This window comes from Natator depressus, chromosome 8 (genome assembly GCF_965152275.1).
Source record: "Natator depressus isolate rNatDep1 chromosome 8, rNatDep2.hap1, whole genome shotgun sequence".
Taxonomy (NCBI): Eukaryota; Metazoa; Chordata; order Testudines; family Cheloniidae; genus Natator; species Natator depressus.
Genome location: NC_134241.1, coordinates 77,018,482 through 77,090,570, shown reverse-complemented (window position 1 = coordinate 77,090,570; position 72,089 = coordinate 77,018,482). Strand labels below are relative to the sequence as shown.

Below are 72,089 nucleotides of genomic sequence, written 5' to 3'. Positions count from 1 at the left end.
CGACTCTACCATGGCTGCCCTTCTACTAAGTGAATAAGAAACCTGCTAAGGCAATATCTAATCTAACTCCCTTTTCTTCACTGAACATGACAGCAGGCAGCTGGGACCATCTGTAAATACCTAGGACTGTTCCAGCCAAACCAGGGCTGTTACAGCTCTGTGATTTCCATTGACTCCGTTAACGTAAGCGGAACAGGGATTGCCTGTGTAGCTGATCCTGTACCAGACTTCGTACTGCAGGGCTCATTTGTTTCATCCCGCCTTTGGGGTATAGGCTGACATAGGGGGTTTTAGCATTTGACTATCCTGCTGCTAGGTAAAGCTGATTGATCTGCAAATTTTGGTTTTGTAATTTTAAATAATTGGTATGGCATGCAGAGCCTGTCCCTGTGCACCTTTTATTCTAAATTGAAACTAGTTTTTGAATATGCAGTATTTTATGCTGTTTTTCTCTAAGATGCTGTCCTTTTCAGCAGATAATTTAGAGGTGCCTGGTTTCATTATTGTGAATTATTAATAGCACTGTTTGCTTTGAACGTTTTATATATAGGATGATCGGATCAATCGACTGCGTCAGGCAGCAGAATTGTATCTACTGCAAGTTGTTGAAGACAATTCCTATGTTGGTATTGTCACCTTCAATAACGAAGGAGAAATCAGAAGTCAGTTGCTTCAAATAGTCAACAAGGACATACGGAAAGAGCTTGCTTCTTACCTACCTACTGCTGCACCTAGTGGAGGAACAAACATTTGTGTGGGTCTGCAGCTGGGATTTGAGGTGAAGTAGTACAAGCACTGTTTCTGTTTGCATCACTTGTGAAGTCACTAATTATGAACATTTCTGGGTTTTTGTTGCTATATCAAATGGAGTCTGTTGATTTATAATGTTTTTAAATAACTTTTATTGGTTTTCCACTATACATACCATACATTTACAGCCTACTATCATAATTAATAAAAATTGGATATTTCAAGTCAGGGTATTAGGTTTTTTTAAAAATAACTTTTTCCTTTAATTAGTTTACATTGCACAGTCATTCATAGGCTTAATGATCTGTATTTTAACATGCAATTTTAGAACTAGAAATCACCCAAATGAAAAGTTTCTGAACTTTCCAAAACTCTTTCATCTACTGTTGAAAGTGCAGTTCTGCTTTGATAAGTGATTAAACAGCAATGGTACTACTTGCTCAGCAGACCTGCTCCCTGTATGTACTCAGAGTCATATCTGCCAACACTAATGACTAAAATACATTTAATTCCATTATTTCTTGTGCATCAACAGCTCCAATCAGTTGCACCTATACAAACACACGGAAGGTTACATGGGTTTAGCCAAGAACATAATTTGGCCAGCAAAATCTTTATTACTGGTGGAGGTGAATTAAAAGGAAAGAATTCAGCTTGACATTCAGAGTCAGCAGTGTTGATGGATAAAAATAAATACAATAAAAAACAGCTGAGCACATTTGATATGGAAATCCTTTGAAAGAAAACAAGCCTAGAACCCCTGGATGCTATTTAATGGTATTTGTGTCCTGCACAAGTACACTGGGAAGGGGGTAAAGTTGAAGGGGTTCCCTGTGCTCATTCCTTCTGAAGTTTACCTATACAGGACATTCTTAATTTAGGCCATATTATTTCTTTGCTTCATAACATAATGGATACCAAATGCAGATAAATTGATGAATATAAGGGCAGTTGCATTATGTTTGCTTTGATATACTTTCTCTTACAATCCCATTTTCCTGTACCTGAATGTGCAGAGCATATAATGTACATTTTTTCATATTAATACTTAGTGCTCTATTATCAGGTGATTAAAAACCAAGAAGGAAATATATATGGTTCTGAAATTATATTACTGACAGCTGGAGAAGACAGTGGGATAATTGAATGCTTTTCTAACGTAATTAACAGTGGATCGATCATTCACACCGTTGCTCTTGGCCCATCTGCTGCTAAAGAAGTTGAACAATTAGCCCATGAGACAGGTAAAAAAAAATTTTTTTTTAAACAAACTATGTCCCCAGTCCCGTAAACACTTTGCTCAAGTAGTAAAGTAAACAGAGTAAAGTTAAGTAAATATGTAGATGTTTGCTTGCCTGTGGTGCTGTCCCTCTTGTGTTTGTTTAAAGCAATCTATGGTGGTCTGCAGTGTTGTTGTAGCTGTCTCTCTTAAACAATCTGGGCAACTATGTAGGTAGTCTCACCATACTCCGAAGGGACTACCACTAAAAAATACTGCTTTTGCAGAGCTGAGCTGATAATTCATAATGAGTAGTTTATGTCAATTTTTCCCTTTTTTTTTTCTGTTTGAAACGTCCATGAGCAGACTTCAAGACTCTCACATTTAAACATTATTCAAAATTATTTGCAATTTTCTTATTCCTATACAATTGCTCACTAACAGTTCGTTCCAAATATTTAACATACTGATTTTTGTGTTGCATTGGTAAGATAGATAAGTCATGTGGTAATGTTTCTTTTCCTTGATTGGATGGCTTATTTAACTAACTCACATGGCTAGACTCTGAGTATTTTAACAGAATATAAAAATGAAAATTGGATTTCAGTGAATAAAGAAGCCTCAAGCTTAAAATTCCATTTTCCATCTCAACCACTTAGATGCCTGAGATCACTGGGACAAACTGTATGAGTAAGGTCCATTTGTCATAGGTGAAATTAACCCTTGTGTGGAGGGCCAACCCAAGGATTGAAGTGGGACTTAATGTAGACCTTGTGTTGGGCCTCTTTACAAAGGTGAATTTTATTCCATGTGAATGTATGTTACAGGGTCAGATCCAGGGCCTAAGTTCTAAGTTTCCAAAAGTGAACATTAATTTTTGGTGCCTCAGTTTTTGCGTAGCCATTATTACATGGTTAGGGTTGCATAGTCTAATCCCTACTCACACAAATAGCCTTATTAAAGCCAAAGGGTCTAATTATGTAAGAACTCACCAGCATGAGTGAGGGCACCAGCATCTGGCCCTTTGTTTTAAACTGGGCACTCACAAATGGAGGCATGCAAAATCATTAGTCACTTTTGAAAGTGCTGATCACCCATACCTCTGTTTTAAATCGGTAGGACCGTTGGGGGCTGAACACCTTTGACAATTAGGCCAAATATGTCTAAAGCTACTGGGCACTAAAAAAATTGTGACGTCCATAAAAATGAGGCCACTTTTGGAAACCTGGCCCTAAATGTCTAAGCAGGGTCCAATCCTGTAATCCTTATTCATGCAAAAAGCCTTCGTCACAAGTTGTCTCATTTAGTAAGGCTAAGAGGATTGGGTCTGTAATGCAGTTGGAATGCATCCTGTAAATAATGTAAAATGACTACTATGATTTTTAAAATAAACAGAGTCATTAAGAGATGATACGTTCAGATTGTCACTCTGATGAGATCTATTTTGAAAGCCATGGGAGAGCTTTTAGTCACAAGGCTGTTAAAGTCCCTTTTTATGTTGTGTAGCAATTCTCATGTTTCTTTGAAAATGTTGGGCTAAGATTCTTGTGGTGAGTTCATTGTATATCAGTTAAATCTGGGATCGTATATCAAGTATGTCAAAAGACTCTACAATAGCTAAAATTGAGTTTCTGTTACAAAATAAAAACCATACTCTATTTCAGGGGGCTTAACGTTTTTTGCCTCAGATAGACTGGACTCCAATGACCTAATTGATGGTTTCAGCGCAATTTCATCAGGGAGTGGAGATACTTTCAGTCATTCCATTCAGGTCTGTCTTGTAACCAGTTTTAATGCTTTGGTTTCCCAGTTTATTGACTAGCACTGCAGCATTAGTAAAACTTTTGTATGATACTGTATACATTTATTTTGAAAGAGGCACAGATGTAGTAATTAAGGCAAACCAGTTCAGGCTAAATAAGAATTGAACCTCCTGTAAGGTTTTGATCAATTCACAAACCCTTCTTTTTCCCCTTTGCATCTTTCCTACCTGTCAGCCCACAGCAAACTTCTCTAACCCTCCCTTTGCTGTGACCACCACTCTCACCTTTACAGGACAGCAGATGGGCCTAGCTGGGTTTGTGCTAGGCACCGGTCTGTCCACTTTGAGTTCTTGTACAATGTGCTGTGCTTTAGCATTTTACCACAAGCTCTGCACCATGCTAGAGCACATGCACTTCTTCATATGGAGGTGTGCAACGGTTTGCAGCAGGTTCAGCTAGGCACCATGCATCACCTAGTGGTACAAACAGAGGCTCAAGAGGAGAGAGAAGTGTCTCCACCATGAGCTTCTTTTGTCGGTGTGCAGAGAAGGGTATGGAAATAGATTACCAAGAGTTCCATCTGAATCAAACTTTTTAATCATATCCAGTGTCATCCTTACTACTAACAACATTGCTGTAGAACAACGTGACTATGCCCGCATCTGGAATATTGAATACAACTTTGGTACTCTGCAGTATAAAGTAGATATTGTAGAGAAGAGTCAACAAAGTGTAACTAGAAAGCTCTGAACACTGAAGGATTTGTCATACAAATAGATATGAAGGAATCTGAACTTGTAATACAGAAAAACAAAGAAGCTTTTTTAAAGGTAATGTGCTAATGATTTAAAGGAGGAAATATGCAGATACTGTCAGAAGAGTGGGATGTACTAGAACATTGACTCTCAATAAGAAAAGGAGGATATTCTGAACACACAATTATGCCCAATCCTCAGCCGGTGTAAATAAGTTTAGCTTCATTGAATATGGGCATCTGTACAGATAAAACATGTGCTGCTCTAACTACCCTCCCAGTGTGGATGAAGATACACCAGTATAAAAGTGTTTACACTGATACAGCTATTCCCACACTGGAAAAGGAATAAGCTATCCCAGTATAAGACACCTTTATACCAGCTTAACTGAGTCCACACTACAATTGTACTGGTATAACTATTTTGGTAAAATATCCCATCCCCTGACTTTCAAGTGTAGACCAGGCCTTAAATGGAGCGATAGTGATTTACACCAACCGAGGATCAGTTCCATAGTAATTTATAATTAATAAGGCTAATAAACAGCTACAGCAGCAGAGACAAAATGGAAAAAAATGCCCCGTTCCTTGATCACTTTCCAGTTATCACAAGATTAGGCTAATGAGAACTAAACAATGACGTCACAGTAAACAGAAAGGAAAAAGACCATCCAGGAACCATGGCACACCCAAAGAATGGGCACCTATCTCCTCCCAGCTGTCTTTATTTTTATGCCTTACTCCACACTGAGCTCTCTGTCAGCACTCAACAAATAATTAATAACACAAGAGGCCTTTTCCAGCCCTAGTACTTGCCTTATGTGAAAGATCACACGAGTACACCAACTCCTCCATATTTAGACAGCCAAAGAAAGTTTTTTTGCAATTGACTGAGCAACAGTATTCTTAAGTCCTATTACAAATAACACTGCACAAAGGAGTGCTACATTCTAGGAGCTCTGTATTTTAAGAGCATAAGAACGGCCCTGCTGGGTCAAACCCATGGTCCATCTACCCCAGTATCCTGTCTTCTGACAATGGCCAGTGCCAGATGCTTCAGAAAGAATGAACAGAACAGGGCTATGTATTGAGTGATCCATCCCCTGTCATCCAATCCCAGCTTCTGACAGTCAGAGGCTTAGGGATTGCATGCGTGACCACCTTGGTTAATAGCCATTGATGAACCTATCCTCTATGAATTTATTGAATTCTTTTTTGAACACAGTTCTGCTTTTGGCCTTCACAACATCACCTGGCAACAAGTTCCACAGGTTGACTCTGTGTTGTGCAAAGAAGAAGTACTTCCTTATGTTTGTTTTAAACCCACTGATTATTAATTTAACTGGGTGACCCCTCTTCTTGTGTTATGTGAAGGAGTAAATAACACTTCCTTATTCGCTTTCTCCACACCATTCAGGATTTTATAAACCTCTCTCATATCCTCACTTTTCTAAGCTGAACACTCCCGGTCCTTTTAATCTCTCCTCATATGGAAGCTGTTCTGTACCTGTAACCATTTGTGTTGCCCTTCTCCGTACTTTTTCCAATTTTAATATATCTTTTTTGAGATGGGGCAACCAGAACTGCATGAAGTGTTCACAGTGTGGGCATAGCATGGATTTATGTAGCGGCATTGTGATGTTTTCTGTCTTCTTATCAATCCCTTTCCTAAAAGTACCTAACATTCTCGTAGCTTTTTTGACTGCTGCTGCAAATTGAGCAGATGGTTCTTGGAGAGCTAAACAGTGGCGCCAAGATCTTTCTTGAGGGTAACAGCTAATTTAGACCCCATCCTTTAATATGTTTTGTTGGGATTGTTTTCCAATATGCATTAATTTGCATTTATCAACACTTAATTTCATCTGTCATTTTGTTGCCTAGTCACCCAGTTTTGTGAGATCCTTTTGTAATTTTTTGCAGTCAGCTTTGTAACTTTTGCATTCCCCTATCTTGAGTAATTTTGTATCATCTGCAAACTTTGCCACCTCACTGTTTTACTAATTTTTCTAGATCATTTATGAATATGTTGAGGAGCACGGTCCAGTACAGATCCATAGGGGACCTCGCTATTTACCTCACTTCACTTTAAAAACTGACCATTATTTCCTATCCGTTGGTTCCTATCCTTTAACCAGTTACTAATCCATGAGAGGACCTTCCCTCTTATCCCATGGTTACCTACTTTGCTTAAGAGCCTTTAGTGAGGGACCTTTTCCAAAGGCTTTCTGAAAGTCTAAGTACACTATGTCCACTGGATCATCCCAACATATATTTGAGCTTGTCAGAAATTCCATCTAGTAGAGGGAATTGTGTGCACCATTTTGGAAAGAAAGCCATTGGGCCTGAATATCCTTTCATTTATACCAGTGTAACTTCTCAGATTTCAGTGGAATTACTGCTAAAATATGCTCAGAGCAAGAGGGAAAATTATGAAGACAAATGTCTTACGAAGTATTTTGTCCTATTTAAGCATCAGATTTTATTTTTAAGGGTAAAATGGAAGGTTTTTTTTTAATCTAGTAATTCTGGTTTTATTTTTTTTCTCTGGTAGATTGAAAGTGCTGGTGAAAGGACTGAGAGCTGTAAGCTGTTTAGTAGGACAGTGATGATTGATAGCACAATAGGAAAGGATACCTTCTTTGCAGTAACGTGGCAGACCGCTGAACCACCAAAGATCACTCTCCTTGATCCCAATGGAAAAAACTACACCAATAAGGACTTTGAGGTTAATACAGTGTTGCAGGTAGCTCGTCTCCAGATTCCAGGAATTGCAGAGGTAGAAATTAACTTCTCTCTTTTGTCATTTGATCAAAACCAAATAATTCGTGTGAAACATGAATTATTTAAATTGCATTCGCATATGGAATAATTGAACAGAATGCGATATGATGACTCTGCCACATTGCAATTTCATGACCTTTTGTTTTACCCACTGAGCTGAAAAATAGGTCTCTTTAGATTTAAAAGAGACTTTAAAGCTTATACTCATTTTATTTTCACTTCCTTTACAGTAGAATTCACCTCCACATCCCCAGCTCCTCACTGCTATGCAGGGGGTCCATTTTCTTCCTTTTTATTTCTCTGTCTGATATGTAGCACCAAAAGGATTGAAATGATTTGTTAAAATTTACAAAGCCATAATTGAAAAGAACCTGTACTTTAAAAACATCAAGTTAAAAGGCTCAAGAACAAAGGAGAAGGAGAGAGACATCTCTAGAGTTGAAAAGGAGCATGTGAAGACTGAACTAATCCAGCATGTGTAATTCCTTTTGAAACACTCACAAAATTAGTGCATGTTAAAGTTGCTAACAAGATTTGTTAAAACAATGACATCCAGTGCATCAGATTTTTGTTAAAATTTTATATATTTCCTAATTATTCTTCTGAGCACTCAGACTCCATGAGACGAGAGGTGCTGAATTTTATAACAATGAAGGGCATGAATCTGTAAACCCTTCTTCACAGGAGTAGCCCTTACTCATGTGAGTAATCCATTGAGGTCAAAGGAGACTACTTCAATGAGTAAAAACTACTCATGTGAAAGGCTTTTTAAAATCACACTCTGTAACAAATTCTGTCACTCTTAGTCATGTAGAGTAATATTTACTCAATTATTTAAACAAGGCAATTGGAAGGGTAAGGTACTCAGCACGAGTAAGGATGTCAGAATCAGGCCCAAAATTAAAATCTTTGATCACTGGGGGGTGTTGGATCATATTAAAGAAGTTCTGTATTAAAATCACAAATGAGTTTGATTCCCCATAGTTTAAATTCCAGGGTATTACTAATTAAGAGGTCTCTTGGTTTTTTGTTTTGTTTTTTGTTTCTCTCCCTCTATGTGTGAAACCTGCAAGCTGCTAATTGCGTTAGTACATTCTAAGACAGAGTCTGTTCTCAAAGCAATTCACACAGAGAGAGACTCAAAGCAATACTCTGTAACAACAGAAACAGCACCAGAGACTCCCTGCCCTTTTGTTGTATTAACAATTGTGATTAAAATAGAGATAGAGGATGTATGTGGATGGATGCTTGGTGTGGATAATAACTGAATGATCAGGGAGGTGCCAGCCTAAGAATCCAGTGTCCATCGGCTGAAGAAGGCGTCAAGTGGAAATAACCAGAGGACCCCCGGAGGGCAGACTGGAATCCATCCAACAGCCTCAAGAATGGGAGAACCGAAGAACAAGATAACATCTAGCAGCACGGAGCCGTCAGGAATGTGCCATCTGCTGATTGATTCAGCAACAGCATGATGAAGCAATTCCCATAGACTGGCATGGTAAGAAATTCCTATAAAAATGGACTCTAGAAAGTGAGAACTTTGGGGTCTGATTCTGCAAACCATCTTCCAGGAGCATCAGATGAGCATCTGAAAAGGCCCTGCTCCCTCCTCATGTCCGGGCCACCTGGCCAGTGGCTTGGCATGAGCAACTCTAAGGCTGGTAACTATATGATAACAACTTTGCAGAACCTGTGTGTGTGTGTTTGTATGAATGAATGTGTGAATAAATATGAGATTGAATGGAATGTTATAGCTATAACTAACTGCTTACTATGATTCTTTCTGTATCCACAATAAATGTGGTATTTTGCCTTTTCCCCTTTAATAAGATCCTGCTGGTTTTTATTTTATTGGTATAACAGGGGGTTCTTTAATTTTAAAATATTGTTTTTCAGGTTGGGGAGTGGACCTACGCTCTCATGAATACTCACCCGTCCCCTCAAGCTCTAACTATGACAGTGACTTCCCGAGCAGCAAACTCTACTATACCTGCAATAACTGTGAAAGCCCACATGAGTAGTGATAGAAACGAATACCCTAGATCGATGGTTGTTTATGCACGAGTCAGTCAAGGACTTTCACCTATTCTTGGAGCAAATGTAACTGCCATTATCAAACCAGGGACTGGAGATCCAATTATCTTGGAACTTTTAGACAATGGTGCAGGTAACGAGGCTGTTGTGACACATGTTGCAATTTTACAAAATAAAATCAAAGGGCTATCATAATTGCTAATTTATTGTATGATTTTTAAACAATGTGCTGAGAGATATTGGCCCTGATTTCAATCTCACTTACATGAATGCAACTGACATTAGTGGAATTACTCCTAGTTTAGGTTCCTATTCTGCAAAGCACTTCAGCATGCACTTAATTAAAATCATGTGAATAGTCCCACTGAAGTCTTAAGAGAGTTCTGGTGTATATTGTATTTGACTGAGGGCCCAGTCCTCTACTCCCCTTCAAATGTAGGGACATGGATAGTGGTCTGCGCTTGTAGTATCAAGCCTTTAAGAGCCAATAACGCCAAACACACATTACTTCTCAGTAATAAGTATTTGCAGGATCAGGCCCTTAAACTGTTAGCTCCTCAGGGCAAGAAACTTGAGCCTGATTCTCCAGTGCCTTGCACCTGGTGCAATCGTTTGCGTCCATGTGAAGTGGATGTAAAACATCACCATTCTGATTTAGTAGCATTCACACCCATTATACATTTGCTTTGCACCACTTTAAATGACTATGTGAGGTGCAAGGCACTGATAAATCAGTCTTTGTCTATGTATTTTGTGAAGTGATGATATGTATCTTTGTGCTGCACCATACTTATTATAAAGGCTTTCTATAGACAGTTGGTAATTATCACTTCATAATTTTATTGACTGACATTTCTATACATTGGAAGGTGATTTATACATTGTTTTCTTTTGTGTAATTATCTAGCATTTACTGCTGTGATGAATCTAATCCCAGTTACATCACCACTTATTTAATTTACTCATTGCTGTCATCCTTCAAGCTAAGGCCCCAGTCAAAATCCAGTTGATGTCACTGGGACTCTATGTGGAAATAAGAGCCCATGCCTGAAAATCCCTTTGTAGGACTGAGACCTAAGTGTTTGTTTGCAGCTTCTCCTCTGGACCTTTATTTATTTTATTTATTTATTTATTTATTTATTTCCCTGCCCCCAACCTCCTCAAATGTCCCTCAGAGCGGCTAGCTGTTGCTTCTGAAATGACACTTAGCTTCTTGCTTCTGCAGTGTGTGGCAACTGAATCTGCTGTAACAATTTCTGAAAGCACCGATTATATGTGAGAGGCACCCAGGAAAAGTAAAGATTTTAATGTGAATGGTGCTCTTGACTTGTCCTCTGTTATATGCAATTTGTGTGACTACACTTGCTACTGAATCGTACACACATTTGGCTTTTTGGCATCTTCAGCAATTTTAATGTTGTATAGCCAGGGGAACAAATGTGCTCTGGGCTGTCTTTTGCTGGTATAGAAGGCCTTCCAGAACAGGCTGTAACTAGGGTTTTATTTATTTATCAAGTCATCACCTGCCAACGGTGATGTGCTACCAACAATTAACAAGGGTTCCCATAAAAATTTTACACTGCGAGCAATGTGCTTACAGGAAGGAAGTGTGAGGGAATTAGGAACCAATTCTTTCTCATAACCAGTGAGAAAGAAGGCACTACCAATTGGCTCACAAACTTTAGTTACCTGTGCTTTAATGGAAATGGGTATACTTACTTAATGAAAAATGTGTTACGTATAACTGATAGTGTAGCACAGGAGTTTTTTGAAGTGTTGGTTGTGGATGAAGATTTAAATGGGGATAATCTGGGAAATTTCTTGAAAATATCTATTGTGTGGTGCATTCCAAGGCAAAATGTATGTTCTTTGTGCAGCCCAGGGATCTGTTCTCTCCGAAAGCGATAGGTTAGCCATATACAAAAAGGGAATAAACTCCATCATAAACAGAAAAATCATCCCAACCTCCCTTCAGTCTTTGGCAGAATTTTAATAAAGACCTCCCTGGAGCTCCCTCCAGTTGCATAACCGTGCCTGTTGAAAGCACAATACCTGCATTGTTGTCTTTTAACTGAGCAGTGTGGTTTGATCGTGTGGCCTTTTTCTGACAGTGGTCTGACTTTGGCTCACTTAGCTTTAATGATATAGTTGTATGATCATCCATGCTGGGAAGCAATAGGCCCAGGAGATGAAAATCCCTTAACTCTTCCATACTGAGAAATCAGCTGTTCCCTCAGTCAGCATCCCTCAGGGTGATAAGCAAGCATTCTAGCTTCCGACTGCATTCTTTTGGTCACTTTATAAACAGCCTGTGCAAAATTATTCTCTGATTTTGTACAGCACCAAAGTCAATGGAGTTGCATGGGCTATAAGTCAGAACAGAATTTCCCTCCATCCCTGCCTTTTAGTTTCCTTCTAACAATGAAGAACGAACTAATGCAGTAATTTCTTTGTGCTAATTCTGTTTTTTCTGTCTAGGGTCAGACATTGTCAAGAATGATGGTGTCTATTCCAGGTACATCTATTCTTTTTCTGAAAATGGCAGATACAACTTGAAAGTATGTGTTCAACGAGCTAGCAAGACTGTCAGACCATACCCCATAGTGCCATGGAGTCATTCTATGTATATACCCGGTTACATAGAAAATGGTAAGATGGAGTAATGCGGTGTGAGGCATGTAAAACAAACTTCATTGTGGATACACTGGAATAAATAACTGCATCACATTCTCTCAAACACTGTTAAAGGGCATTAGAGCATTGGCATCCTTGGTAAGAGATCTTCATAAGTATAAGGATCTGCCCAGCTGGATGATATTAGTTTTGGATGCTTTTCAGAAATTGTTTTAACTAAATTCTGCCTTTTCTACACAGGAACAAAAAAGGGGTAGCTAAAACCAGTTTAAAGTAAGTTTAAAACCATTATTTCTAGAACACTACTTTCGTAATGTAGATGGCACCCTAGAAGGAATAAATCCACACGGATTTATGTTTTTGCCTATGAAAAGAGCAGATGTTGGAAGTTCTCCTGCCTCTACATCTGTAAAGTGCCATGTACCCCAATGGCACTGGAAAATCATAATCAATCATCTTACATTCAGAATTGTTATAAAGGTTTAGCAAATGTCAAACACTTAGCATTTTATGCTGAGTCCCAACAACTTCACTTAGGTATTATTTTCATTCTCATTAATTCAGTATTCTTGAAGATACAGAGCACATACTATGGAGTGATTCTGGTCTCTCAGCTCCACTGAGTTCAATGGAAACAACAAGGAGTCCGGTGGCACCTTAAAGACTAGATTGGGGAGGGGGGTTACCCACGAAAGCTTATGCCCAAATAAATCTATTAGTCTTGAAGGTGCCACCGGACTCCTCGTTGTTTTTGTGGACACAGACTAACACGGCTACCCCTCTGATACTTGAGTTCAATGGAGTTACTCCTGATTTACAGCAGGATAAGTGAGATCAGAATGGGGTCATTATATCTTCAGACCTCAATAATGTGAAAATATTGAGACAAGTTCAGTTGTGGGTGAGGTTTTATGTTAGTGTTTTTTTGTGTATGTGGCTGTAGGTAAGATCCAGATGAACCCACCAAGACCCTCCGTTATCAGTAATGAAGATATTCAAACCACAGCTGGTGGCTTCAGCAGAACAGTCTCAGGAGGCTCCTTCATAATGTCTGCAGTTCCTACTAGACCCCATAATGATGTGTTTCCACCATGTAAAATTATTGATCTTCATGCCAGAACAGCCAACGATATGATTATTTTATCATGGACAGCATCAGGGGATGATCTTGACCAGGGGCAAGGTATGTTCGATGGTTTGTCGCTTGTCATCTGATTGCAATGAAATTGCAGTGATGGAAACAAATTTTCGCTGGTTCTGCTTAACTCTGCTCACAAAAACTTGCAAGCACAACCAGAGAAAACACACCTTTTTTTCAAGTGTCTGTACAGGTTTTGCCTGTGCAAACCAATATGCTTCTGAAGCATGAGAGCAAGTGAAGAAACTTTCTGAAATTTTTACCCAATATTTCTACGGTGTTGATATGCAAAAAAAAAATAAAAAGGTCATTATGAACCAGTATGCTATCTATAAATGACCTATATGTGCCATTCCTGTCACTCAGCATGAAACACAGCACACAAAAGATTTTTGGGAATTTGATTCTATTGAAGTCAATAGGAGTTTTGCCATTAACTTCAATGGGGCCAGGATTTCACTCCAGGTTTTGGGGTGATTTTGGACTAATTAGGCCAGTGCATTTTAAAAGAATTGCAGAAGTGGTGGCTTTACCTTCACAATATTGTGCAAACCAACACGCTTCTGAAGTATGAGAGCAAGTGAAGAAACTCCAAGAATTTGACCCAATATTTCTGTTGCTTTAGTATGAATAAAATGTGATTACGAACCAGAGTTCACCCATAAATAACCTATATGAGTCATTCCTGACACTCAGCCTGAAACATAGTACACCACACAAGTCCCTGGGGAAATCTGATTCTATTGACATCAGTAGGAGTTTTGCCATTAACTTCAATGGGGCCAGGATTTCATTCCTGATTTTGGGGTGATTTTGGACTGACTTGGCCAATGGATTTTGAAAGAATTGCAGAAGTGGTGCTTGCAATTGTGATGGGAGGTCTTACCTTGACTATAGTGTCGTATTGCTTTCTGAGCAGCCACAGAAGGGAGCCATGTGGTCTCCAAATGTGAAGGGAGAGAGTGAAGTGAAGAGCGAAAGCCTTTGACTCAATAATTTTGCTGTAATTTTACCACTTTATTCTAGGCTGAATTGAGTGAAATTGGTAGGGCTGCGAGGCTTTGGGTGAGGACAGAATTAGCCCATTCTGGCTATTAATTCCAATGTTGTGAATCTTTGTCTTCAGTGAGATTTCAAGTTCACAAATGTTTCCTCAAGTCTCCCTCAAGTTAGCAGAGCAAGTGTTCTGTTATGGGATCTGTCCAGCATGCAACCTTCACTATTCAGATGGTTGAATAGGGTAACTGGAATAGGTGCTCACTTGTGCTGCTAACAATTTGACTGCTTCTAAAGGAACAGATCAACAGTTTTAATTACAGGGTTAAATACATGCTGTATAATTTCTATTGACATATTTCCATTTTCAGCTGCAAGTTACGAAATAAGAACAAGTGAAAGTCCTCTGGAACTAAGAGACAACTTTGATAAAGCTATTCTGGTGAATACTTCTGATCTGACACCTCAGCATGCTGGGTACAAGGAAATATTTGTATTTAAACCAGAACCTTTTGCAACAGAAAATATCACCATCATCTATGTGGCTGTACGTGCCATTGATAAAGCTTCCCTGCACTCTGATGTATCCAATATAGCACAAGCAGTGAAGTTTGTTCTCCCAATGGATTATCTCACTGGTAATATTGAGTACAGTGTTTCAAGGATAGCGTTGCTTGGATTTGGGTTATTAACAGCAGTTTGCCTTATTACAAGTGCAACCATATGTGCTTTAAAGAAAAAGAAGAAAGTGGTTATCACAGAAACAGCAACAACTCTACTGTGACTTAAGGTGAAAGTTTGGATGATGTCTACTTATTTTTCTAGTAGCTGTTTTGATTGTTTTTTCACAAGCTACATAAAAATAATTGCTCTAGTGCAGAAAAGGGTGTATAAAAATAATTGTAAAGCCATAATGCAGAACTGTATGAAACTGCTGTGATTTAGTAGCAGTATCATACTGCATGTACACCTCATGCCTGAATGGTCTGGTCCAATTAAAACTACATTATATGTACTGCATATATGCACCCTAAACTCATGCCACTAAAAGCTTTATGCCACTTGATCACATATTTTTATGTATACAGTATGATGAAAAATCTGTAATTAAATTATCTCATTAAATGCCTTAAATCTATATGCAAAGGAAGACGTTCAGTGAGGTTTCCTGCAGCTGCCTATATGGTGAACCTCTTTATAATTTAGCTCCCAAGCATGTCATGGCATCCAGAGGGAACAGTTGTTTAGAAGTGCACCCATTTGGAGGATGTGCTGCGGCAGGAAGGAGCTTCATGCTGGTCCTTGCCTGATTCCTGGTTCACTGACAGCAAAGTACCATGTTTAGTGGGGACTAAAGCACATGAGTGAAAGAAGTTTCCCAGGAATGCTGCAACCCAAGGAGCTTGTTCACTGAGAAAATGCAGCTGCAAATCTGTTTTCACCATTTGGAGTCAAACTCTCATAAAAATACTTGCATGAGTTTGGAACCATTGAACCTCAAAGTTAGACATGAGTCAGTCTGAACTCAAACGGTAACTTAAACTTAGTCCACACACCCCCTCTTTTGCCCATTTCTACTAGAAATCGAGGTTTATAAGGCAAACAATGAGCTGTTAACTGTATCGCTGCATGTACATTACCATGATACCGGTTCCAAAATGTCAAAGAGATTTCAAGGCAGCCTCTACATTTGTGCCCATTATTTTTCATAGAAACTGTTGCACGTATAAAAAGTGAATGTGCTTGTGAATCCTTTTTCTGCCCACTGTTCATAAAAAAACCTGTGCTTTGTGCATGCGTAAAATTTGAGGGTGTCAATTTGGAGAAGATTTTAAAATGTTTTCAAAAAACGTAAATGTTACAATATATGGGTCTGCTTGTTCTTGGCATCCTCAAACATCAAACAAATGTAAAGAATGTAGCCTTTCACATACTAAGCCAAATCCACCTCTCATGCTATTACAACTGAAAACAATTGGCCAAATTCAAATCTAGTGAAACCCCATTGTTGTTAGTCATTTGATCACTCAGTGGCTCCAAAGCCTGGTGTATGTTGCTATGCCACCTATGTGGTTTTGTTTTCTAGCTGCTGCACCTTTAAAATTTTGGTTTTTATGGGGAGATAACAAATGTGGGAGAGTTCTCTCTCTGACATATCCTATAGTATTTACCACAAGGTAAGCACTTTATCCCACCTGTGAGTAAAGTAACTCACTTAGTTTACCCCACAGTAAAACTAAACAGCTTTGCTTCCACTAACTAGCTAACACACATTAGTTATCCTGTTTTAAACCATACCCTTTTTTTTGTCAGGGAAGACCCACCCTCAGAGTCAGATGTTTGCAGAGGTAGAACTGATTCAGCATGTAAATCAGAGGTGGCAGATACTGTTCTCCCACAGAGTTTTTACTTTTGTTCCTTGTTTTGTTGAAGTGGGAGTAGACTGGCTCTTTGCTGATAAGCCGTGTCTGAACTGCATTGAAAAGCACTAAAAATGCTTGTCTCGTTTAGCCGAAGCAGAAGAAGGCTGAGGGGAGATATGATTGCTCTCTATAAATACATCAGAGGGATAAATACCAGTTCGTGAGAGGAGTTATTTAAGTTAAGCACCCATGTGGATAAAGGAACAAATGGATGTAAACTGTCCAATAAGTTTTAGGTTTGAAATTAAACAAAGATTTCTGATCATCGGAGGAGTGAAGTTTTGGAACAGCCTTTCATGGGAAGCAGGGGGGGGAACCTTATTGGCTTCAAAACTGAGCTTGATAAGTTTATGGAGGGGATGGTAGCCGATCTGTGACTGCTAGCAGTAACTATCCCTGGTGATGGGACACTAGATGGGGAGGGCTGTGAATTACTACAGAGAATTCTTTCCCAGGGGTGTCTAGTTGGTAGGCCTTCCAAATATTCAGGGTCCAACTCAGGGACGCTGGAATAGCGGGGGCCAAGGGGCCATGGCCCATCCACTTTTTGCCATGGGCTCAGCCCCTTGCCCCTCCTCTTGCCCCTGGTCCCTTGAGCCCGGGCAGCTATGGGGAGCCTTGGACCCTCCACTGGCCTGGGGGCGGGGGTTAAGAGCAGCCCCCAGCCCATGTCCCTGGGCCCCCCACCCAGGGCAGGTGGAGGGTCCACGGCTTCCCATAGCTGCCTGCGCAGCTCTTACCATGGCCCGGTTCTGACTCTTTGTCCCCCAAGGCCCAACTGCCAGGCTGAAAGCCGGAGCTGTGTCAGGGTAAGAGCTGCATGGGCAGCTGTGGGGAGCCACAGACCCTCCACCTGCCCTGGGTGGGTAGCTCAGGGGGCAAGGACAGAAGCTAGGGCCTGCTCTCGGGCTTGTCCACGCTGGCTCCATCTTGGCCAGGGGTGGTGCTTCAAGGGGAAGATGAGGGGTGGGTCACAAAGGGGGCCAGGCCTTAATCCCCTCCCCCCCCGCCCCAGGCAGAATCCATCACCCCTGGTCCAACTGATCACCATAATTGGGGTCAGGAAGGAATTTCCCCTCAGGGCAGATAGATGAACACCGTCACCCCACAGGGTCTCTGCCATCCTTTGCAGCAGGGGGTATGGGCAGGTCTAAACTAGTGTAAATGGTGAATTCTCTGTAACTTGAAGTCTTTAAACCTTGATTTGAGGACTTCAGTAACTTAGCCAGAGGTTATGGGTCTATTTCAGGAGTGGGTGGGTAAGGTCCTGTGGCCTACAATGTGCAGGAGATCAGACTAGATGATCACGATGGTCAGGGCCGGCCCACAACATTTTGGTACTTGAGGCGGGAAGCTCAAATGACGCCCACTTGCCCCCTCAGTTGGTCCAAAACTTTGAAAGGTCTCAATTCTGCCTTCTTCCTGGAGGGTGGAAAGAGGGTGGTCATCTTATTTGTTCACATATATTCCAGAACAGCCTTTGGAATTGATCCTGCTGAAATGTATCTTGAAAGGGCTTTCAGTTCTTCACCTAAATCACTTGCATCAATATCGCGCATGTCATCATGTGTCAACACTGTCTCTAGTGCGCTGCATTGCTGGTGTAGGTCTTCTTCAGGTATAGTGAGGTGTTTTGGAATATGATACAACATCCCAAATATACTGCTGTGTTCCTTGAGCTGCATGAAACGTTCTTCAACTGCCTGCATTGCACAATCTAGCACCTGGTTAAAGAATTCAACTTTGAATTGTTGTTTGGGGTCTCTTATGGGATTATCCCATGCCTCGTAATCAAAATTTCTTCTTCTTTGGTGACTTTTGTATTCTTGAATGGGTGGGAAAATAGCTTCAGTGTGAAGTTCCTCTGCCAACTTCTGTGTACTCTTCAGAATGTTTTGAAATCCCTCATCTGACCGGTAAGACTGGAGGTATGACTTTGCTTTGTCCAGTTGTTCCATTGCTCCAGATATATCAAGGTCAACACCTTTGAGTCTCTTGCTTACAACATTTATTTCAAACAGTATGTCATGCCACAACACTAAGCCACACAGAAATTTGAAGTTATGTATGTTTCTGATGATTCCATTTCCCTCTGCCACTGTTCTCCCATGAACAGTTCCTCTCATAGCATTAACATGTATCATGTTGATGATCAATAGCATCATCTATCTTCCCAGTTTGGTGTTTGATAGGCTTTATCGCCTCCACTTGACTTTCCCATCCTGTGGCACTCAGTGGTTTCAGTATCAGAGAGGATGTTCCCAGATATTGCTTCAAAATTTGCTATCGATGAGTTGATGCAGAGAAAAATATATAGATGCTCTGAATTACATTTCAAACTTCAGCAGCCTCACTAGAAGCTGATGCTGCATCACTGACCACCAAGTTCAATGAATGAGAACTACACAGGACAAAAAAAGCTCGAGGTTTAACTCTCGGATCCATGTCTGCACTCCTCTGTTCTTTCCTCTCATGATGGCACCATTATCGTACCCCTGACCTCTCATGTCAGCTATCGCAATTCCCGTATCTTCCAGCTTTTTAAGAAACACATTTGTCATACCAGCTCCTGTAGTATCATCAATGTCAATAAATTCTAGAAAATGCTCTCTGACAGTCACCATTGCAGGCACATTTTCACTAGGTTCTGTTGTTACAAAACGCACCATTAAAGTCATTTGTTCCGTATGGCTGATGTCAGGTGTGCAGTCCAGAATAACAGAGTAATATCTTGCTGACTTCAGATCTGCCACAGTCTTCTGTTTGACTTTTGTTGTCAGTAACTGTGATCTCATTTTGAATTTTTTTCCAAGGTAGTGGTGTGTGTACATTTCTTGGGTGGTGACTCTTCTGAGATGCTTCTGCAGTACAGCATCAAACTCAGTCATCAGCTCCACAATTTTAGGAAGTTTCCACTGTTTGGCACATACAGCGGATCTGAAGTGCCACGCAGTGCTAGGTTTTGGGTAGCAAGCACTCTCACAATGGCAATGAGCCCTTTCAGAACATTTTGCCAATAAAGAGACTCTGATGCAATCTTCTCTTGATGCTGATCATCTATGGTGGCCTTTAACCTTAGTCTCATCTCAAGCTCTTTCCACCTATGGAATGCTCTCTGGCGATTTGCTGCCTTCTCATGGCATGCCAGATTTCTAGCCAGATTTTTCCAGTCCTTTGTTCCTGTAGAACCCAATGTGGCTGGAACATTAGACTGGAAGAGTTTGCAACAAAAACAGTATGCAGCATTCTGGGTTTTTGAGTACATAAGCCATGGCCTCTCCACTTTGTCACCACACCACACGATCCATTGTCTATAGCCAAGCTCTAAGATACAACCGCATTTGCTCCAAACCCTCAGACAGAGATTTACAGCTACAAGATCTCTATCAAGCATTCTTACAACTACAATACCCACCTGCTGAAGTGAAGAAACAAATTGACAGAGCCAGAAGAGTACCCAGAAGTCACCTATTACAGGACAGGCCCAACAAAGAAAGTAACAGAACGCCACTAGCTGTCACCTTCAGCCCCCAACTAAAACCTCTCCAGTGCATCATCAAGGATCTACAACCTATCCTGAAGGACAATCGCTCACTCTCACACAGATCTTGGAAGACAGGCCAGTCCTCGCTTACAGACAGCCCTCCAACCTGAAGCAAATACTCACCAGTAATCACACACCACACAACAAAAACACTAACCCAGGAACCTATCCTTGCAACAAAGCCCGTTGCAAACTCTGTCCATGTATCTATTCAAAGTGTTGCCGGCACCCAGTGCCGAGAGGCAAAACAACAGCAGGGGTTCGTTACCTGGTGTGTTTCACTCAATAATCACAACAGGGTGGAGAAGCAGAAAAGTTTATTTGCAGCTGCAAACAAGGTACAGGGAGAATAGAATCTCAAATCCTGCACAGCAGAGCAGGTCATTACACACACTTTTATATTCCTTAATGCTACTGCACTACACATCAGCCAATTAAAACTTTGCACAAATACTCTGCCTTCCTTATATGGGTTACAACAATGTTTATTTCCTGCAACCTCTAACAAGCATTCCTAGCAACTTAAACAACCAGCACATTCTGTTTGGCCTTGTAGTTGTTTCTCTCCTATTATCTTTAACTTGGCGTCAGCAAACCTTACACTATAAGATATTATCTGCGGCTGCAACATTGTTTTAAGAGCAAAAGAGCTTACTCAAACCAGCCAGGCCTGAATTCTATTAAGGGGGGTTAAGAAGAAGCCCTTAGGCCTTCAGCAGGGAGACCTCCTCGACCCTTATGGCCTTCCATCCCCTCGACTTAACTAGTGGCCATGCCCTGGGGTCTCCAACAAAGGGGCACCATCATAGGACCTAATCACATCAACCACACTATCAGAGGCTCGTTCACCTGCATATCTACCAATGTGATATATGCCATCATGTGCCAGCAATGCCCCTCAGCCATGTACATTGGCCAAACCAGACAGTCTCTAGGCAAAAGAATAAATGGACACAAATCAGATGTCAAGAATTATAACATTCAAAAACCAGTTGGAGAACACTTCAACCTCCCTGGACACTCAATTACAGACCTAAAAGTCGCAATTATTCAACAAAAAAACTTCAAAAACAGACTCCAATGAGAAACAGCAGAACTGGAATTAATCTGCAAACTGGACACCATTAAATTAGGCTTGAATAAAGACTGGGAGTGGATGAGTCATTACACTAACTAAAAACTATTTCCCCATACTAATTTTCCCCCTATTGTTACTCACACCTTCTTGTCAGCTATTTGAAATGGGCCATCCTAATTATCACTACAAACGTTTTTTTTTCTCCTGCTGATAATAGCCCACCTTAATTGATTGGTCTCGTTAGAGCTGGTATGGCAACCCCCATTTTTTCATGTTCTCTGTATGTATGTATGTATGTATGTGTGTGTGTGTGTGTGTGTGTATATATATATATATATATATATATATATATATATATCTTCCTACTGTATTTTCCACTACATGCATCTGATGAAGTGGGCTTTAGCCCACGAAAGCTTATGCTCAGATACATTTGTTAGTCTCTAAGGTGCCACAAGTACTCCTCGTTCTTTCTGTGATACAGACTAACACAGCTACCACTCTGAAATTTCTGTCTGTGTATCTCAGGAGAGCTCCTTCCTGCTTATATAGAAAAGCTTCCTTTGCTTTCTTTCTTTTTCTGAATGCTGCCCCAGAGGGGCATTTTCTTCTTTCACTCATGACTGCTGTTCTGTGCCAGCTATAGTGGCTCTCAACACTCAATTGAAGGGGACAAATAAGCAGGCTGGTAGCAGGGCCTGAATGAGGGAAGATATCAGCGTCTTAAGGGCCTAACTGGCTCCTGCTACTTCAGTTGACTGCCTGTTTTCCTCAAGTGGGTTCAGGGAAGGAGCAGGAAACAGGAAGCTCCATGAGAAGCTGGTGTTAATTAATCCAGGCTCCTCCTCCTCTCTCTCCCTGGAGCTCCTGCTGTTTTCTGTTATTCCCCATCACCTTTTCTCCTGCCTGCCTGTTATGTCTCTAGTGCCCTCCTTCCTCCAGCACCGCACTCCACCATCTCTGTGCATCTAGAGCAGAGAGAATATATATGCACCAGCAGCAGACACAATTTTCTACACTCTGGGTCCTAGTGGCACCCCCACCACAGTGTGGTACCTGAGGTGTTCGCCTCATGGTAAGGCAATGGTCTCTTCTGGCTTTACACTCTATGAGTCTAAAAGAGGGAGTTTCATTTGGTGCTTTGAACACTTTTGGGCTAATGCAGATGGGAAGAGGGGCAGAGGAGCAGCAGGGGTGGAAAAGGGACCTGAAAGGAGGTGATGGAAAGGAAAGAAAATGAGTGGAGAAATGAGTGGAAAAAAATTAAATGGACAAGGGCAGAGGAGGAGTCTGGAATAAAAGAGTTCAGCTGTAATGGGGAGAAAGAAACTCAGGAGCATGAAGGACATGGGGCAGCCAGAGGAGGGGCTGGTGCCCCTGAAGATCTGTTCTCCATAGAATTGTAGGTCAAGAGAAGAACAACTTTGAACAACTGGGAATCCAAACCTAGCTCAGGATGGCTTTAAGAATTGCCCAACTTTTACTGTGCCTGCAGGTAGGATGAGTGGGGAAGAAGAGAAAAAAATGAGATTCTGGGTAACTCTGAAGGAGGAGCGGGAAATAGGTAGGAGGGAAAAGAGAAAGCAGTTAAGAAAAGAAATGGGGAGGGGTAAAAATGAGGGGAGACTCGGAAGAGAGAGAAATGCAAAGGCCTGAGGGAGCTGTTTTCATCCTTGCACCTACCCTTCAACATCCCCCTACAACACACACCAAGCCACAGAGACTGGGTACTTTCCCCCAGTCATCGTGCTCCCCTGCTTTGGGGTGGGACACCCAGGAAAACTTCCCTTTCACTCCATGGCTTGGTTAAGCAGTGCTTCCACACAGCTTTTCCTTCCTGCACCTAAGTCAACCTGCCTCCACCACACTGGGGTGGAGGTGGGACTAGTTGTGCTAAGCTTCCTTCTTTTCTTGGTGCAAACACCATCATGGAGACAGCAGCTGCTGGTTTCCAGACAGAAAGGCATCTTCAATGAACACCTGAGAGGGCTGAAGCTTTTGTGTGCATGATTTAAAGAGACAAGCCCCGTTAAACACAATAAGGAGAATTATTTTAATAGCTTTGCCAGGCTGGGGTCAAGTGCCTCCCATATGATTTCATACTATTGCTGTGAGCCAGTCTGATTCTGTTGGGTAGGGGAGAGATGGGGGGAATACTAGAGATACCAGAAGATGGGTTCCAGAGGAAAGAAGGGAAAGATACAAAAACACAGAATTGATTATAAGGGAGGAGGTGAGGTGAAAGAATGGAACAATTAAGGGGGAGGTGGGGTGAAAGAATGGAAGATGAAAAGTGGGGAATGGAAAAGAAAGCCACACCATTTTAAGCTTAGAAATCTTTTATTTTTTACCATATTTGCTAAAGTCACATGCATGCTTATGGTTGGCCCTGTTTATTTCAGTTTGTCTCTAAAATGGCTTTGTAAAAGCATTTATGTTCTTTCTAAAGTGCAGTTACATTACTGATAAGATGTAGCTAAATCTGTTTTTATAAGAGCAATATAAGCCTTTTTGCGTGCAGGCATTCACAACTGAAATCTGTGCAGAGCCATATTTCCTTCTTCCACTGTAATGGAAAATAGAATTGGATTGTAAAATTGTACAGTTGGCTTTATGTGCTATGCCGCAATAAAATTACTTTCACTAGGGCTGGATGATGTTCTTAAGTTTAGGGTAGAGCTTTAATCTATTTGTGGGTGGGGGCATGCCCATGGTTGGAATGCTACTTGGTGAACTGTATAAAGGGCGGAAGTAAAACTGTGGAACATAGGTGTAGGCTGTGCATGGATGCTACTTGGGGAATCAATGGAGTCTCAGAGGCATGCAAACCTCTGCTCAGAAGGAAATCCAGGAGGGCTAGAAGTAAACTAGTATGAGAGTACATGGTAAAGTTCAAAAGGTCATTTAAGCCAAACAGAGCGGAGCTCACCTTGGAGCTGCAGCAACCAACCAAGAGTTCCCCCTCAGCCTGCAGAAGCATATGTACATCGTTATCTGACAGCTCACCCCCCTGGATTGCTCTCCGTCACTAGATAACCAGTTTGGTGTTTATAGGTCAACTGTCAAGGCTGTTGTCATGGAAGTGTGAGCAGCTATTAACAGGATGCTGCTGCCACGGGTCATAAAGGCTAGGGCACTGCACAGAAGATTATCAATGGTTTTGCATGGCTCGGGTTCCCAGACTGTATTGGGGCCACTGATGGGACCAATGTATGCTTTGCCCACCACACCAGGCCTCAGAGTTCATCATCAGAAGTCCTCCAAAGATTTGTTGATCACTGCAGCAGAAGCATCAATATTGATGAAGGGTGGTCTGGAAAGGTACATGATGCCAGACTCTTTGGAAAGTAAGGCCTCTTTTCTACAGTGAAAAAGGGAAATTTTGCTCCCGGACCACTATGGATACGCTGAGTAGCTACAGAACGCCAGTGCAATATGTATGTGAAGGCTGAAAGGGAGATGGAGACGGCCAGTGATGAAGTTGGAGGCTGCTGAGCAATATGTGCCTCATGTGATAACTGTTCACTGTATTTTGCACTGAATATGTGCACGGATAAGGAAATACAGCTCAGACTTAGCTTATTACAGTCTTTAGGAATTTCCCCAGTGTATTAATATGTAACCTACATCATCACATTGAGTACAGGTATGCAAACTTAATTTACACAGCAGATCCATATATACTTGCCATAAAATATACAAAATGTACAAACAAACTGCTCATATACAACTGTATAAATAGCACTGCTGTGCCTCCATATTTATAACAAAAGTTGTGGAGAAAGCACAATGAGGGTGTTCAAGAGCTTGGTTCTTTTATTTCTGCTACCTGTAGTGAGAGGTTCTATGGTACAGCTGAAAAATGGTGGCTATGAGGATATTGTTATAGCAATTAACCCTGGATTACCAGAAAATGACAATATCATTAGAAACATAAAGGTAAGAACTTTGGTATATGTAATGTCCTTCTGTGACATTCAGATGTCTTGGTTAGTTCTACCTCTAAATTAGCCGTAATCTTAAAAAGACCAGTTCCAGCCCCCATTAATGTCAATGTGAGGTTTTCTCTTTTGATTTTCATGGGAGCTAGATCAATTCTATGATTACTAAAGTTGTTCTTCGCTTGAATTTTTATTCAAGTGTTGCTGTTAATGAAATGAATGTACTCATCTCTTGAAGTTTAACAGGAATACCATGGCTCAGGGTCAGGCTGATTCTATGTATCACCTTTTTATTTCTTCTTTCCAAAATATGTGTACCTTAGACTAGAGAATCTCTAGAACATGGATATTTAATTACCATTTACTGTACCTCCATTACAATGTTTTCCATTTGCTTTTATCCCTCCTTTCTCCCTGGCCTTGCAGATATTCACTGTGTTCTTAAAAACCCTTGGTATATATATATAGTGATTTCTGTTTTTATTCTTTCGTTTCTCAGTGTCACCGTGTAGATCTTTTCTCCATGTTCATAATGATTTGGTCATTGCAGCATTCAGTTGCTGTAAAGAGAACAATAAACAGAGGAGGGCATAGCCATTAACTAGTGACCTCCAAACTACTGAGGAGAGGTGGGGAAGGAGCGAGGAGGGGGGAAACAGGAAAATAATGACAAAGTAGTGCCCATTGTAGAGGCAGGAAAAAAGTACAACTCTATAGAAGTGGAGCAGAGAAATGAGGAATCCCAGAGACAAGAAAAAGGTTATTACTTACTTACTATTTTTCATTTTATTTTATTCATCAAAGTACTGTACATTTTACAGATCAATGAAAAAGACCAGGACCGAACCACGCCTATCCTTCACCTCAGGCCCATGTAACTTTTTTGAGGAAATTTCATGTTTGGAAGGATCTCTGTCAGGTTTTATTTTATGGGCTAGATTGTGTTTTTTATCATAATCCCTGAGTAAGGGGCGGTATATAGTTGTACTGCCCTAGGAGCAATCCAGAGTCTTTCAGAGTTACAGTTTGGTCTCTCCTTGCTCCATGAGGGAAATAATCTGTCCCAGCCTTTCTCTTGGCCAAGGTTGGTTTCTTTCTATGCCTTCAGACATTTAGTGTTACTTCATGTACTCTTCTTTCCTGGCAAGTCTAAATTGCTCCTGTTCAATTTTTAATTCATAAATCTTTTATTTTCTTTCCCTACCAGGACATGGTCAAAGAGGCTTCTTCTTATTTGTTCAATGCTACAAAACAGAGATTTTTTTTCAAAGCTGTAAAAATTATAATTCCTCTGCATTGGCTGCCAAAACCTGAGTATTTAAGCATAAAGACAGAGTCATATGATAAGGTAAGACTTAGAGCGCTTTTCACAAATGAAAAGTATTTGTTCTGTTCGTAAGCATAAGACATAGGGTCTTGTATATTAGGTGGAATAATTCACACTATGGGGGTGTGATTTCTAAAACACACTAACGTATTGCTCATTAATTGATCCTTGTGTATTAAATGTTCCCTGATGCACTTTAACGTAGTCCTGCACTTTTGAAATCACCCCCCTGTAGTGCATGTTACCCCACTGTGTAGACAAGCCCTAAGTTTTTCAATAATGTGGAAACATAAATTGCTCTTTTTAGAATTTGTATTGCCCTCTAGTGCCCAGTCCTGCAGTCATTACCCAAGGGAACAATCAATGGGAGTGAGTAAAATCATTCGTCACCGTCCATTTCCTGTTGCTCTTTAAACAAGGACCATTTTATTTTTAGGCAGATGTTATCGTGGCTAATCCTTTCTTGAAGTACGGCGACGATCCCTACACTCTGCAATATGGAAGATGTGGGGAAAAGGGACGATACATTCATTTCACTCCCGACTTCCTGTTAAATGACAATTTGTATAACATCTATGGATCACGAGGTAGCACCATCTATTGGACCTTAATTTTCTGCTTTTGTTGTTATAAATATGCAATGGCCAAGATTTTCCAAAGTGACTCGTGATTTGGGGTGCCTCAGTTTTTGGTTGCCCAACCTGCGACACGTTAAAAGAACCTGGTTTCCACAAAGTGTTGAACATCAGGCTCTGTTAGGATATAGATATTCAGGCCTGTCTGTAAAGGCCTATACTCTAAGAATTTAGGTGTATTCTTATCACTTAGCTAGTGATAGAGGTGTAAAAGAAAGAATCAAAATCACTATCTGCCGGTGTAAGGTCCTTCTCTTACTGTGACAGTCTGAGGCCCTGTGCTTAGGCGAAGATCTTTGGCTAAGCAACAGAGGCAGCCTGTCAAGGTTCCTTCCCCACTCTGAACTTTAGGGTACAGATGTGGGGACCTGCATGAATACCTCCTAAGCTTACTTTTACCAGCTGAAGTTAAAACTTCCCCAAGATACAAACTATTTTACCCTTTGCCCTTCGACTTCCACTGCCATCACCAAACATCTGACCGGATTTATTTTATTAGGAAAGAGCCCATTTGGAAACGTCTTTCCCCCCAAAAGCCTCCCAACCCTTACACCCCACTTCCTGGGGAAGGTTTGATAAAAATCCTCACCAATTTGCATAGGTGACCACAGACCCGAACTCTTGGATCTTAAGAACAATGGAAAAAAAGCATTCAGTTCTTGAAAAGAGGAATTTTAATAGAAGTAACAATAAAAAGAATCACCTCTGTAAAATCAGGATGGTAAATACCTTACAGGGTAATTAGATTCAAAACATAGAGAATCCCTCTAGGCAAAACCTTAAGTTACAAAAAGACACACAGACACGAATATCCATTCTATTCAGCACAGCTTATTTTCTCAGCCATTTAAAGAAATCATAATCTAACACATATCTAGCTAGATTATTTACTAAGTTCTAAGACTCCATTCCTGTTCTGTCCCCAGCAAAAGCATCACACAGACAGACAGAGAGAGAGCTTTGTTTTCTCCCTCCCCCCAGCTTTTGAAAGTATCTTGTCTCCTCATTGGTCATTTTGGTCAGGTGCCAGCGAGGTTATCCTAGCTTCTTAACCCTTTACAGGTGAAAGGATTTTTCCTCTGGCCAGGAGGAATTTTAAAGGTGTTTACCCTTCCCTTTATATTTATGACACAGCCATAAGCTGGGAAGCGACTGGTCACATCCTCACATTCCAAACTAGTCACATTGAAATAAGGTGCTATTGGGCTGTTAGGAATACAGTCCTGTCCTGATAGTGCCTATCTCCTCCAGAGAAAGGGAAGTGCCTAGAAGATGTAAAAGGAAACTTAGTTTGATAGCATCCTGTCTGGCAAGAACTCACTTATCAATAGCTGGGATGTGAAATCCTCATTTCTGTGTTTGTTCTATCACTGTAGTCCCCATTTCCCCATTGTTTATCTGTATAATCTCTGTCTGGTTCTGTGATTGTTCCTGTCTGCTGTATAATTAATTTTGCTGGGTGTAAACTAATCAAGGTGGTGGGATATAATTGGTTACATAATCATGTTACAATATGTTAGGATTGGTTAGTTAAATTTCAGTAAAATGATTGGTTAAGGTATAGCTAAGCAGAACTCAAGTTTTACTATATAGTCTGCAGTCAGTCAGGAAGTGCATGGGAGGGGAAATTGGAATCATGTTTTGCTAAAGGGGGCAGAAGGAGACTCCGCTGGTTGGAAGGCATGAGATGCACTGTCCTGAGATGGGGGGTTCCACGACCACCACTCCCAAGAGAAGGAGGCGGGTGGTGGTGGTCGGGGACTCTCTCCGCCGGGGGACTGAGTCATCTATCTGCCGCCCTGACCGGGAAAACCGAGAAGTCTGCTGCTTGCCAGGGGCTAAGATTCGCGATGTGACGGAGAGACTGCCGAGACTCATCAAGCCCTCGGATCGCTACCCCTTCCTGCTTCTCCACGTGGGCACCAATGATACTGCCAAGAATGACCTTGAGCGGATCACTGCGGACTACGTGGCTCTGGGAAGAAGGATAAAGGAGTTTGAGGCGCAAGTGGTGTTCTCGTCCATCCTCCCCGTGGAAGGAAAAGGCCAGGGCAGGGACTGTCGAATCGTGGAAGTCAATGAATGGCTACGCAGGTGGTGTTGGAGAGAAGGCTTTGGATTCTTTGACCATGGGATGGTGTTCCATGAAGGAGGAGTGCTGGGCAGAGACGGGCTCCATCTTACGAAGAGAGGGAAGAGCATCTTTGCGAGCAGGCTGGCTAACCTAGTAAGGAGGGCTTTAAACTAGGTTCACTGGGGGAAGGAGACCAAAGCCCTGAGGTAAGTGGGAAAACGGGATACCGGGAGGAAGCACAGGCAGGAACGTCTGTGAGGGGAGGGCTCCTGCCTCATACTGAGAATGAGGGGCGATCAGCAGGTTATCTCAAGTGCTTATATACGAATGCACAAAGCCTTGGAAACAAGCAGGGAGAACTGGAGGTCCTGGTGATGTCAGGGAATTATGACGTGATTGGAATAACAGAGACTTGGTGGGATAACTCACATGACTGGAGTACTGTCATGGATGGTTATAAACTGTTCAGGAAGGACAGGCAGGGCAGAAAAGGTGGGGGAGTAGCACTGTATGTAAGGGAGCAGTATGACTGCTCAGAGCTCCGGTACGAAACTGCAGAAAAACCTGAGTGTCTCTGGATTAAGTTTAGAAGTGTGAGTAACAAGAGTGATGTAGTGGTGGGAGTCTGCTATAGACCACCGGAGCAGGGGGATGAGGTGGATGAGGCTTTCTTCCGGCAACTCGCAGAAGCTACTAGATCGCACGCCCTGGTTCTCATGGGTGACTTTAATTTTCCTGATATTTGCTGGGAGAGCAATACAGCGGTGCATAGACAATCCAGGAAGTTTTTGGAAAGCGTAGGGGACAATTTCCTGGTGCAAGTGCTAGACGAGCCAACTAGGGGGGAGCTTTTCTTGACCTGCTGCTCACAAACAGGGAAGAATTAGTGGGGGAAGCAAAAGTGGATGGGAATCTGGGAGGCAGTGACCATGAGATGGTCAAGTTCAGGATCCTGACACAGGGAAGAAAGGTAAGCAGCAGGATACGGACCCTGGACTTCAGGAAAGCAGACTTCGACTCCCTCAGGGAGCGGATGGGTAGGATCCCCTGGGGGACTAACATGAAGGGGAAAGGAGTCCAGGAGAGCTGGCTGTATTTCAAGGAATCCCTGTTGAGGTTACAGGGACAAACCATCCCGATGAGTCGAAAGAATAGTAAATATGGCAGGCGACCAGCTTGGCTTAATGGTGAAATCCTAGCGGATCTTAAACATAAAAAAGAAGCTTACAAGAAGTGGAAGGTTGGACATATGACCAGGGAAGAGTATAAAAATATTGCTCGGGCATGTAGGAATGAAATCAGGAGGGCCAAATCGCACCTGGAGCTGCAGCTAGCAAGAGATGTCAAGAGTAACAAGAAGGGTTTCTTCAGGTATGTTGGCAACAAGAAGAAAGCCAAGGAAAGTGTGGGCCCCTTACTGAATGAGGGAGGCAACCTAGTGACAGAGGATGTGGAAAAAGCTAATGTGCTCAATGCTTTTTTTGCCTCTGTCTTCACTAACAAGGACAGCTCCCAGACTGCTGCGCTGGGCATCGCAACATGGGGAGTAGATGGCCAGCCCTCTGTGGAGAAAGAGGTGGTTAGGGACTATTTAGAAAAGCTGGACGTGCACAAGTCCATGGGGCTGGACGAGTTGCATCCGAGAGTGCTAAAGGAATTGGCGGATGTGATTGCAGAGCCATTGGCCATTATCTTTGAAAACTCGTGGCGAACGGGGGAAGTCCCAGATGACTGGAAAAAGACTAATGTAGTGCCAATCTTTAAAAAAGGGAAGAAGGAGGATCCTGGGAACTACAGGCCAGTCAGCCTCACCTCAGTCCCCGGAAAAATCATGGAGCAGGTCCTCAAGGAATCAATCCTGAAGCACTTAGACGAGAGGAAAGTGATCAGGAACAGTCAGCATGGATTCACCAAGGGAAGGTCATGCCTGACTAATCTAATCGCCTTCTATGATGAGATTACTGATTTTGTGGATGAAGGGAAAGCAGTGGATGTATTGTTTCTTGACTTTAGCAAAGCTTTTGACACGGTCTCCCACAGTATTCTTGTCAGCAAGTTAAAGAAGTATGGGCTGGATGAATGGACTATAAGGTGGGTAGAAAGTTGGCTAGATTGTCGGGCTCAACGGGTAGTGATCAATGGCTCCATGTCTAGTTGGCAGCCGGTGTCAAGTGGAGTGCCCCAGGGGTCGGTCCTGGGGCCGGTTTTGTTCAATATCTTCATAAATGAGCTGGAGGATGGTGTGGATTGCACTCTCAGCAAATTTGCGGATGATACTAAACTGGGAGGAGTGGTAGATAGGATACAGAGGGACCTAGACAAATTGGAGGATTGGGCCAAAAGAAACCTGATGAGGTTCAATAAGGATAAGTGCAGGGTCCTGCACTTAGGACGGAAGAACCCAATGCACAGCTACAGACTAGGGTCCGAATGGCTAGGCAGCAGTTCTGCGGAAAAGGACCTAGGGGTTACAGTGGACGAGAAGCTGGATATGAGTCAGCAGTGTGCCCTTGTTGCCAAGAAGGCCAATGGCATTTTGGGATGTATAAGTAGGGGCATAGCGAGCAGATCGAGGGACGTGATCGTTCCCCTCTATTCGACATTGGTGAGGCCTCATCTGGAGTACTGTGTCCAGTTTTGGGCCCCACACTACAAGAAGGATGTGGATAAATTGGAGAGAATCCAGCGAAGGGCAACAAAAATGATTAGGGGTCTGGAACACATGACTTATGAGGAGAGGCTGAGGGAACTGGGATTGTTTAGTCTGCGGAAGAGAAGAATGAGGGGGGATTTGGTAGCTGCTTTCAACTACCTGAGAGGTGGTTCCAGAGAGGATGGTTCTAGACTATTCTCAGTGGTAGAAGACAGGACAAGGAGTAATGGTCTCAAGTTGCAGTGGGGGAGGTTTAGGTTGGATATTAGGAAAAACTTTTTCACTAGGAGGGTGGTGAAACACTGGAATGCGTTACCTAGGGAGGTGGTAGAATCTCCTTCCTTGGAAGTTTTTAAGGTCAGGCTTGACAAAGCCTTGGCTGGGATGATTTGATTGGGGATTGGTCCTGCTTTGAGCAGGGGGTTGGACTAGATGACCTCCTGAGGTCCCTTCCAACCCTGATATTCTATGATTCTATGAAATGGGAACAGGGAATGGGGGTGGGGAAATTGGAATCATGTTTGGCTAAGGGCAGGAATGGGAACAGGGACACGGGTGTAAGGCTCTGTGGTGTCAGAGCTGGGAAGGGGGACACTAAGGAAGGAAACTGGAATCATACTTGCTGGAAGTTCACCCCAATAAACATCGAATTGTTTGCACCTTTGGACTTCGAGTATTGTTGCTCTCTGTTCATGTGAGAAGGACCAGGGAAGTAAGTGGGTGAAGGAATGAGCCCCCTAACAGGCTCCCTTAAGGAGTCTTAAGTTGGACACTCAGAAAAGGGGAAACCTAAAATGACCAATCTCTTTAGAAAATTCTGGCTAATATTTTTACAGTAAATGTGGGTTGTTTTTCCTCTTAAATCATTGCTTTGACTTGGAAATAATCTATATCCTAACGTTACAGTGCAGTAAGCTAGTCTGAGAGTTGCAGTGGGTGTAACCTGGTGAACATGCAGGTAAAACCAGTCCCAGTGGATCCTAGAATAGAACAAACCCTCCTGAGCGGATCCTGATCTGGGGACTTGAAGGTTTTTATTGGAACTTCTGAAAGTCACATTTGCCCAACTACCCTTCTTGTAAGTGTACATTCACAAGGAATGAACAATATTCCGATTTTGATTTCACATTGCTCATGTGAGGCCATTAATAAGCAAATAAATAAACCCCAATAGAAACCCCTCAGTTTTGTGCAGTGTAATCTGCTGTCATTAAAATGACTTTCTCCTATGCCCATTTAACCAATATAGTGTCCAATTTATTAATCTGTTTCCATACACAAATTAGAATCAATAATTGATGTGTTTCTTTTATAAGAGTACTAGGTCAAAAGCAGTCCCTGAGTCTGAACCCTGGTAAATGTGCAAGGTTATTTGGATTCAAATCCAAGACAAAACTGCATTAGCTTGGATCAAAAATTTAGAGGTTTGTGGTCTCATCAGATTTCTGGCATTTGGGGACAAAAATCTCCTTAAAACAATTCATTGGAATCCAGTAAAGTCAAATACTAGCCTGGGTGAAGCATTGAACTCAAACCTTGAATTCTGACTTAAATTTAACCAGATCTGAGCTCTGCTTCCTTGGCCCATCTCTAGTTAAAAGCTTTAGTTAGACAACATTATATACATTCTCCATGTCAATGGCTTTACCAACACCTGCAAGAAAGGGGTTAGTTTGTCTTGATGTGATATTATGGTTTTCTGGGAAAGTATTCTGGTTGTCTAACCTTTTACACTTTATCTGCCTTCAACTATTTAAGTAATCCTTAGTTTTACCTTAAACTGAAATTAAACTAACTTCTCTATGGTTTTCTAATGTACAGTACACCTTTTCCTTTGTGTTATATAAGAGCCAAGAATTATTTTAGAAGACATGGGTAACATGAAACACCTTGCTTGATGCCAGGAATAGACAGAAGCTACTGTCTGCAAACAGAGGTGTCAGATCTTTACCCAGGTCTGTTAATACTCTGGAAGGGTTAATCTGAACACAGTGATCTGTTTGGGTTTAAGGCCTGGATCCCACAAGGAGTCCTGTGTGAGTACAGGGGTCCGTCCAAGCAGAGCTCATTGCAGGATTGGACCCTAAATTTGTTTAAACGACATACTGAAACATAAAATCAACTTTAAAGTGTTGCATTTAGGATTCACACATGCTCCTGCTCTTCCGTAGCCAAAGTTTTTGTCCATGAATGGGCCCATCTTCGCTGGGGGGTGTTTGATGAATACAATAATGATGCACCTTTCTATGTGTCCATAAACGCCGGAAAAGCAAGTGTTGAAGCAACAAGGTACCAGTGGTTTTATATTTTGAATTCAGCTGATGACATTTTAAATAGTTCAATGACATTTGGCACATACTTGTCTGTTTTCAGTCTGTACTTTGAGCCCCATGCAAAGAGTCTTGGCGAGTTGTTGTTCATAGGATTAAAAAAGAAGCGATAGGACAATGTTTAACAATATTGCTGCCCACCGAGCAGTCTCATTGAATTGCAGTCACTATAATTTTATAATCCAACACATTTTTTATACTAAATGAGCTTTTTTTGGGGTGCAATTGCAGATTTGAGTTACTGTTTTCTACTTTTTGATTTACAATAGCTTTATCAAATAGCGGTTAGCATGTATTAAATAAGAATGTTTTCTTAAGTTCCTCTGGGGCATGATCCTTAAAATTCCAAACCATTCTTACTAGTTCATGTTTAGGGTTTTTTTTAATATTAAAAAGGGACTTGGTCAAGGTACACACCCCATTACTGACCTGCTTTAAAGCGGTTACTATCTTATGATAATGTTCTCTAGAGTCTTCACATCTAAGGGGGTTTTTTAAAGCGTAGAACTCTGTCAATGAGAAACAAAAAACAGAGTGAGACTGGATATCTCAGAGGGTTGGAATGGCCCTGGTCTGAACTTGAACCAGTTTGGTAGGGCCTAAAACTCATTACCGTTTGCTAGTCACTTGTTGGCCATTGTGAAATGAATTAGTGTTTTCTGTCCAATTCCTAATGGACAAGTATCAACATCACAAAACTCCTCTGCTGCAATTAGCACCCTAATTGGCAGTTACCACTGAAGGAGACTGCGACAGGGCTCCCTGCTCCGACCTTTGGACCACCACAAACTTTCCAGGTTTATAAGCATGATAGTGTTATTTATTAGGTCCCTCCACCAGTTCATCAGTACAGCCTTGGGCAGTAACATACCAGTGTACTTGTGGCACCTTAGAGACTAACCAGTTTATTTGAGCATGAGCTTTCGTGAGCTACAGCTCACTTCATCGGATGCCGATGAAGTGAGCTGTAGCTCACGAAAGCTCATGCTCAAATAAACTGGTTAGTCTCTAAGGTGCCACAAGTACTCCTTTTCTTTTTACGAATACAGACTAACACGGCTGTTACTCTGAAACATACCAGTGTACGTAAACTTCCCCACAGCCCACTCTCTGGGGTGGCAGAGGGAAAGATCTCCTCATCATGTGCCCCTGTATCTCCTGGCATCTTACCTCTTGCACTTCCTTCCTGCCTCTTAACTGCTCCCAGCTGATGGGTTGATTGCTCTCATTAGCACATCAGCCCTATGCCTAATTAGAACATTAAGCACTCATCTCTCAGGACAGGTCTACACTACAGCCTAAGTCAAGAAAGCCCCCCTCCCAACAAGCGATGCAAGCCTCGTGCTCTCCTCACTGGTGCTATGTTGACAGGAGATGCTCTCCTGCTTACATACCTTCCACTTCTCACCGAGGTGAGAGTAATTATGCTGATGGGAGAGCGCTCTCCCTTAGCATAGCCCATCGTCACCAGACATGCCACAGCAGTGCAGCTACAGCGGTGCAGCTGCTCCAGTATAGTGCTGTAGTGTAGACTTGCCCTCAGTTAAGTCCACTCCAGGCGGGGAATAGCTAGTAACTTAGTGACCAGTGTTGGGTCAGCTCTAGGCTCCTAGATCTCTGTCACAGAGACAATGATTGAATGGGCATGGAGAATGTAGTAGCAGTTCACCTCTGGAGCACATTCTTCAAGTCTGGATTGAGGTATATTGATGGAATAGTGGAGGCACTCATCACTCATATTGTTTCTCCTCACAGAGATGGTGTTTGATTCACAACCTATACATAGTTACTTGAGGATGCCTCGGGAAAAAAAGTCTACCAGTATTTTATTATTCTGACCATTTCTAAATTAGATTGTAAACTCTTTGGGAGCAGAGATAATGTCTAAATTTGTGTTTGAGCAATGGCTAGTACAATACAATCCCAATGATGACTGGAGGCTTTGGGCCTTTCATGATTCAAATAATAAATAACAGATTATTATTTAGATTATTATTTTGATTATATGTGGCTTGTTAGCGAAGTCTCTTACTATCTTACCTCCCCTTTAGGTGTTCAGCTAGTGTCACAGGTAAATACATAGTCCAAAGCACGACAAAAGAATGCAAATATGATGAGCAGACAAAGCTGTATGAAGCTGGATGTAAATTCGTACCAAATAAAATACAAAATGCCCCAGCATCTATAATGTACATGCAAAGCCTCCCTTCTGTAAGTATTGTTACTGCTTTTTTGACCCAGTTGGGTAGCCAATATTTGGGGTCTTGTATGTTGTTTCCATTAAGAGAAACTGATATGTAATAAAGTATTTCTTTGATGTTTCCTGTTTATTTACAAACAATATACACAATGTCCTGTTAATCTGAAGATAGCAGGAATCAGATAAGGGGTATTTTCTTTACTCACAGATCCAAGCCTCTTTCCACGTATCACTCTGTCCAAAAAACTTCCCCTCTGCTTTCCTTCCTGGGGAGCCCTGAGTTTACCTAAGTTTATTTTTAGCTTCCCTCTCCTTGCCTGATATTTGCTGTTGGTGTAGTGGGGTTGGGCCAACTGGGTCCACAGGCTCTCATTAACCCTTTCATTGCCAGTGTGGGGCTTATCTGTCCCATCACAGGTATATGGAAATACCCAGAGACTGTGGCTAATTTTGCTCCTTTTTGGATCAGGTAAAAATAAAAAGTTACCCAGACAGGAGGCATTTTCTGTTATAACATTGTGACAAGCCTCCTGTGAAGTGCTAAGCATTTTCAACACCACTAAAATAAATGGAAACTGAGTGTGCTCAGCAACTTGCTAGAGGCACTCAGCACCTTACTTCTGGAGCTTTGAAAATATTATGTGACATAAATTTTGCTCTGCTAAGACTAGTAAGGGGGCAGTGAGCTGTTCATCCTCTTTAAAAGTACTCCTGACAGTCAAGAAGATCAGAGAGTTTTTGTTTTGAAAAAACTTTTCCATTCCTGCATGATTTTCCACTGGCAGAGTGTGTTGTGTCCCAGGTGAGTTGAGATCCTTATGTATCAAAGCACTGGGACGCCATTGTAACTACATATCTGTGAACTTTATTGATAAGGTCTGCACTGCCTGGGCATCCTCACAACACTGGGTAAGTAGACACACCGTGTGTCTACACCGCAATCGGAAGTATGACTGAAGCTCAGGTAGGCATCTCTGTGCTAACTTTAATATAGCTTGTGCGGCTAAAAATAGCAGCGAAGACATAATGGCATGGACACCGTGCAGGCTAGCAATCTGAGTATATATCCAGGGTTCTGGGTGAGCTTGTACAGACATGCTGAAGCCCATGCAGCCAAATCTTCCCTGCTATCTGTAGCCGCACTAGCTGGACTAAAGCTAATGTGGGTATGTCCACTTGAGCTGCAGTGCTATGCACAGTGTAAACCCTGAGACAGGTTCTTTGGGAACATGCTTCTTTGACTTCATCCAGGGTACAGGACATAGAAAGATTATATTCTCTGTAGCCTTTAGAGTGGGCAGAGAATTTCTGTATGTGTGGTTGTCATGAGCAATGGAACAATAGTATACTGGGATTTGCTACTACATGTGTATACTTGCTTTTTTCAATAATTTTTCTTCTCTTCCAATTGGCTTTATTTTAAGGTGGTTGAGTTCTGTGATCAAAGTACTCATAATGAAAAGGCTACAAATATGCAGAACAAAATGTGTAACTACCACAGCACCTGGGAAATAATTATGAACTCTCCTGACTTCAGGAACACCTCTCCAATAAATAGCACAAGCCCTCCATATGAGACCTCCTTCTCATTGCTGCAGACCAAAGACAGAATAGTCTGTCTTGTACTGGATGTTTCTGGGAGTATGGCTCAAGTAAGAACAAACATATATAAGTTTCTTTCTTTTTTAGCAGAACTGCTTAGAAATAGTTAGGCAGTTATAAAACAATGTGGTGTGTGTATGTATGTGTCTATATATATATACATACATACATACACACCCACACAAATATTTTCTTTAGTCAATATTTCAGAAAGCATGTTTATTATTTTAGAAAATCGGATGCCATTATTTTTCCATTATACATATTTAGGGATTGCTAAAAGGAAACTCAAATTGCTAAAAATGATATGCCAGACTTAGTCTCTCTTTCCTTACAAAATATAACTACTGCTCTTTTTTTAACTTCAGCTCCAGAATGTCAGAACTACTGTAGTTCCCCAAAACAGAAAATATATCATACATGCAAGTTTTGTGCTATGTGACTCACAAATTATTTTCAAAATAAATATGAAAGTCACTGTGTATAGCAAAATAAAAATGAAATACTTTCCCTCAATCATTCATCCTAATGAGTCAAGAATTTGGGTTGTCATAAGGTGATGCTGGATTAACCAGAGTGAGACTTTTTTTTAATTAAAACTTGTGCTATTTAGCCTAATTATCATCTTGGAGAGGTCCCTGTAGGTGACATGAGTCCTTAAAGAGACTCTTAATCTGTTTCTGAATTTATCATTCTTACAGTAAATCCAATATAACCTCCCTGAATAAGCTATGTGTTCATATGTATAAATATCATATAACAGTAGAAGTGAGAGTCATGTGATAAGTTTGTCACATTTTTGCAGTTTATTTATCCTGTACCTTTACAAGCTTCAGCTGTCTTCTGCCCATAAATCCATCTCCCCAGGTTTTATTCTTACATTCCAAACCACTCCCCAGCTTCCAAGAGCTATTTTTATATCAACCTATGTTGTATTCTTTCCCCAATATACAGAATTTCTTCATCCCTAATTTGTTAGTTTCAAACATTGGATCCTGAGCCAGTGACAACGTCTATTCTCAAAAACGTTACAACTTTCAAGTGTGTTATCTCACAGACGTTCAGGCCTGGAAATAGGATCTTCCCACCAGTATATCTCTGGGAAGAGAAGATCCTCAGCATCCCTGTGGGGAGCACAACACCCTTTTATGCCCTAGGGAGGCCCCAGACATCTTGCTTTAAAATTGTAGTATATTTATATCTGGAAAAAATATAATTTTTAGAAGTCTTTATGAGCCCTGTATGGATTGAATAATGATAACAAAGGCACCTGGCTTTACAGGTGCAGGGGTAAAAAATAGTCTCAAAATAAAAAAAATGAAACCTCTCTAAAACATTCAAGAATACTTTTTCCTGTAATACTGAATATATTTTCGTGTGGTAGAAAGGTTTTATCAACGCTTCTTTGGAATGACCTGCCTAGTCACTCAAAATTTCACCAAAAAGGAATAACATTAGTACTCCCAACTCATGCAGGTTAAAACTGTACTATACTGACATGAATTCCACATATATTATTATAAGTGTATTAATATAGCTTTATTTAAAAAAATATTTTGGGTCTTCAGTTCAACAATCAACACAACTCCACTGAGGAGTCAAATGATGATGTTTTGATAAAGTCTATTAGAAAAATCCTTGGCATATGGTATGGAATTTGCCAAGGATGGTGCATGGGATTTATATTCTCTCTCAGAAAGATAATTTATGAAGCTAACGCAGATTGAAAAGGTCTCTTAATATATTTGATGAAGATCTATAATAATGAATTCAACCAAAATGTACAGAAGGGTGATTAAAATAGCATCTGGCTACTTCTTTGGCCTACAGGGTACTATATAATGTTTTATATGATTTAAGTTTTGTGGTTCAGTATTTGTCAATATCAGATAAGGACTTCATTTAATTTATGACAAAGAAAGATATGGATAGCAAGTAAGTGGTGCATCTTGTGATGAACTACAGTTGAGCAGCATGGAATTCAGTGCTCTTGAAAGTAAAGCACTAAACACTGGCTGAAAACATGTACAGTGCAGATATACCCTGTGTACGCTTCCCCTATATTGCTCTTCCTAACATGCCATACCAGTACAATTCTATTTCTGGGACTGATCTTTAGCAAAGATCAACAGTTTCCACAAATTATCTAGTGATGTTATGATGTGATAAATGTCTGTCATGCCTGACACATGCTATGAAATCACCCAACTGGGGACTGAGAGGCCCAGGATGTAAATGTACCAACCTAGAGATAATACTGCAAAATCTGGATCACAAGTGAAATGAGTGTGGTGTTCTCTAATGATTACCTGTCCTCATCACACAGTCAATATTTTTGACGCAGCTGGCATTCCTTCCTCTGGAGAGATTTCAGATTGGAATAGCAGCTGTGGAGGTGCAGTAAAGGAGCAGTCTGGAAAAGCTTTTGTAAACTGGTGCTATGAGTATTTTACTCTCGTTAGCATCAAATTCACCCCAAAGCTATTAAGAGGCAAACTCGTTAACTAAGATGTGCACCTAGATTTCCAGAGATAAAAATACAGCAATTGTCCATCTCCTAACCTTAATATAGGAAAGGATGAGAATCCTTAAAAAGATCAAGAATAATGACAGCTAGTTTTAATAGAGAAAGAAAATCTTCCAAGGGTAAACTTTCTCAGCTGGTTTTCAGCAATCTGTTCAAATATTTACATTTAAAATAAATTCTTTCACTAAAATTAACAAATTTTCCAAGTGCCAGGTGCCTGTGAAATAGAGGGGCTATCCTAATGCATAGGTAGGTTGAGTGCTGTTCTCTGAGGCTGCAGCCATTTTACCTAAACAAATTATGTGACACAATCTGATTTGTGACCATGCGATCACATTATTAGAAAGCTGTTTGGTTCACACTGTTATATATCTCCTGGAGGTTTCAGTATGCAGATAGGTTTCAGAGTAACAGCCATGTTAGTCTGTATTCGCAAAAAGAAAAGGAGTACTTGTGGCACCTTAGAGACTAACCAATTTATTTGAGCATAAGCTTTCGTGAGCTACATCCGATGAAGTGAGCTGTAGCTCACGAAAGCTTATGCTCAAATAAATTGGTTAGTCTCTAAGGTGCCACAAGTACTCCTTTTCAGTATGCAGCTACTCTTTCATGATAGCCAGACATGGCACACATCTCCACTGGTTTGAAAAGAATATGCCGGGGTGATATATGGGGTACTTTGGGGTACTCAGATATTGGAAAATTAGAAAACTTACCCATATTTTCCATCCAAATCTCTCATCTACTCCATGTCAGGTACATTTCAATTTATTTGTACAAACTGAACAATATTAGTAATTGCTGTATTCTTGCTTTTTGCTGTCTCTTCTGAAAAGCCTTGACCATTCTAAGAACGTCCTTTCTTCACCTGCAGAATAACCGCATTAATCGTCTCTACCAATCTGCGGAGATATTCCTGCTACAGATTGTTGAAATGGGTTCCTGGGTTGGAATGATCACATTCCAGTCCACAGCACAAATTAAAATTAATCTACAACAAATAGTTAGTGAGAATGTACGCCAGAATCTTATCAAATACCTGCCTACATCAGCTGGTGGAGGAACTAACATCTGCGAAGGAGTACGCAAAGGATTTGAGGTGAAGGAGAACATTAGGGGGAATGTGTCCTGGAATGCAGTGACACTGAAATGGAATTAGGGATCATGGTGGATATCCAGCTGAACATAAGCTTTGAGTGCAGTGATATAGCCAAGAGAGCTAATGTGATCCATTCCTAGGATGTATAAGGAGGAGAATAGTGAGTAGAAGTAGGGAGGTGATTTCACCTCTGTGTACAGCAGTACTGACACCATTACTGGAATACTGGGACTGGTTCTGGTGTCTACACTTCAGAAAGGATGTAGGGAAACTGGAAGGGGTTCAGAAGAGAGCCACAAGAACAACTAAAGGTTTAGAAAATGTGCTTTATAGTGAGAGACTTAGGAAGCTCAATCTATTCAGTTCAACTAAAGCAACATCAGGGCCTAAGAAATTAACAAGACCCTGCCATGTTTATACTACAAAAAAATTAAGACTGCATTGAAACAATCTTACAAGAATGCTTTGCAGGAATCTCAAGGCATCTTGCAGAAGATCAAAATCATATAAAGTCTTACAAGAAATTCCACATTTTGTTTATTTTAGCATTGGTTAGTTCACGGATGACACTAAGCTGGGGGGAAAGAGGTAGATACAGTGGAGGGTAGGGTTAGGGTCCAGAGTGACCTAGACAAATTGGAGGATTGGGCCAAAAGAAATCTGATGAGGTTCACCAAGGACAAGTGCAGAGTCCTGCACTTAGGAAGGAAGAATCCTCTGAACTGCTACAGGCTGGGGACCGACTGGCTTACCAGCAGTTCTGCAGAAAAGGACCTGGAGATTATAGTGGACGAGAAGCTGGATATGAGTCAGCAGTGTGCCCTTGTTGCCAAGAAGGCCAATGGCATATTGGCCTGTGTTAGTAGGAGCATTGCCAGCAGATCGAGGGATGTGATTATTCCCCTCTATTCGGCACTGGTGAGGCCACACCTGGAGTATTGCGTCCAATTTTGGTCCCACCACTACAGAAGGGTTGTGGACAAATTGGAGAGAGTGCAGCGGAGTGCAATGAAAATGATTAAGGGGCTGGGACACATCACTTATGAGGAGAGGCTGAGGGAACTGGGCTTATTTAGTCTGCAGAAGACAAGAGTGAGGGGAGATTTGATAGCAGCCTTCAACTACCGGAAGGGGGGTTCCAAAGAGGATGGAGCTAGGCTGTTCTCAGTGGTGGCAGATGACAGAACAAGAAGCAATGGTCTCAAGTTGCAGTGGGGGAATTCTAGGTTGGATATTAGGAAAAACTATTTCACTAGGAGAGTGGTGAAACACTGGAATGGGTTACCTAGAGAGGTGGTAGAATCTCCATCCTTATAGGTTTTTAAGACCCAGCTTGACAAAGCCCTGACTGGGATGATTTAGTTTGAGTTGGTCCAGCTTTGAGCAGGGGATTGGACTAGATGACTTCATGAGGTCTCTTCCAACCCTAATCTATCATTCTATGGTTTCAGCATGGTTTCATTCTGAAATGTGGTTAAATAAAAATGGAACCATCTTATGCTGTGATTTTTCAAGTCACTAACCAGAACAGAACCGTGTTCAAGGTAGCTTTCCATAGCCTTAAGGGACATGTTCAGGGCTTCTGGAAAATGCACTGTGGATATGCTGTCATTGGCAGCAGGACCTGGAGTGAGGGCACACATTACAACTTCTTGGAAGAGATGTAAGGAATATGCTACCCTTAGACACCTCTCCCCTGAACAAACCATCCTGCTCTGTACAGGCAGGATAATTCAGACACTTTCAATTCAGCCATTGCCACATAACACAATCTCCACTTGCAGCACAATTCACACTTGTAAGGAAAGGATTTTGCCTTACAACTGATAACCATTTCCCTTGACGTAGACACTAGATGTGCTAGGGCAGCTAACATTTACAACAGGGGTGGGCAAACTTTTTGGCCCGAAGGCCACATCGGGGTTGCAAAACTGTATGGAGGGCTGGGTAGGGAAGGCTATGCCTCCCCAAACAGCCTGTCCCCTGTCCCCTATCCGCCCCCTCAGAGCTCCCCACCCATCCAACCCCCCCTGCTCCCTGTCCCCTGACTGCCCCGACCCCTATCCACACCCCTGCCCCATGACTGGCCCCCGGGACTCCCACCAATACCCCCGTTCCCCGTCCCCTGACCACCCCCTCCCCACAGAACCTCTGCCCCATTCAACTGCCCCCGACGGGCCCCCCAGGACTCCCACACCTATCCAACCGCCCCGTTTCCTGTCCCCTGACTGATCCCTGGAACGTCCCGCCCCGGCCCCCTTACCATGCCCCTCAGAGCAGCATGTCTGGCAGCCGCGTCACCCGGCCAGAGCCAGATAGGCTGCTGTGCTGCCCTGCATCAGCGCACAGCCCCGCCACCCAGAGCGCTGCAGGGGAGAGGGGACAGCAGGGGAGGGGCCGGGGCTAGCCTCCCCGGCTGGGAGCTCAGGAGCCGGGCAGGACGGGCCCGCAGGCTGTAGTTTGCCCACCTCTGATTTACAACAAAGTCCTATTGCTAACACCTGAAATTCTCCTTTCAATTCAGGTGATTAAACAAAAATACACTAATCTCTATGGTTCTGAAATTGTACTGCTGACAGATGGAGAGGATACATGTATGAGCAATTGCCTTACGGAGGTAGAAAACAGTGGCTCAATCATTCACACCATTGCTTTGGGGCCAAATGCTGCTCCAGAACTAGAACAATTTTCAGACGTGACAGGTGAGTAACTTTCTAAACTAACCCTTTTTTTGGCTTGCATACATGAAGCATGAAATGTAAAAATAGAGTGGTTTACAACTTGTAATATGAAAAGAAAGTAAACTTATTCACCTAATTCCAGTCGTATTTACAGAATGCTTATTTTCACCTAAGTAAACACAACAATATTGGGAGCAATTGTTTATGTTTACCTGTCCTTGCTTTAAAAAAAACTGTAACCTGGTAACACCCTGCTAAATAGTGTTAGCGTGCTTTCCCTTCTCCCTCCCACTTCCCTGGTTCTTGTCACACAGACAGCAAGCAGCAAAAGACCAGAAGTCTGAAGTGCAGACAATGTGATGTTTATTGGGGTTAGTTTACAAGCAAGCATATTTTGAAGCCCTTCACACCAGTCAGGCTTATCTCTATATGCCTGTAACTCTTCTGCCCGTCAGAGTTGGCAGCAACAAGGGCCGGGTTCAATAGCTAGGGGATCCATTCCAATAACACAATGCAAACCAGCTCGAGCCCCCACCCAGTGACCTGGGACAAATATATACCACCCCCGCTGGGCGCCTCCAAGAGGCAATACTTCCCCTCTCGCAAGCACATAGTCTGAGTGTAGCTAAAAGCCTTTTAATAACAGAGAGAAACAATGTGGCATTATGTTGGGGAAACACCACCAACAGGATTCATAACACAACCCATGAGCAAAAAAAAAAACCCCCACCCCAAGCAAATTGGGGCATGCCCCTTTCCCTTTGGTTCTTGAGTCGAGCAACCCCAAATCACCCAAAGTCCCAAAAGTCCAATGACCCAAAAGTCTCTGTCCCTGGTCAGGGCAGCCCCAGAGTTCGAAAGTTTATCTGCAGAGATTTACCTCCCAACCTGGGAGGAGATGGGACAGGGGTAAGAGGCACCTTACATGATCTGAAGCTGACCGCCCCACAGCTCCATAGGCCTTCGCTCCGCTCCGCTCCGCCCCGCCAGCCGCCCCACGAACTCCTTCACTCAGCTCAGCGGCCCGCCAGCAGCTCCCGCCGTCCCACGAACTGCTCCACCAGCCGGTCCACAAACTGCTCCGCGTCCCACCAGCAGCTCCCGCCGTCCTACGAACTGCTCCACCAGCCTGTCCACAAGGCACTCCAGCCATCCCGCAAACTGCTCCACAATATATCTTCAGGCTCCCCCACTACTTAACACAACGCTCAGTGATTTCAGCTCTTAGGTGAATTCAGCTTGTAGTAGGGGAGCCTCAGTGCTGGTGCACCATTAGCCCAAAGTGAGTGCAGCAGCTTGTAACTAGACTCCTAATGAAATCAAAATTAGCTCTGATATTCCACAGTGGAAAGAGGAGGAAGTGCAATTAGCATATAAGGCCCTCACCAAGAGGCCCATACCACCAAGTATTAATACTTGTCCCCAACCTTTCTCAACTCACAGAGTTTTGGAACCCATGACCCTTGCCTAGTGAGTGCTACTTAGTTGATGGTGAGTCCCTCCATCATAACAAAAGGCCAAGCACAGTTCCCATAATCAGGGTAATAACAATTTATTCTTCCTGCCCCAATAACAGAGACACTGGGGATCCCACAGCAGCCAAAGTGACCATTTGGGCAGCTATGGCCTCAGTCTAGGTGGGGTGGGTATGCCTATGCAAATGAGATCGGCCCCTGAAGTTTTTTTCCACAACTTGCCACACCTCACCACCAGATGTCAGGGTGGAGCTCATCCTGACACTGCTTACATGCCAATAGAGTCTGTTCCCCAGTGTCCCCCTTCCCAGTTCTGATGCCACAGAGCCTTGCCTGTGTCCCTGTTCCCCATTCCCTGTTCCCATTCCCCTTGCCTTAGCAAGCATGATTACAATTTCCCTTCCACTTCCTGTTTTACCCCAGTTTATATAGGAATATTCACAGCTATACCTTAACCAATCATTTTACTGAAATTTAACTAACCAATCCTAACATATTGTAACATAATTGTCTCACCAATTATATCCCACTACCCTCTTTAACTTACACCTAGCAAAATTCATTATACAGACAGAAACAATTAGCGAACCAGACAGATTAACAATAAAAAAAAGTGGGGGCCATCAAGATAAAACAATACAGAAATGAGGGTTTCACAACCACAACCATTAATAAGTGATTTATTGCCAGACAGGATGCTAGCAAACTAAGTTTTCTTTAACCATCTTAAGATCTGTTTCTCTATCTGGTGGTGATGGGAACTATCAGGTCAGGATAGTCTTCCTAACAACCCAATACCACCTTATTTCAGTGTGACTGGTTTGGGATGTGAGAATGTGACCGCTCGCGTCCCAGTTTATGGCTGCCCCTGCTGCTTAGACAAAGGCCTTAGCTTAAGAACCAGGCCTCAGACTATCCTAGTGAGAGAAGGCCCATACACAGGCGGACTTGTGATTTTGATTCTTTGATTTTATACCTCTATAACTAGCTAAGTGATAAAAATACACCTAAATTCTTAAAGTATAGACCTTTGCAGGCAAGCCTGAATATCTATATTCTAACACTCCACCCCTTTCTTTTTCTTTTGGGAATCCTCCTGCCCAGGTATCCCTGGAAAAGCATAGGATATATGGCGACACTTCCTGATAGGGCCAGGTATCAAGGTGGAAGGTGTCAATGATCCATCTGTCCCACTGCCCCTTGTGTGGTATAGTGCCCTGCACCTTCTCTTGTACGGGCATACCACACCTATTCCAATTAGTGTTCCAGACTTCCCACTATAGTGGGCCCGAGAAGGTTGGGTCCAGGCTGTCTAGTACACTACTAGTTGTCTAGTCTACATTACTTATAGGTTATCATTAGTGGCATAGCAAGGTTTGATAATGATATTACTGCAGGATGTTTTTCTAAACAAAAAGATAAGCTCAGTGTTGAAATGATTAACATTGTATTTCTGATGTTTACTTGGCAGTGGTGTAAACTTAATAGTGAAATAATTACCCCCTCACAAATCATCACAGCTGGAGGGCTCTCGCTGAAGAGTCTGTAACCACTGTCACTACATTAGTGATCAGGAGACTCAGTCAGCTCTGCTTTGAGTGGAAGCTGCACTGTTACTTTTAACTTCAGCCATTTTAAGGAAAGCCAAATGAGTGCTGGGTGATGCTGCAGTACAGGGCACCTACCAATGGGAATTCCATGTGTTGATTTACAGTGTAAGTTTACTCAAAATAGTGACTATGTATAAATTGCACCTTCTTAGTCAGAGATGCTCCTTTTGTGTATTCAGAATCACATCTGCTTGCTTCAGGGACTTAAAGAAGATTGTACTGCTTTTTACTCTTGTTAGCACTGTATAGCCAACATGGCTGTGAGAGAACAAGCTTTTCACAGAATCTTCAGTGCTAGTGATTGATGTGTGAGCCAGAAAGAACCCAGATGGTCTTTCAGAGCCCAGTCTCAGTGGACAGGGCTCACCTGTTTGAAACAAATGCCAGATTTCCAAAGACACTGAGCACCAGAAATTCCCATTGGAGTTATGGGTGCTCAGCACATATGAAAGAGGCCCAAACGTTATACTGGTAAACTAAGCAGATTTGATCTGAGTCATTGAGAAGCAATAATTATGGAATGCTACAATGTTATTTTTACAGAGGCGTCTTTCAAAACGGAATTACACTTTACAGGTACTGCATGGCTCAAAGTCCAGACTTACCAAGAACAGTCTTTAAGTGAGTCAGCACAGTGTGCTGGATGAAGTGCTAGATGTGACCAAGCTAGGTGGAGTTAAAATGTGAACAGATGGGATCATTTCCCAGGTCAGACTAGCTTTTTGTTTTAGGTGTTTGTATTAACACCTGTTTTAGGTGTTTGTATTAATTGATTCCCCATCACCCAGTGGTTCCTCCCTGCACTGCCCCATGAATAAAGGATAATAAAGGAACAAGATTTAATTTATGAAACGAACACTGTGCTTATAGCAACAGCCAACTACCATAAGGCACATAACAAAGACCTACTGTTTTACAGTAAATGACTATTCTGATTATTTTAACCATCACATTTCAGGAGGCTTAAAGTTTTATGCCACAGATACCGTTGATTCCAATGGCCTAATTGATGCATTCAGTGGAATTTCATCAGGAAGTGGAAATATTTCTGAACAGTCTATTCAGGTCTGAGATTCAAACCTTTGGTTTTTTTCACATTATTAATCAGTTACTGAACAATTAGAGTAATTTTAGTAGTCAGTAATCTTAACTATTGCACTGCCAGTGACTGATCTTAAAATTGAATTATAAATTGATATTTGGAAATGGCTGTGGGAATTTCTGTGGTCTGTTTTATTTGCAATGAAATGAAACAGCCAGTGAAACAAAGAAAATTAAAATTTCTCACGATTAGCTAATGCAAAAGGACTTATAGACAGAGGTAGGCAGAAATACTGCAGAACATTCAGCCACTCCTGAATGGAATGCTGTAAACAAGTCATTTTGTCTTCCAGAGCATCTTACTTAATACTATTATCAATAAAGAGGAAAATACCCCAATTACTTCTCTTCTAAACAATAGATAGCATTTTGATTCCCAGCTTTTCTGGCACTTTTCATGATCTATCTCAACTCAGCAACAATTTCTTCAAAATAATTGCGGCTAGTAGTACTGAGTTTTCTCCTCCTCCTATTTCTACCAGAGCTCTTGGGTTGTGCTATTTATAACTTAACAACGCAGCCTTCACTTTGTTAATACTCACCTATGGACCCAGTTTTGCACTTTATCTGAATCATTCGCAGCAGCTAACATAGAATTGGTCATGGACTACTTAGCTTGTCTGCAATTGTATACTGGTCTTGTTAAGAACATAAGAACGGCCATACTGGGTCAGACCAATGGTCCATCTAGCCCACTACCCTGTCTTCCAACAGCGGCCAGCCCCAGATGCTTCAGAGGGAATGAATAGAACAGGGCAATTTATGAACTGATCCATCCCCTGTTGTCCAGGCCCAGCTTCTGGCAGTCAGAGGATCAGTGATACCCTCAGCATGGAGTTGCATCCCTGCCAATCTTGGCAAGTAGCCATTGATGGACCTATCCTCCATGAATTTATCTAATTCTTTTTGCAAAAAGAAAAGGAGTACTTGTGGCACCTTAGAGACTAACCAATTTATTTGAGCATAAGCTTTCTTGAGCTACAACTCACTTCATCGGAAGCTGTAGCTCACGACAGCTTATGCTCAAATAAATTGTTTAGTCTCTAAGGTGCCACAAGTACTCCTTTTCTTTTTGCGAATACAGACTAACATGGCTGTTACTCTGAACCCTAACTTTTTTTGGCACCTACTTATAATTTTGGCCTTCACCACATTCCCTGGCAACAGGTTCCACAGGCTGACTGTATGTTGTGTGAAGAAGTACTTCCTTAGGTTTGTTTTAAACCTGCTGAATATTAATTTCATTTGGTGACACCTGGTTCTTGTGTTATCTGAAGGGGTAACTAACACTTCCTTATGCACTTACTACACACTGTGATGGGTCCTCTTACCACAAGGGACACCTCCTCCTGGCCATTCTGGGGATTAGCTCCTTCCAGGTGCTGTGCCTTGCTCTGGCCATCTCTCCACCCATCATCCTCTCTCACCCTGAGGCCCCTTTCGCTCCAGGAGCTGCAGATTCCTCTTTGTGAGTTGGCCCTCCAGCCAGGTCACTATGCTCCTTTTCCAGGGTATCAAAGTCTTTCAGGGCAAACCGTCCCAGGCACTCTGCTATCCACTGCTGGGTCTGTGTCACTTCCCCAGTGGCTGGTAGGGGATCCTCAGTCCCATCCACTACTCCTGGTTCCAACTCAGGGACCCTCTGGTCAGCAGCCGAGGTCTGCTCTATCCTATACCTTGTTGCTTTTCCCCTGAGCCTTTCTTACCTTTCTGGCTCCACCTCCTGTTCTCTGGGTTTGCCAGCTCAAGCTCCCTCCTCCCAGGGAGTAACTGTAGATTACACTCTATAGTCCCAAACACACCTCCCTTCACCCAGGGAGTGACTGCAGACTACTTCTCTGCAGCCCCTTCCCCCCATTGCTCTCAGCTACTGGGCTTTGTACAGGCCCCTCCTGATCCTGTGCAGCTGAGCTTCCCTCTTATCTCTTGACTGTTTACTTTGCTTAAGAACCTTTGGTGAGGAACCTTGTCAAACATAGGCACAGGAATTAAGGGTGCAGGGGGTGCTACAGCACCCACAGGTTTTACATGGGGCTCAGCTCCCGGACCTGCACCCAGGGTCCCAGCTGCCGGCCCCACACCTGGAGCTCCACACCTGCCCCAAGCTGTGGCCCCAGCCTTGGCCCCCTTACTCTGTGCAAGTCCCTCCCTCCCAGAGCCACGGCCCTGCTCCCGGCCCCAGCTCTAGGATTGAGGGGGGCGGGGTGCCAGGTGGGGTAAGAGACAAGGTAAAAAGTTTGGGGGGCACTGCTTTACAGTTTTGCTGGCTTTCAGCACCCCTACTATAAAAAGTGTTTCAGAACCACTGTTGTCAAAGGCTTTCTAAAAGTCCATGTACACTATTGTAACAGGGGGCTTGGAGGGCCAAGCAGCCTAATGATTGGAGTGCTTGACTTCTGGTCCCTGCTTGGTTGAGGTGCCTCAGTCTTTAAAACAGGGAGGGAGGGGTAGGGAGACCCAAGCTCTCCCACTCCATGGGATCCCAGTTCAGGGCTCTGTGTATGTCAACCCCTGAGAAGGGGATCTCCCAGCAAGGAGTCTACATCCACTGCCCTGGGCTACTTCCTACTGCTTCCCCTTCCGTTTGGGGTGTGACCCCTATAGTCCAAGTTCCTGTGGTGTCTTGTCTCTGTTAGTGCCCTTTCATGGTCCCTGGGCAGCATCCTATTGCAGCCCTGGTCCCTCCAGGCAGGGCAACCATAAGTTTGGTGGGATCAGGCTCCCACAAGGTACCTGTTATTTTGTAGGCCGGGTGGGAGGTATTGAGCTAAGTTACACAACTTCAGCTACGTGCATAATGTAGCTGAAGTCGACGTACTTAGATCTACTTACCATGGTGTCTTCACTGCGGTAGGTCAACTGCTGATGCTCCCCCGTCGACTCTGCCTACACTTCTTGCTCCAGTGGAGTACTGGAGTCGACGGGAGAGTGCTCAGTGGTTGATTTATCGCGTCTTCACTAGATGCATTCCACTCCATTCCATCATTCCACGTGGGCCTCACTCTCCTGCTAGTTCCCCATGTGTGGAGGCACAGTGGCAGGAGGCTTCTGTCTCCTTTGCACAACCCTCAGCTCTGCACAGAATAGCAAAGACCTGCTCAGGGGGGGTGCCAACAGGCCTGTGACAGCATTAATGCTCCTCTATCCCCTCTTCCAGCAGTGGGCCAGTTGTCCACCAGCCAGTCGAGGTGCCCTCTGAATAGACAAAATATTGATTTGTTCTTCCCTTTAAGAGGAAAATGAATCACTCTGAAATTACTGGTATTTTAAGTGTTTATCTGCTAACGAGCCATAAAACATATTTTGTTTGTCTAACAGCTTGAAAGTACAGCTCGGAGTGTCGCAGTTAAGCAGTGGATGAATGGTACAGTGACTGTAGATAGCACTGTAGGAAATGACACCTTCTTTGTAGTTACATGGGATGGAATCACATCTCCACCAGACATTTTACTGAGAGACCCCAAAGGAAAAGAATATAGAACGTCAGATTTCACAGTTAGTGTTCTAAACCTCCGAACAGCTCGACTGAATGTAGCAGGCACTGCAGAGGTAAAGACTAAACTCTTTTATTATCCAAACATGTTAACACTTTCATAGATTAAAATGCACCTTCTCTTTTTGGAAGTTAAACACAACTCCATAATGGACCCCTTATCCTTGGGGAAACTTCATTGACTTGCAATGGAAGTTGGGTAACTAAACTGTCATTTGTGCTCCTCCAAATTTATTATTATGCACTATACACATCCCAAGTATACAAGATTCCCAAACAAAACACTGAATTCAGGTGAAGTTAAGGTTATTCCTGGGGGGAGTCTGTGTATCTGCGGATGCACGGAATTCCTCTGTCTTGCATAATTTTGTATTTTCTGAAATTTTCTGCATAAAAAACGTTTTGCCTAAGATGAGCTGCAGTTCTGCCTCTTTCCCACCAGCGGCCTCTGATGGGCATAAGGAAGAACGGCAGCACTTCTTAGGCAAAATGTATTTTATGCAGGAAAATACAAAATTCTATGCCCAATGCTGCAGAATTCCTGCAGGAGTAGAAGTTCATCCCAGCACCCTGCCCATGGAGCCAGGTTAGGACAGAGTGGGGCATATAGGGCTGCTGGGGGTCACAGACAGGGGATCAGAATGGCTAGTGGGAGGGGGGACAGACTGGGGCATGGGCTCACAAGCTAGTGGGTGATAGCATTGAGCCTGAGGATGGGGGAAGGGGGCTGCAGAGACCCACTGGGCGGGGGGGTTTGCGGGAACAGGGGCAGATGAGCCTGACTGAATGGGAAAGGCTTGGGGTCAGCCAGGGTCTGCATGGGGGAGGCTTCCCAATTACCTAGCAATTCCCCCCCGCCCCCACCCAAAAAAAACTTCTCCGACCCAACTCCTTCCACGTTCACTCCTAGGCTAGCTCCCCCGTTGCCCCTGCCATAAGCCTTTGCACTGCTTCTGACAGGTGCAGGAAATACAGTTCTGTATTGTAATTTAAATGAATTACACAAAGTTCTGTATTAATATGCCTAGTAAGGAATCCATTTGTAAAAAAAAAAAAAATTACCAGAATCTTTCTTTTTTGGTCTGTATTGTTACAGGCATACTTGCTGACAGATATTTTAAAATAAATTACCAAAATAATTGAAACTGGCATGATTCTATTGTGTTATTTTGAAAAAATATTCAGAATTTTGCAGAATTTTCAAATATTGGGTGCAGAATTTTTATTTTTTTGGCACAGAATTCCCCCAGGAGTAGAGTGTGCATATCAACAACATAAGGTTTCAAATCCTTCCAAGAACGTGATCATTCTCAAACATCCACCACTAAAACTGAGAAAATTCAGATATAGGTTAAATTTAAAAGAAACCAAACATTTGAGACCATGAAGAATCATGAGTAAGGTACCCAAATCACCTTAGCTGTGGTCCTGTAGCAATACCCTAACTGCCCTTTGTGCCTCTCCCCTGAACTAAGATAATAATTAGCTAAGGGAAACACAAAGCTGCCCTTAGACTAATGAAGTCTTATATTTTTATACTTCATATATTTGATTTGCAGGTGGGAGATTGGTATTACTGGATTCAAAATAACCACACAGATTCTCAAGTCATATCAATGATAGTAACGTCTCGAGCAGCATCTTTGGCTGTGCCTCCAGTGACTGTGAAAGCCCACATGAATAAGGATACAAACAACTTCCCTCATCCAATGGTGATTTATGCAGAAGTTAGTCAAGGATTTTTGCCTGTTCTTGGTGCAACCGTGATGGCCACTGTTGAATCACAGACTGGATCTGTAGTGGATCTCAAACTCCTTGATGATGGTTCAGGTAATCTTATTACAGGTTTCTGTTCCAGGGGTTTGGAGGTTGGAGTGCTGGTTGGAATACTTGACTTCCTGCCCCCTGTTTCTGTGGTTGAGGTGCCTCAGTCTTTAAGGCACGGCCCTCTGTAAGTCAATCCCTGAGTAAGGGACATCCCAGCACAAAGTCTATGTCCACAGCCCTGGGCTACTTCCTTCTCCTTCCCCTTCAGTTTGGGGCATGGCCCCTTTAGTCCAAGTTCCTGTGGTGGCTTGTCTCTAGGAGCACCCTCTTGTGGACCCTGGGCAGCATCCTGCTGCAGTCCCTGATCTGCAGTCCCAGATCATTCCAGGCAGGGCAGACATAAGTTTAGTGGGGTCAGGACCCCCACAAGGTGTCTGAGCTTTGTTCCCCTGGGTTCCTCTTAGGCCCCGTGCTCCTAGGCCTCTTTCTCCAGCTCCCTTGGCCAGGAAGACAGTACTTGGCTCCTGATGGCTGCCTCAGCTGGCAGCCTAGTGACCCTTCCCTCAGGTAAGGAGGCAGCGAGTTCCTGTTTCTTCACTAGTCAGCCCCGAACAGAGCCAGGCTCCCTCCTTTTCTCTCCTTTTCAGACCTGACATTGGCTGCAGGTAAAACAGGGCAGGGCGAGCTCTCTTTAACCCTTCCATGCTGCTGGGTGGTTTCTCATCTTCACCACAGTTTCCTTACATTTTGTCTAGACATTTCTACAATCCCCATTTTGTGGTATGTGTTTTAGAATCTGCCTCTGGATGCTACTTCCAAGCTTACCATTAAAGGTTCAGACACGGCTATGCCAGGAGCACAGACTAAGGGGCAGCAAGTGAGAGGAGACTGTGACTCTGGTCAGGATGGGAGTAAACTGCACTGGGTCTAAAGTGGTGCAGCATGTGTGCCCTGACATGCTGGCACAGCTACACCGTTGGGTGTGTTGGGAAGGAGGAGAGAGAAACTGTGCCAAGAAGGAGGGTGTGTAGTGGCTGTGCAGAGCCTTCTTCCTTTCCTGTGCTGTTACCCCTGATGCAAATAGCCAGCACAGGGACAGAAGGGGGTCTTGTGGGCCTGATTCAGCCATACTCACTGTTTGAACTTATGTATATTTTACTTACTTGTATGTCCTCCAGAGGGGATGCAGGAGGCAGAACAGGAGAGTGAGAGTCTGTTTCTAAAGCTTGTCACATGCTATATAGGCAGCAGAGCTATGTTAAAAACTTCTCCTTCAAAAGAATGAATGACATAGATTATTATTCTCCTTTTCAAATCTACTGTGCCTACGGAGGAGATGTGATCAGATCTCCAACTTCTCCATTCTCTGAACCACGTAGTACAGGCTGCAGGCTCTCTCCTCCCCACAATCCTACATTCCACCATTGCTGCAATCTCAAAGAGTTTTAGTCTGCACATCACCAAGAAGGGCTCCACAGACCAGAGAACTACAGAGAATTACTAAGTCGTTTAGAACTAGTACACTAGTGGCTATTATTGAAAATAACAGTAAATACACAGCTACATGTTTTAATGCTACATTGTTATCTCCAGTTAAATATTTAATGAGCTTATGTCATCACAATGGGACCGATCCTGTTTTCACCTAGGTCCATATCAAAACTCTTCAATAGAAGCAAGAGTAGGCTCGACAGCAATAAATGTCCTTGCTTAACAAAAGATACCTTGTTTGGATATATTTGTATCTCAAGGTGCTGATATTACCAAGAATGATGGAATCTATTCAAAGTACTTTACATCTTTCAAGGGAAATGGTAGATACAACTTAAAAGTGCGTGTCCAAGGGAAAGATAAGACTGTCAGACTTGGCCGCAGGCAGAATCGAGCCTTGTATATACCAGGCTATATAGAAAACGGTAAGGAACATTCATGAAGTAGAAAACACTGTGTGTGTGTGTGTGTGTGTAAAATAAAGGTGAATGGGAGATAATTTAGCTACACAAAAATGCTTTTTTAACTATAACATTTATTATATGCATCTTTCAGTTTCAAAGTTATGAAAGTTTAAAGTTATCAGTTTAATGCATCCACATTTTTTCTGTTCTTCTGTTGGGTTTTCTGGACACATTGTTCAGGACTCTTTCCATTAGGCATGTGTGTGCTAAAGTTTCTCAGTTCTAGAAACCAAAGGTATGAATGCTGCTATTAAGATTGTACTGCTTAAGCCTTATCAATCAATGAAGCCTCAGTTAATGATACTTTAACAGTGAGTCTGTTACAAGTGTGGTGTGACTTAGTATATTTTTTCCTCTTTCCCTTATTTTTGCATTTCTGTTTTGACCTAAAATCCCCAGGGAAATTAAGTGAAAAAAATACAATTAATTCATCGTTAAAATATAGCTTTATTCTGAAGTGTCTTTGTAAAATTAGTATTGTCGAATTCTACACTTTTGTCTCAATCACTCCAGAAGAAATTTGTGCTAGTTAGAGGTTGGCAACACGGCTGTTCTAACTCCCAGCCCTGCAGACTCAGCCTAGTTGTGAGTCTATCAATATCAAGTTGTGTTCTTTCTGGTTTGTGCATTGTCCCCATAATCTGAAGGCCAAATGCCATGCTCACTTACATCTATACAACACTGTGGCCATCAGTGGGATTGTGCAGGTGTAACTGGGGACATACTTTGAAGAGAATAGTTGAACAGTTGGCCATGCAGATGGAACTTGGTTTGGGGGAAAACAGTAACTGATTTTTTGTCATTTAATCTGATTCTGGGTACATAGAGTGGCAGCTCTACTGTGTAAGGACCACTCTCTAAGGTTGAGCTGTAAGGCACCCAAAAACCTCAGGAAGTTCCAACAGTTAAGATTTGTACCTCACTGTTCACTTGGCTACCTTGCACAAAGTAGTATTTCCTATTCCTGTTTTCCTTTTTAAATATAAACCTTCATGTTATTTTGCCAGTACCAAAAAGACTCAGACAAATTGTGCAACATGACTGTAAAAAATGTGGTAATAGAAAACTTCAGTTTTGGAATTTCTTGACTTTTGAGTGCCTGACTTCTCAACCTTAATGGTGGATTAATATTAGTTTTTGCATTTCATATCCTCTTTCTCTCTCTCTCTCTTTCTTGCATACGCACACACAGACAGAATTTTCTGTATTTCTAGAAACTTAGAATATACTGAATTTAAAAAGTCTGCATAAAAATGTGTCCAACTTAGACCCAGAAAAGTAAGGAAATGCCTACAAGGTTGTAATTTTGCAGCTGCCTGCAATGCGTAGGAAGAGATGGGTGGAAGCTACCTTATCACAATCACTTCCCACTGACACCTGCTCAATACCTTAAACACCCTACCTGATAATAGGCACTGTTTCTACTTTCAACTGCCCTTGAAATCTGTTTTGCTTTTGGGGTCTGCCTTAGTTTTGTGCAAGGATGCAGGTTCCTGAAGTTCACTTTGTTTTCTGTCTGAGCTGCACTAATATTTGCACTATGTTTGAATAAGACAAAGAAAAAAGTAGATTAAAAATGAGATTAAGATTAAGAATAAGAGAAGGAATGCTAGATAAAAAGAAAGTGTGTTATGATTTAGAGTTTTGTAATGTTCAAATAACATTAGCAATTTTTTTCTTTTGGGGCAGGTGAAATCAAAATGAATGCCCCGAGACCTGAAGTTAGTGATGATGAAATTCAAGCGAAGCTAGGAAGTTTCAACAGAGTTGCATCAGGAGGTTCTTTTGTAGTGGAGGATGTTCCTCTTGGAGGAACTACTGATGTGTTCCCACCCTGTAAAATTATTGACCTGGAGGCTCAGTATGAAGAAAATAAAATTCACTTGTCTTGGACAGCTCCCGGGAATGACTTTGATGTGGGACAAGGTAAATTGGAAGTTTTGTTGTAGTCAGCTGGAAGTGATGCATTGTTATCAGTTATCTGAAATTACATACTATGCCAAGCAGAGGGCAAAAGTTACGTCTTTGCCATCTGCAAAATTTCACCATCACTATGGCCTGGCCTCCACTAGATTTTCTCTCTAGATTTCCTAGTGTAGACCAGGCCTCAGGGTAACCAATAGATTACCTGGTCAATATGCTTTTCACGTTAGTCCCCCTTAATCCTTCAAAAACTATTTGAGAAACATGTAATATTCCCTAACCCTGAGACATTTACAGCAGAAATGCAAAACTTTTATACCAACCAGCCAATCTAGCTTAAAAAGGCAAACAAATTAAATAAAAAACACACTCACCAGTGACTCTTCCAAGGCTTCGCCCCTGTCTACACTGCACTATACATAAATCAGGGGACCCAGTTATACCGTGGACAGTCCAAGGCTTTAGTCCATTTATGGAACACAGCTAGGTCTCCTCTATAATACACATTTTAAGTATGTTGTAACCAGGTCCCGTGATTCTGTTATGTTACAGTGTGCACATCAACACAAGCCAGAGAGGTTAAGATAGACAACCTACAGTCACACAGAGAGCAGCTTCAGATTAACATTTTTACATATGCCTACAGCTTTTGGCAACTAGCTCATCAGGGAACAAACCAAAAACTCCATTAAACCCCCAAAGCACTGGCCTAGGTTCTGATATGTGGCTACTTTGCACTACTCATCTGGCTCAAAACAGCCTTATAGCTAGAGTAGCCAGCAATGGAAGAATAACCTCAGTTAGAAGGATTACTCCTGGGAGAATTCTGTGCATCTGCGAATGCATGGAATTCCTCTGTCTCACATACTTTTGTATTTTCTCACATAAAAAACATTTTGCCTAAGAAGAACAGGAGTACTTGTGGCACCTTAGAGACTAACAAATTTATTAGAGCATAAGCTTAGTCTCTTAGTCTCTAAAGTGCCAAAAGTACTCCTGTTCTTTTTGCAGATACAGACTAACACGGCTGCTACTCTGAAACCTGTCATTTTGCCTAAGAAGTGCTGCAGTTCTATGTTATGCCCACTAGAGGCCACTGTGGCACCAAAACGGCCTGCTGCATTTATGCTGGCTGTTCTGGCACCACAGCAGCCTCTAGTGGGCACAAGGAAGAAATGCAGCACTTCTTAGGCAAAATGTATTTTATGCAGGAAAACACAAAATTCTATGCCCAGTGCTGCAGAATTCCCCCAGGTGTAGAAGTTCGTCACAGCACCCTGCCCATGGAGCCAGGTTAGGACAGAGTGGGGCATACAGGGCTGCTGGGGGGTGGGGGGGTCAGAGACGGGTTCAGAATGGCTAGTGGGGGGGGACAGACCTGGGCATGGGCTCAGGAGCTAGTGGGGTGACAGTGTTGGGACTGCAGAGGGGGAAAGGGGGCTGCAGAGACCCATGGGGATGGGGCGAGGGGGTGCGGAAACGGGGTAGATGAGCCTGACTGAATGGGAGAGGCTTGGGGTCAGCCAGGGACTGTATGGAGGAGGCTTTCCAACTTTCTAGCAATCCTACTCCCCCCGACCCCACCCCCCCAAAAAAACTTCTCCCACCCAACTCCCTCCACGTTCACTCCTAGGCGTCTTCCCTTTCCCTCAGCTCCTCTGTTGCCCCTGACTCCCCCAAGCCTTTACACTGCTTCTGCCAGGTGCAGGAAATACAGTTCTGTATTGTAATGTAAATGAATTACACAAAGTTCTGTATTAATATGTTGAGTAAGGAATCTATTTGTCAAAAAAAAATTACCAGAATCTTTCTTTTTTGGTCTGTATTGTTACAGACATACTTGCTGACAGACATTTTAAAATAAATTACCAAAATAATTGAAACTGGCATGATTATATTGTGTTATTTTGACAAATAAAATATGCAGAATTTTGCAGACTTTTCAAATATTGAGTGCAGAATTTTTAATTTTTTGGTGCAGAATTCCCCCAAGGAGTATTTAATAAAAATACAAAATTGTTCTACAAATCCTGTGCTATCCTTGCACTTACAGATAGGGTAATACACATACTAACACATTCTTACCTGAATATGTTTCTTTTTCCAGCTGAAAGATACATAATAAAAATGAGTGAAAGTCTTCTGGACCTAAGAAACATCTTTGAGAATGCTACTTCTGTGAATACCTCTAGTCTCGTACCTAACCCTGCAGGCACCAAAGAATCATTTCAGTTTAAACCAGAAAATTTCACAATAGAAAATGGCACCATAATATACTTTGCAATATGTGCCATTGATAATGCTTCCCAGACCTCAGAGGTGTCTAATATAGCACAAGCAGCTCTGTTTCTTCCTCCAAAGGAATCCTCGCCTTCTAGTGTTCCTGGTGATGATGGTATCAGTGAAGGTATTAATGTTTTAACCATAGTGTTAATAGTAGCTGGGTGTGTAGCAGCTGTATTAATAGCTGTAAGTACAGCTGTTTGCATTTTGCACAAGAAAAATAGAAAGTGAGGCCCTGAGATCAGAATGTAATAGAACTAATTGTAAGATGAAAGCTCAGTAGGAATCTATCCTAATTTGTTCTGTTTGTGATTTTTAAAATACATAAGGGAAGACTTAAATAATTTGTTAATACATTTGAAAATTAAGTGAATTGACTTTAAAATAGATGTGCATTTATGTGTATTTCTGTTCTGCTTTCAATGAGTTTATGCTATGTTACAGTACATGTATATAGACAAAATACTGATTTTAAAAGCATGTACTCAGTAGAGTAAGACACGAGTATAAATGACAATCTAGATTATAATTTAATTCTAATCTTGCAAGATTTTTGCAATTTTAGGTATTCTGTGCTTTATTTTAAAAAAGTAGCAAAAACTGTGTCTTTCTATTTTTTTTCCAGTTGCTTAGCTATCAGGAACATGAGATTTTATAAAAAATGTGATAGATACATACCTTTCACATCCTTTCAGTTACATACAGTGAGTAGGAAACAAAAATACATACCTCTGTTGGCCCTGAGCCTGCAAATGCTTACGTACATGCACAACTCTACTCATAGGAGGAGAGTTATGCAGGTATTTAAATATTATCAGGATCAGGGCCATACAGTATCCACAAATGAGCATATGGAAAACACTTTCTTCCTGATATAATCACCAATCACACATGCAACCTTCCAACTCTAAACTATTAATGAAAGAACAAAAGCAAAATAGTAGAAGAGAAGACAATACATGCCAAATTAGCAGGAATGCCACCTATCAAAGCATATGATAGAAGCAACTGCATGCAACATCAAGGAGGAAAAGCTATTCAGCAGATGCTTTTTCACTCACCTTTTCCATATCCTGCAAGCCCAACTTGCAACATCATGCTGTGTTGTTGCGGTTCAAATACAAGACAGCACAAAGCTTTTAAGCAAGCAAACAGGCTGGTCTGCCAATGGACTGGTCTGCCTGTCAGCTTTTCACCCTCTCCTTTATTTCTCTCTCTCCCCCCGCGCATTACATACTCCAACAGATAAAAGGAATACACTGGCTTTGTTTAACATTCTTATTTACCAATTTCTATCTACCGCATTCCTTGCTCTCGGGCCTTGAGCCCAGTCCTGGGAGGCTTCCCACAGTTCATGTCATCGGGGCGAGATTCCAAGGTTCATGCCCTTGAGAGGAGCTGTGTGTGCACAGCTCCTACACAACACTCCGGGTGTGCCTTGAATGTTGCCAAGCGCATGAACCCTGTATGAATCCTACACTGTGTGATATGACATTCCAGAAATGGGAAAGGAACATCCATTCTATGCATAATGAAAATATCTATATTTACATTAGATGGGGTGAAATTATTTTATAAGGGACATAAACCCTCATGCTTCAGGTCATCAGCTCATCGCTAACAGGGCCTAGGGAGGACCTTTTCCATTTGGTAAATTATTCCATAATTGTCCATGTGACACACCATGTACCCTTATGTTCACCACTTTTACAAAACTATGATAAATCTTATACAAACTGTGCCTTGTGAGGTATCATTTGAAAACTCATAATTCGCTGATCATTATCATTCTTGTAAAATATGTGTGGCAAAAGGCAAACTGAAGTCTCAGCAAGGTGTCAACACAATCAGATGGACTATCAATGGGGTAAGTGTCCATTCTTTGGCAGGAAGAAGGGTGTGAGTAAGAACTTTACATCTTGGCAATGGCACAGCTGGGGGTTCCCATGTAAACTGACTGGCTTCACCTGAACCCCAGATGAAGATGATTCTCAAAGAGGAGGAAAAGATATAAAAATGAGGAACAGAGGCCCTAAATCACCTCTCTCCCCTCATGGCATCAACAACAGTTGAAAGACAAAAGAAGCATCATTGAATTGGGGGAGTGGTCCTGGCTGAAGGAATCCAGCCAGAATGCTGTAAGCATATGGTGAGAGAAACCTTTTATTTTAAATTCATTTAGTTTAACTTAGGTATTAGTTTTAACTTTTATTTCTATTTAACCAATTCTGACTTTTCTGCCTCATTACTTGTAATAACTTAAAATCTATCTTTCTGTAGTTAATAAACTTGTTTTATCCAAACCAGTGTATGTCTGGATTGAAGTGTTTGAGAAACTTAATTTGAGATAGCAAGGTTTGTGCATATCATTTTCTATTTATGAAATGATGGACTTTCTATAAGCTTGTACAGTACAGAAGGAAAGAGCTGGGCAGTACAAGATGTACATTTCTGGGGAAAAGTCTTGGACTGGGAATTTACTGGTGTCACTCTGCAATACAATTCAGGAGTGGCTGGCTAAAAGCACTCATATAATTCAGCTGGGAGTGATTTTACATGCTAGAGGCTGTGTATAAACAGGCCAGGGGTAGTTTTTCACGCAGTGAAGCGGTGTAAAAGGCACCCCAATTGGAGAGTTGAGGGGACACAGCTACTCAACCGTCCGGATTGTACCCTAGGGAATGTCACAGTCCATTTTGGGGATTCTTACTGCTTCCACTGAAGTATATTTAGCAATATAGACGTATTGGCTAACATGGGTATGCTACACTCAGATTTTGTATAAGTTAATTAACTGATAGCTCAAGATAGTTACCACGTTTAGACTATGCCTGGAACAAACATTTGGGGAATGTCCATGTTAGCTTTTACAAACATATTAAATACAAATCACTAGTGAAAACAAACACTGTCTGAGAGAGGTATCTGGGATCAGATGGACCATGGGTCTGATTGGTTAGTGCAATTTCTATGTTTCCTAGATGATTTTTTTTATAACATGAAGTGAAAGTCATAAATTGAATTTAACAGTTGCTCTTCTACATGTAAAGGCAATATGACTTCCCAGTTTTGTTTTGTCTGGTGCATTTTGGGGATATTCTTCACTTTTTGAGGGTGTAGGTGAATAGGACACAAGGAGGTAATTAGTAGAGTATCTGTGTAATAAACAGAAGGCTTGGAGGTGCCATGTGTTATGCATAAAGACCAATAAAACAGAACAGACCATGGGAATTGAGGATTGTGTTTTACTTTTTATTTTTCAATTAACCTCGAGCCCTGGTGAGAAATGTTCCATGAACAGAGGATTTTTCATCTCATGACCTGCCCAATCATATATATCCGAGCTGTTTCCTGATAGAAAAATTGGCCTGGGAGCCTAGGAGTGTTTGACTTGGTAATCAAACTGTCATCAGTATATGGACATCTGTGTTTAGGGCTGGTCCTTCATTCCTTGAATTACTTTAAATCAAAGCTGCAGAAGCTATCGGAAGCCTGCATCCCAAGAAAGGGGAAAAAATTCATAGGCAGGAGTTGTAGACCAAGCTGGATGAGCAAGCATCTCAGAGAGGTGATTAAGAAAAAGCAGAAAGCCTACAAGGAGTGGAAGATGGGAGGGATCAGCAAGGAAAGCTACCTTATTGAGGTCAGAACATGTAGGGATAAAGTGAGACAGGCTAAAAGGCAAGTAGCGTTGGACCTTGCAAAGGGAATTAAAACCAATAGTAAAAGATTCTATAGCCATATAAATAAGAAGAAAACAAAGAAAGAAGAAGTGGGACCGCTAAACACTGAGGATGGAGTGGAGGTTAAGGATAATCTAGGCATGGCCCAACATCTAAACAAATACTTTGCCTCAGTCTTTAATAAGGCTAAAGAGGATCTTAGGGATAATGGTAGCATGACAAATGGGAATGAGGATATGGAGGTAGATATTACCATATCTGAGGTAGAAGCAAAACTCAAACAGGTTAATGGGACTAAATCGGGGGGCCCAGATAATCTTCATCCAAGAATATTAAAGGAACTGGCACATGAAATTGCAAGCCCATTAGCAAGAATTTTTATGAATTTGTAAACTCAGGGGTTATACCGTATGACTGGAGAATTGCTAACATAGTTCCTATTTTTAAGAAAGGGAAAAAAAGTGATCGGGGTAACTACAGACCTGTTAGTTTGACATGTGTAGTATGCAAGGTCTTGGAAAAAAATTTGAAGGAGAAAGTAGTTAAGGACATTGAAGTCAATGGTAAATGGGACAAAATACAACATGGTTTTACAAAAGGTAGATCGTGCCAAACGAACCTGATCTCCTTCTTTGAGAAAGTAACAGATTTTTTAGACAAAGGAAACGCAGTGGATCTAATTTACCTAGATTTCAGTAAGGCGTTTGACACAGTGCCACATGGGGAATTATTTGTTAAATTGGAAAAGATGGGGATCAATATGAACATTGAAAGGTGGATAAGGAATTGGTTAAAGGGGAGACTACAAGGGGTCGTACTGAATGGTGAACTGTCAGGCTGGAGGTAGGTTACCAGTGGAGTTCCTCAAGGATCAGTTTTGGGACCAATCTTATTTAATCTTTTCATTACTGACCTTGGCACAAAAAGTGGGAGTGTGCTAATAAAGTTTGCGGATGATACAAAGCTGGGAGGTATTGCCAATTTAGAGAAGGACAGGGATATCATACAGGAGGATCTGGATAACCTTGTAAACTGGAGTAATAGTAATAGGATTGTTGCCGGCACCCAGTGCCAGAGGCAAGCAACAGCAGGGGTTCGTTGCCCAGTGTGCGTCACCCAATAAACACAACGGGGTGGAGAAGCAGAGAGATTTATTTGGAGCTCTAAATAGGGCGCAGGGAGACTGAGCTGTCTCAAATCCTGCCCCAGTGCAGCAGATTCCAGTATACATTTTATACCTTTTCCTACTTCACTACACAAGCTTATGCAACCAATTACCTGTTGCCCCGTACAATACCGTAGCCAATCAGCTAAAAGCAGCCAGTTGTGTTTTTCCTCAGTAGCATTGCCTGAGCCTTGCCTTATTTGGTCCTATTTGTTACCAGTTTTTGCTAAACATTTCTGCCTTATCTATCTTTTTCCCAGGCCGAAGCTGGCCTTGGCTGGCGAGCCGTGTGCAAACCTGTCTGTTTGTGTGCTAGCTTCCTCAGTGTTATGCAGGATCACAGAGGGTTCAAGAAGCAAAGGGGCCTTGGTTTATCCGGGCCTAGAGCAGGAGGGCTTCATCGACACTCGTGGTCTTCCACCCTCCCGAGTTACCTAGTGTAGTGCCCAGTGTCCCCAACAGGATGAAATTTAATAGTGAGAAGTGTAAGGTTATGCATTTAGGGATTAATAACAAGAATTTTAGTTATAAACTGGGGATGCATCAATTAGAAGTAACGGAGGAGGAGAAGGACCTTGGAGTATTGGTTGATCATAGGATGACTATGAGCAACCAATGTGATATGGTTGTGAAAAAAGGTAATGCGGTCTTGGGATGCATCAGGAGAGGTATTTCCAGTAGGGAGAAGGACGTTTTAGTACCGTTATACAAGGCACTGGTGAGACCTCACCTGGAATACTGTGTGCAGTTCTGTTCTCCCACGTTTAAGAAGGATGAATTCAAACTGAAACAGGTACAGAGAAGGACTACTAGGATGATCCGAGGAATGGAAAACTTGCCTTATGAAAGGAGACTCAAGGAGCTTGGCTTGTTTAGCCTAACTAAAAGAAGGTTGAGGGGAGATATGATTGCTCTCTATAAATATATCAGAGGGATAAATACCGGAGAGGGAGAGGAATTATTTAAGTTCAGTACCAATGTGGACACAAGAACAAATGGATATAAACTGGCCACCAGGAAATTTAGACTAGAAATTAGACGAAGGTTTCTAACCATCAGAGGAGTGAAGTTTTGGAATAGCCTTCCAAGGGAAGCAGTGGGGGCAAAAGATCTATCTGGCTTTAAGATTAAACTCGATAAGTTTATGGAGGAGATGGTATAATGGGATAACATGGTTTTGGTAATTAAATATTCATGGTAAATAGGCCCAATGGCCTGTGATGGGATATTAGATGGGGTGGGATCCGAATTACCTAGGAAAGAATTTTCTGTAGTATCTGGCTGATGGATCTTGCCCATATGCTCAGGGTTTAGCTGATCGCCATATTTGGGGTCGGGAAGGAATTTTCCTCCAGGGCAGATTGGAAGAGGCCCTGGAGGTTTTTCACCTTCCTCTGTAGCATGGGGCACGGGTCACTTCCTGGAGGATTCTCTGCTCCTTGAAGTCTTTAAACCACGATTTGAGGACTTCAATACCTCAGGCATAGGTGAGGTTTTTCGCAGGAGTGGGTGGGTGGGTGTGGCCTGCGTTGTGCAGAAGGTCAGACTAGATGATCACAATGGTCCCTTCCGACCTTAGTATCTATGATTTTGTCTTACACTGATAAGCATATCCCTTGACGTAGACACTAGATGTGCTAGGGCAGCTAACATTTACAACAGGGGTGGGCAAATTTTTTGGCCCGAGGGCTACATTGGGGTTGAAAAACTGTATGGACGGCTGGGTAGGGAAGGCTGTGCCTCCCCAAACAGCCTGGCCCCCGCCCTCTATCAGCCCCCTCCCACTTCCTGCCCCCTCAGAACTCCGCACCAATCCAACACCCCCCCCCGACTGCCCCGACCCCTATCCACACCCCTGCCCCTTGACTGGTCCCCCGGGACTCCCATACCTTTCCAACGCCCCCCCCAGAACCTCCACCCCATTCAACTGCCCCCTGATGGCCCCCCAGGACTCCCACACCTATCCAACCGCCCCCTGTTTCCTGTCCCCTGACTGACCCCTGGAACCTCCCACCCCGTCCCCCTTACCAGGCCGCTCAGAGCAGCATGTCTGGCAGCCGATTCGCCCAGCCAGAGCCAGACACGCTGCCATGCTGCCCTGCATTAGCATACAGCCCCGCCACCCAGAGCGCTGCCCATGCGGCAGCGTGGCTGCGGGGGAGAGGGGACAGCAGCGGAGGGGCCGGGGCTAGCCTCCCCGGCTGGGAGCTCAGGAGCCAGGCAGGACGGACCCGCGGGCTGTAGTTTGCACACCTCTGATTTACAACAAAGTCCTATTGCTAACACCTGAAATTCTCCTTTCAATTCAGGTGATTAAACAAAAATACACTAATCTCTATGGTTCTGAAATTGTATTGCTGACAGATGGAGAGGATACATATATGAGCAGTTGCCTTAAAGATGTAGAAAACAGTGGCTCAATCATTCACACCATTGCTTTGGGGCCAAATGCTGCTCCAGAACTAGAACAATTTTCAGACGTGACAGGTGAGTAACTTTCTAAACTAACCCTATTTTTGGCTTGCATACATGAAGCATGAAATGTAAAAATAGAGTGGTTTACAACTTGTAATATGAAAAGAAAGTAAACTTAGTCACCTAATTCCAGTCATATTTACAGAACGCTTATTTTCACCTAAATAAACATGACTATATTGGGAGCAATTGTTTATCTTTACCTGTCCTTGCTTTAAAAAAAACTATAACCTGGTAACACCCTGCTAAATAGTGTTAGCGTGCTTTCCCTTCACCCTCCCACTTCCCTGGTTCTTGTCACGCAGACAGCAAGCAGCAAAAGACCAGAAGTCTGAAGTGCAGACAACGTGATGTTTATTGGGGTTAATTTACAAGCAAGCATATTCTGAAGCCCTTCACACCAGTCAGGCTTGTCTCTATATGCCAATAGAGTCTGTTCCCCAGTGTCCCTCTTCCCAGTTCTGATGTCGCAGAGCGTTTACCCCGTGTCCCCCTCCCCAGCTCTGACGCCGCAGAGCCTTGCCTGTGTCCCTGTTCCCCATTCCCTGTTCCCATTCCCCTTGCCTTAGCAAGCATCATTCCAATTTCCCTTCCACTTCCTGTTTGACCCCAGTTTATATAGGAATATTCACAGCTATACCTTAACCAATCATTTTACTGAAATTTAACTGACCAATCCTAACATATTGTAACATAATTGTCTCACCAATTATATCCCACTACCCTCTTTAACTTACACCTAGCAAAATTCATTATACAGACAGAAACAATTAGAGAACTAGACAGATAAACAATAAAAAAAGTGGGGGCCATCAAGATAAAACAATACAGAAATAAGGGTTTCACAACCACAACCATTAATAAGTGATTTATTGCCAGACAGGATGCTATCAAACTAAGTTTTCTTTAACCATCTTAAGATCTGTTTCTCTATCTGGTGGTGATGGGAACTATCAGGACAGGAATGTCTTCCTAGCAACCCAATACCACCTTATTTCAATGTGACTGGCTTGGGATGTGAGGATGTGACCGTTCTCATCCCAGTTTATGGCTGCCCCTGCTGCTTAGACAAAGGCCTTAGCTTAAGAACCAGGCCTCAGACTATCCTAGTGAGAGAAGGCCCATACACAGGCGGACTTGTGATTTTGATTCTTTGATTTTATACCTCTATAACTAGCTAAGTGATAAAAATACACCTAAGTTCTTAAAGTATAGACCTTTGCAGGCAAGCCTGAATATCTATATTCTAACACTCCACCCCTTTCTTTTTCTTTTGGGAATCCTCCTGCCCAGGTATCCCTGGAAAAGCATAGGATATATGGCGACACTTCCTGATAGGGCCAGGCATCAAGGTGGAAGGTGTCAATGATCCATCTGTCCCACTGCCCCTTGTGTGGTATAGTGCCCTGCACCTTCTCTTGTACGGGCATACCACACCTATTCCAATTAGTGTTCCAGACTTCCCACTATAGTGGGCCCGAGAAGGTTGGGTCCAGGCTGTCTAGTACACTACTAGTTGTCTAGTCTACATTACTTATAGGTTATCATTAGTGGCATAGCAAGGTTTGATAATGATATTACTGCAGGATGTTTTTCTAAACAAAAAGATAAGCTCAGTGTTGAAATGATTAACATTGTATTTCTGATGTTTACTTGGCAGTGGTATGTAAACTTAACAGTGAAATAATTACCCCCTCACAAATCATCACAGCTGGAGGGCTCTAGCTGAGGAGTCTGTAACCACTGTCACTACAGTAGTGATCAGGAGACTCAGTCAGCTCTGCTTTGAGTGGAAGCTGCACTGTTACTTTTAACTTCAGCCATTTTAAGGAAAGCCAAATGAGTGCTGGGTGATGCTGCAGTACAGGGCACCTACCAATGGGAATTCCATGTGTTGATTTACAGTGTAAGTTTACTCAAAATAGTGACTATGTATAAATTGCACCTTCTTAGTCAGAGATGCTCCTTTTATGTATTCAGAATCACATCTGCTTGCTTCAGGGACTTAAATAAGATTGTACTGCTTTTTACTCTTGTTAGCACTGTATAGCCAACATGGCTGTGAGAGAACAAGCTTTTCACAGAATCTTCAGTGTTAGTGATTGATGTGTGAGCCAGAAAGAACCCAGATGGTCTTTCAGAGCCCAGTCTCAGCAGGCAGGGCTCACCTGTTTGAAACAAATGCCAGATTTCCAAAGACACTGAGCACCAGAAATTCCCATTGGAGTTATGGGTGCTCAGCACATATGAAAGAGGCCCAAACGTTATACTGGTAAACTAAGCAGATTTGATCTGAGTCATTGAGAAGCAATAATTATGGAATGCTACAATGTTATTTTTACAGAGGCGTCCTTCAAAACGGAATTACACTTTACAGGTACTGCATGGCTCAAAGTCCAGACTTACCAAGAACAGTCTTTAAGTGAGTCAGCACAGTGTGCTAGATGAAGTGCTAGATGTGACCAAGCTAGGTGGAGTTAAAATGTGAACAGATGGGATCATTTCCCAGGTCAGACTAGCTTTTTGTTTTAGGTGTTTGTATTAACACCTGTTTTAGGTGTTTGTATTAATTGATTCCCCATCACCCAGTGGTTCCTCCCTGCACTGCCCCATGAATAAAGGATAATAAAGGAACAAGATTTAATTTATGAAACAAACACTGTGCTTATAGCAACAGCCAACTACCATAAGGCACATAACAAAGACCTACTGTTTTACAGTAAATGACTATTCTGATTATTTTAACCATCACATTTCAGGAGGCTTAAAGTTTTATGCCACAGATACCGTTGATTCCAATGGCCTAATTGGTGCATTCAGTGGAATTTCATCAGGAAGTGGAAATATTTCTGAACAGTCTATTCAGGTCTGAGATTCAAACCTTTGGTTTTTTTCACATTATTAATCAGTTACTGATCAATTAGAGTAATTTTAGTAGTCAGTAATCTTAACTATTGCACTGCCAGTGACTGATCTTAAAATTGAAGTATAAACTGATATTTGGAAATGGCTGTGGGAATTTCTGTGGTCTGTTTTATTTGCAATGAAATGAAACAGCCAGTGAAACAAAGAAAATTAAAATTTCTCACGATTAGCAAATGCAAAAGGACTTATAGACAGAGGTAGGCAGAAATACCGCAGAACATTCAGCCACTCCTGTATGGAATGCTGTAAACAAGTCATTTTTGTCTTCCAGAGCATCTTACTTAATACTATTATCAATAAAGAGGAAAATACCCCAATTACTTCTCTTCTAAACAATAGATAGCATTTTGATTCCCAGCTTTCCTGGCACTTTTCATGATCTATCTCAACTCAGCAACAATTTCTTCAAAATAATTGCGGCTAGCAGTACTGAGTTTTCTCCTCCTCCTATTTCTACCAGAGCTCTTGGGTTGTGCTATTTATAACTTAACAACTCAGCCCTCACTTTGTTAATACTGTATAGACCCAGTTTTGCACTTTATCTGAATAATTCGCATCAGCTAACATAGAATTGGTCATGGACTACTTAGCTGGTCTGCAATTGTATACTGGTCTTGTTAAGAACATAAGAACGGCCATACTGGGTCAGACCAATGGTCCATCTAGCCCACTATCCTGTCTTCCAACAGCAGCCGGCCCCAGACGCTTCAGAGGGAATGAATAGAACAGGGTAGTTTATGAACTGATCCATCCCCTGTTGTCCAGGCCCAGCTTCTGGCAGTCAGAGAATCAGTGATACCCTCAGCATGGAGTTGCATCCCTGCCCATCTTGGCAAGTAGCCATTGATGGACCTATCCTCCATGAATTTATCTAATTCTTTTTGACACCTACTTATAATTTTGGCCTTCACCACATACCCTGGCAACAGGTTCCACAGGCTGACTGTATGTTGTGTGAAGAAGTACTTCCTTAGGTTTGTTTTAAATATGCTGCTGAATATTAATTTCATTTGGTGGCACCTGGTTCTTGTGTTATCTGAAGGGGTAACTAACACTTCCTTATGCACTTACTACACACTGTGATGGGTCCTCTTACCACAAGAGACACCTCCTCCCTGCCATTCTGGGGATTAGCTCCTTCCAGGTGCTGTGCCCTCCTCTGGCCATCTCTCCACCCATCATCCTCTCTCACCCTGAGGCCCCTCTCGCTCCAGGAGCTGCAGATTCCTCTTTGTGAGTTGGCCCTCCAGCCAGGTCACTATGCTCCTTTTCCAGGGTATCAAAGTCTTTCAGGGCAAACCGTCCCAGGCACTCTGCTATCCACTGCTGGGTCTGTGTCACTTCCCCAGTGGCTGGTAGGGGTTCCTCAGTCCCATCCGCTACTCCTGGTTCCAACTCAGAGACCCTCTGGTCAGCAGCCGAGGTCTGCTCTATCCTATACCTTGTTGCTTTTCCCCTGAGCCTTTCTTACCTTTCTGGCTCCACCTCCTGTTCTCTGGGTTTGCCAGCTCAAGCTCCCTCCTCCCAGGGAGTAATTGTAGATTACACTCTATAGTCCCAAACACACCTCCCTTCACCCAGGGAGTGACTGCAGATTACTTCTCTGCAGCCCCTTCCCCCCATTGCTCTCAGCTACTAGGCTTTGTACAGGCCCCTCCAGATCCTGTGCAGCTGAGCTTCCCTCTTATCTCTTGACTGTTTACTTTGCTTAAGAGCCTTTGGTGAGGAACCTTGTCAAACACAGGCATAGGAATTAAGGGGGGGGGCTACAGCACCCACAGGTTTTACATGGGGCTCAGCTCCCGGACCTGCACCCAGGGTCCCAGCTGCCGGCCCCGCACCTGGAGCTCCACACCTGCCCCAGCTGTGGCCCCAGCCTTGGCCCCCTTACCCTGTGCAAGTCCCTCCCTCCCAGAGCCACGGCCCTGCTCCTGGCCCCAGCTCTAGGATTGAGGGGGGGGGCGCCAGGTGGGGTAAGGGACGGCATGAGGTAAAAAGTTTGGGGGGCACTGCTTTACAGTTTTGCTGGCTTTCAGCACCCCTGCTATAAA

At 42.5% G+C, this 72,089-nt stretch overlaps 2 protein-coding genes across 2 annotated transcripts in view; both read left to right on the top strand.

Moving 5' to 3' along the window:
- The window catches only part of LOC141993014 (calcium-activated chloride channel regulator 2-like), a 26,293-nt gene extending 11,313 nt beyond the window's left edge, over positions 1-14,980 (top strand). The window contains exons 8-15 of the mRNA XM_074962355.1: positions 551-778; positions 1,817-1,994; positions 3,634-3,740; positions 7,038-7,262; positions 9,164-9,434; positions 11,780-11,950; positions 12,879-13,118; positions 14,441-14,980. Of these exons, the coding sequence (XP_074818456.1) occupies positions 551-778; positions 1,817-1,994; positions 3,634-3,740; positions 7,038-7,262; positions 9,164-9,434; positions 11,780-11,950; positions 12,879-13,118; positions 14,441-14,853 (1,833 nt within the window). The 3' untranslated portion in view covers positions 14,854-14,980. The remainder of the gene's footprint in view (positions 1-550; positions 779-1,816; positions 1,995-3,633; positions 3,741-7,037; positions 7,263-9,163; positions 9,435-11,779; positions 11,951-12,878; positions 13,119-14,440) is intronic.
- Positions 14,981-24,903: 9,923 nt separating this feature from the next.
- On the top strand, positions 24,904-60,021 carry LOC141992907 (calcium-activated chloride channel regulator 1-like). The gene is made up of 14 exons (XM_074962242.1): positions 24,904-25,053; positions 26,263-26,403; positions 26,819-26,969; positions 33,916-34,033; positions 36,126-36,285; positions 37,699-37,926; positions 41,278-41,502; positions 44,027-44,204; positions 48,227-48,333; positions 51,688-51,918; positions 53,422-53,692; positions 55,381-55,545; positions 57,274-57,510; positions 59,615-60,021. Exons 1-14 carry the CDS (start codon positions 24,904-24,906, stop codon positions 60,019-60,021), a joined length of 2,769 nt encoding a protein of 922 aa, XP_074818343.1.
- Positions 60,022-72,089: the final 12,068 nt, after the last annotated feature.

What these genes read in the sequence shown, in the direction of transcription:
- LOC141992907 (XM_074962242.1), top strand. Translation starts at nt 24,904, where the DNA reads ATGAGGGTGTTCAAGAGCTTGGTTCTTTTATTTCTGCTACCTGTAGTG. An exon ending in AGACAGAGTCATATGATAAG is followed by an intron (nt 26,404 to 26,818) that starts GTAAGACTTAGA and finishes TTTTATTTTTAG; the next exon opens with GCAGATGTTATCGTGGCTAA. An exon ending in ACATGCAAAGCCTCCCTTCT is followed by an intron (nt 36,286 to 37,698) that starts GTAAGTATTGTT and finishes CTTTATTTTAAG; the next exon opens with GTGGTTGAGTTCTGTGATCA.